The sequence below is a fragment of the Silurus meridionalis genome, chromosome 28 (genome assembly GCF_014805685.1).
Source record: "Silurus meridionalis isolate SWU-2019-XX chromosome 28, ASM1480568v1, whole genome shotgun sequence".
In the NCBI taxonomy this organism is placed as follows: domain Eukaryota; kingdom Metazoa; phylum Chordata; class Actinopteri; order Siluriformes; family Siluridae; genus Silurus; species Silurus meridionalis.
Genome location: NC_060911.1, coordinates 16311212 through 16376211, shown reverse-complemented (window position 1 = coordinate 16376211; position 65000 = coordinate 16311212). Strand labels below are relative to the sequence as shown.

The 65000-nt window shown below is 40.2% G+C and overlaps 2 protein-coding genes and 1 long non-coding RNA gene across 3 annotated transcripts; 2 read left to right on the top strand and 1 right to left on the bottom strand.

Moving 5' to 3' along the window:
* Window positions 1-22995: 22995 nt before the first annotated feature.
* LOC124381508 (5-hydroxytryptamine receptor 4) lies at window positions 22996-29743 on the top strand. The gene is made up of 2 exons (XM_046843220.1): window positions 22996-23178; window positions 27296-29743. Exon 2 carries the CDS (start codon window positions 27304-27306, stop codon window positions 28369-28371), a length of 1068 nt encoding a protein of 355 aa, XP_046699176.1. The 5' UTR covers window positions 22996-23178; window positions 27296-27303; the 3' UTR covers window positions 28372-29743.
* A 1234-nt stretch (window positions 29744-30977) lies between these two features.
* On the bottom strand, window positions 30978-45014 carry adra1d (adrenoceptor alpha 1D). Its single transcript, XM_046843552.1, has 2 exons — window positions 42913-45014; window positions 30978-33374 (listed from the first exon to the last, which is right to left on the bottom strand). Exons 1-2 carry the CDS (start codon window positions 43838-43840, stop codon window positions 32821-32823), a joined length of 1482 nt encoding a protein of 493 aa, XP_046699508.1. The 5' UTR covers window positions 43841-45014; the 3' UTR covers window positions 30978-32820.
* On the top strand, window positions 33500-35414 carry LOC124381707. Its single transcript, XR_006924915.1, has 3 exons — window positions 33500-33657; window positions 34327-34551; window positions 35063-35414. It is a non-coding gene; the product is annotated as an uncharacterized LOC124381707 (long non-coding RNA).
* Window positions 45015-65000: the final 19986 nt, after the last annotated feature.

The window sequence follows — 65000 nt, the reverse complement described above, 5'->3', positions numbered from 1 at the left end:
TAAAAGGATTTATTTACCGATTTTATGGTTCAAAAATAATGGTTCAATTCAGCAAACAAATAGAGTCTCAAAACAATACTTACACTTCAATTCAATCATTTATCAACAGGGTTAGGGTTATGGTTAGGGTTCTTCAATTCTTCACTTTATCAACTTCAAATAATATACCAATTAAACACTTGTCGAACCAAACTAACATAATACATAATAAATACTACACACTGACATGAATCATATTTTATTAGCATGTGCGCTAACAACTTCGGCTCACGCGCTGCACATACAGCTCATATCTGTTCTTTATCAGCTTTATGACTTTTATCTGCATAATATCAACTTAATATTAAAATGTAACTCACCAAAGCAAGAAACTGGTGTACAGTATCTTCAAAACACAAAGCTCATCTGTGCTACTCTAATGCTCCATAGGCCTGCATTCTGTTTCCTGAATCCCCGACTCGTCTGCCTCTTACTCCGGCGATAGCTTGTTGATATAAAGACGAAAAAAAAGTAATAATTTTACCTGCAGTCTTCAACACTGCCATGAAGCTGCTCATTTCTCTGCACCGGCGTTTTCTCTACCGGAAGTACTTCATCTGGCTTGCTGTTGCCATCAAAAATGTCCTTCCACCATGAGTATGATTGAATTCCTATATTTTCCTAAATCAACTTTAATTTTAAATGAAGTTCCCCCATGTCATATCTTCCCTCTCTTTAATTTTTCTAGGTTACCTGGGTTAAACATGCACGTGTGAATCTGAAACGTGTGAGAGTACATGAGTGTGCACCCATGGGGCTAAAGGTATAACCAAATCATTTTGGAAAGGTGGTGAATATGCTCAACGACTTGTACACACATTTTGACAACATCATCAACAACCGTGACATCTACAAGGCCGGTCAAAGAAGGTGATAATTATGTCGATTGTCTTTAACCAGTGAGACATATTCTCACAGGTTCCTTATATCTCCTCAGGTAGAAACCATAGGAGATGCCTACATGGTGGTGTCAGGTCTGCCTATAAGAAATGGAGACGAGCATGCCCGAGAGGTAGCAAGATCCTGATGTCCTTGGCTGTAGAGTGAACATGGTCCTCAACAGAAGCTGATTGTCCACATCAGAATTCATTCAGGTTGGAGACACCAAGCTGTTCAGTAGAACATTCATATACATGAGGTTCAATGTTTATTGAAATAACCTGAAGAAAATGGGACCAGGATAACCAAAATAACAAAAATCAGAATGTAGGATTTAGATGTGGATAAAGGGCTGCTTCATGTTCCAGCTTGGTGGCCAGAAGAACCACCAGCAAATGAGACAAAGTTTGCCCAACAGGCCAGTTCTAAAATTTTAGGTCCTCACTCATAGATGTAACACTGGCTAAAAGAGCTTATAAATGGTTGTACCTGGAGTTCTTTGGAAGGGTCTATTTTTGAAAGAGATTCCAGTTTTTTTGTTTTTTTTTACAAGAAATGACTTTATTTTGATTTGATGTCTGGAAAGTCTGGGAAGTCTTCTTTTCAAAATGTTTCAAGTGCCTTCTGCAAATCACGCTGGATCTCCGAAATGGTCGGAGTTTCGTCTTCGGGAAGAGGGCAAAGTCCGCAGGAGCCGAATTTGGCATGTAGTGTGGGTGTGGAAGTGAGATCTTGTGGCTTGTTCTTCGACGATTATCATGCACAAAGTTGGCGACGGATTTTGAATTTTTTTGGGTTTGAGCTCATTGTGATTCTGTGATGTTTGTTCACTCTTGGAACACTTCGTTGCAGCATCACTGTAAGTCAGTCAGTCAGCTGTAAGTATGTCAATTCATGCAGAATTTCAGATTTGCTCTTTTACAGTGCATCCAAAAGTATTCGGAGCAAAGATGCACTGTAACTTTGTGAAATCGTAAATGTGGTAACTTACAAGGTTAGAATAGCACCAATTAACTCCATTAGTCTTGAATCCTTTTGATAGTCAAGTCAAGTCATAACTGGATGCAAAAACACAATGAAACAAATATCGGTCGGTCTTTCAGCAGGATCCAGGAACCAGTCCGACACTGAGGAAAAGTATCGCGTCTCATGCCAGAAAATGGCCACTCACTCCACACCCGGGAATGTCCGCCTCCTCTTCCTTTAACAAGTGAAGCTGTCCCGGTTCGACAAAAAGATCCCTAAATATTTTCGGGGCGGTTTGTAACCCAACTCAGTACCGAAATTCCACGAAAAAGAATAGTAGAGAACCCCCCTTCTGATCTCTGTCCATTCTGATTGGCTGATTATCAGCACATCATAACTAAATGGAACATCTCATATCACAGTTCATTAAGCAAATGTCCTAATTTACACTCGATCATTTTCCCCACAGCTGTGCTTCTTACCTGCGCCGTAGAAAATGACATTTCTGAGATGCGAGAAGGAGCCAAGCAGGTGTTGATGACTGTTTCAGCTAGAAAATGTTTTAAAAAAGATTTAAATATTGTTAATAAAAATAATAGTAAAAATGTATTTAAAATTATGCAAAATATGTACCATTGGTGTATCTGTAAACATTAAATATGAGTTTTAATGTGTTTTTACTGTCACATATTTTGTCATCATGCAATTAAACCTTCATGACCTGACCAATGTCTCTGCACTTTTTTCTAGCTTCCTATTCTTGAGTATTCATGAAGGGGCCTTGGGTGCAGTCAGTAGTCCAATTCATCACAGAGATGCTTAATAGAGCTCTATAGCAGGAGATCCTTCACTCCAATCCATGGAAAGCATTCCTAATCTGACATTCTGACATCCTGGTCTCCTAGTCCAAGTGAAGGGAAGATTTTACCCAAAGAAATCTTGTGTGTCTCAAATTTTGTGGGAACATTTTGATGAAGAACCACAGATGACTGGAAAAGTCAGCTGTTCCAATACTTTGGCTATGCAGTGAATTTTAGGGTATTGTCATTGATTTGAAGTCACAATAGGTTTTACAGTTTCAAAGCAAAGTTTTATTAATTGAAAGGTCATTCCATCATTTCCAGCTTCTTCTCAGAGATTCTTCTTTACTTCTCTAACACACTCTCCATTACTTTGCACTGTTGACCCCAGGTACCTGAACTCCTCCACCTTTTCCAGCTCTTCTCCCTGCAACCGCATCACTCCACTGCCCTCCCTCTCATTCACACACATGTACTCTGTCTTACTCCTACTGACTCTCATTCCTCTTCTCTCCAGTGCATATCTCCACCCTGCTCACTACTCTCACCACAAATCACAATATCATCCGCAAACATCATAGTCCAGGGAGACTCCTGTCTGACCTCGTCCGTCAACCTGTCCATCACCACTGCAAACAGGAAAGGGCTCAGGGCCGATCCTTGATGCAGTCCAACCTTCACCCTGAACCAGTCTGTCGAACCTACTGCACACTTCACTGCCGTCACACTGTCCTCATGTCCTGCACCACCCTCACATACTTCTCTGACACACCTGACTTCCTCATACAATACCACAACTCCTCTCTTGGCACTCTGTCGACGCTTTCTCTAAATCCACAAATACACAATGCAATTCCTTCTGTCCTTCTCTATACTTCTCCATCAACATCCTCAAAGCAAATAAGGCTCACAGATGGTCACCTCTTCTCTCAGCCTGGCTTCCACTACTCTTTCCCATAACTTCATGGTGTGACTGATCAACTTAATTCCCCTGTAGTTACTGCAAGACTGCACATCTCCTTTATGCTTAAAGATCGGTACCAGCACACTTCTTCTCCATTCCTCAGGCATCTTCTCACCTTCCAAAATTCTGTTAAACAATCTGGTCAAAACTCCACTGCCATCTCTCCTAAACATCTCACGCTTCTACCGGTATGTCATCTGGTCCAACCAACTTTCCACTCTTCATCCTCTTCATCGCTGCTCTCACTTCCTCCTTACTAATCCTATCTACATCCTGCTTCACCAACTCCACATCATCCAACCTTCTCTCTCTGATTTTCCTCATTCATCTGCTGCTCAAAATACTCCCTCCACCTTCTCAACACACTCTCCTCACTAGTCAACACATTTCCCTCTCCATCATTTACTGCTCTAACTTGCAGTACATCCTTCCCAGCTCGGTCCCTCTGCCTGGCCAATAGGTATAAATCCTTTTCTCCTTCCTTAGTGTCCAACCTCTCATACAGCTCCTCATATGCCTTTTCCTTGGCTTTCGCCACATCCCTTTATACCTGCTGCATCTCCTTGTACTCCTGCCTACTTTTCTCATCACTCTGTTTATCCCACTTCTGTTTTGCCAACCTCTTTCTCCTTATGCTCTCCTGCACTTTCTCATTCCACCACCACGTCTCCTTGTCTTGCTTTCTATTTCCAGATGTCACACCAAGTACTTTTCTAGCTGCCTCCCTCATCACTCCTGCAGTAGTTGCCCAATCATCTAACACCTCTTCAACACCACTGAGCCCCTGTCTGACCTCTTCCCTGAACCTCACACTACACTCTTCTTCCTTAAGTTTCCACCATCTTATTCTTCTTTCAGTCTTCACTCTCATCCTCTTCTTCTTCACCTCCAAAACCATCCTACAGACCACCATCCAATGCTGTCTAGCTACACTGTTCCCTGCCAACACCTTACAGTCTCCAATCTTCTTCAGGTTGCATCTCCTGCATAGCACATAGTCTGTTGAAATGTATTCTTTAGTAGCCTTGGCGAACCTTCCTATCTTGACCTTCTTGGAGACAGGATGCTGCTGTCTTTGCTGACCTGTACATTTTGTGCTATCGCATGACAGGATGATAGAAGACCAAGGGCGATAGTTTAGTTGGAAGATAGCTGTAAGCACATTCTGTTCCTTTTTCATATGCACCTATGTTTCCTGTAGATGCCTGCGCTGACCCCTATCTCTGTCAACACACGATAACTCTGTCTGTGTCGCAATGACCTCCTCCGCCTTTCTTACGCACTATGGCTTGGACTGATGTGTACATATACCCTGCCTTTTAGCTCAGTTCTTTGAGCAGTTGTATTGAATAAACCAGACTTGATTTTAATCGTGTGGGTTGTTCTTTCATTGCTCCGGAGCGCTCCTAAGGCCTTGCAGAGAAGAGACACAGACGAGAGGGCAGGGGATCTTTCTTACAATTTGGTGACCCCGACGTGATACTCTCGACCAGGTAAGACATGTTTGATTGACTACCTGGTTGGCAGTATTTGAACTAGGATATCTCCTTCAGGGAAGGTAGACCTCAGTATTGGTATTACTGAGCAGGTATAGGATTAGGGTATTCCTGTGTAGCCCCTGAAAGGAAGGAGGACCTCAGTATTATAGTTACTGGGCAGAGCGCGCTGTAAAACAAAAGGAAAATATTCTCTCTGTGTCTCTTGCCTGTATTGCTGATAAGTATTGGTGTTGGTATTTTAAAATGGGAAACTCATACCCTGAGCCTGAGCCTTCTGTTTGGATGCAACGTTGTGGTCTAACATACTTCGTAACTCCTTATCTTGACAATTTAGCTGGTTGGACTGAGGCAACCCCTCAGATTCCACCTTACCCCAGAGAGGGTACATTCGACCCAGGATATTTAGCCTCCGCGTATCGCATGATTTATGAAGGCCTCGGAGATCCACAATGGAATCTCGGTTATATGCGGGAATGTTATGGGCGATGGTGTGAGATGAAGAAAATCTGGGATGAACGCAAAAACATCTACACTCCAAAAAGAGTATTGAAGGGTATTCCAAAACCTAGGAACCCAACAGATCCTGGTCTTTTAACTCCCATACCACTCTCCATTTCTCTCGCTAAACCGCCTCCTTATTCGGGGGGAAAAAAAGAGGTATTGCCCAATGCGCCTGACCGCGACCCCGAACCACCTCCAGTGGCTAATATGTATCCATCGCTAGCCGCGATGAAGGTCTCCGACACAGGAGAAACCTCAGCCAAAGAAAAAAACCCAAAGAAGGGGCTAAAAAAGAAACCCAAGGAAGAGGAATCTAGTGATTCCAGTTCCGACTCTAGCTCTGACAGCTCAGACGATGACAGTGACCCTGATGATGTTGGTCCCGATGCTGGGACGCTTCCCGATCCTCCCCCGTGGAATGCAGCATGTGTATGGGTAGCTAAACCCTCAGGAGTACAGGTTACTCCGCCTTCACCATCTGCTCTTAAAGATATCATTAGTCTCTTGCCCTCCCCCGATAAACCTCTGCCTTTTGTCGATATGTTAATCAAAAGTTTGCGTAACTGTCAGCTGACTGGCGCAGATTATAGATTCATCTTGCAAAGTAAACTAGGCGATAGTTATGACGAGGATAGTTTGCTTGGACACGTCCTGGTGTTAAAATATTCGAATGACGAGGTAGTTAATGAGGAGATAAAGAAGGAGGAGGAGGGGGGAGAGGCAGCAGGAGGAGCAGAAGAAGGAGTACGGCCGCGTAGAAAGAAGAAAACAACACGGGTAAGATCCACCTTGTTCTGGAAAGATAATCCAGACGCCCTGATAACGTTGACGTCCTCCATACCAGGCCAAGGTTAAACATTTGACGCCTGTCAACTACTGGCATTGACTCTATTTTGAATTCTCTTTTGCAACAGGGCGTAGTCACCCCATGCGTCAGCCCATACAACACACCTGTTAATCCTGTTCCAAAACCAGATGGCTCGTGGAGATTCACCCAAGATCTGCGAAAAATAAACGAACTGATTATTCCAGTCGCACCAATTGTCCCTGACGTCTCCTCCATCATAGCCTCAATTCCATGTACTCATACAGTCTTTTCTGTGATTGACCTCTGTTCTGCTTTCTTCAGTGTTCCTGTAGGGAAGGAGACGCAGCATCTCTTTGCCTTCACACACAGGGGGCAGCAGTACACGTAGACTAGGCTGCCACAGGGGTATATCGATTCCCCCACAGTCTTCGCGATCACGGTCAAGAACGCCCTGTCGAGCCTCTGCCTCCCCCCTGATTCAGTGGTTCTACAGTACGCTGATGATCTCCTGGTAACTGCTACCGACTATGACACCTGCCAGGCGGCCACCCTGGCCCTACTCAAGCACCTGGCTGCAGAGGATTTCAAAGTATCCAAGACGAAACTACAGTTCTGCCAGAACACTGTCCGGTACCTGGGCAATGAACTCTCTCAGGGTTCCAGGAAACTGACTGCTGAACGAATACAAGTCATCATGGACACTCAGCGGCCCGCCACTAAACAGGCACTGCAGACTTTCCTCGGCCTTATTAACTACTGCCGTCAGTGGATTACAGACTGCTCTTTGTATGACAAGTGTCTGCGCACTGCAGTGAAGCACTCTGATCCCTCAACCGTGCCCTTGACATGGAATCCGGAAATGCTGGCCGCCTTCGGGGCCTTGAAACGAGCCCTGTGTATGGCTCCCACACTGGGACTGCCTAACTACAGCCTTCCGTTCCACCTGTACGTGGCAACTCAACCAGGAACAGCATCTGGGGTGTTGGCTCAGGAACATGGGGGAGGCATGCGACCTTGTGCGTTTCTTAAAAAATCCTTTGACTCCGTGGCTCAGGGTTTGCCGGCCTGTCTTCGTGCCGTTGCCTCCTGTGCTCTGATGGTAACTGATGCTGAAAAGATCGTTCTATCTCATCCTCTGATTCTGCACACCTCACATCAGGTAACACAGATATTACGCAATCTAAACACGCAGCACATGTCTTCACAATGTCGCTCAGAGTATGAGACTGTTTTGTTGGCCACTGAGCAGTTAACTATACGTCCCTCGTCTTCCCATGGCACTGTAGCTCACGCCCTACAGCGCCTGCTTAACGCAGGATGACTGTATGGGGGGCTCCGACCACGATTGCCTCACCGAAATTGTCAATGACACCAGTATTCGCCCTGACCTATCCTCTGTTCCCCTACGGACGGGTAATGTTCTTTTTGTTGATGGTTCCTGCTCCAAACCTAGTGATGGTGTTTACCTTTGTGGTTATGCTGTCTGTCGCCTGCCTAACTCTGTCCTTGAGTCTTTCTCTCTTCCTTTTTCTTCTGCACAGGCTGCTGAACTATTCGCACTCACCTGCGCCTGTGTCCTCGCGGCAGACACCAACGTCACCATTTATCCTGACTCCCGTTATGCCTTCGGGGTGGCTCACGATTTCGGCCGCATCTGGCAATCTCGGGGCTTCACTACTGCTGATGGCAAACCCATTTCACACGCATAATTAGTACAAGATCTAATTACTGCCTGCCACCTGCCCCGTTCGTTGGCTATTGTAAAAACTAAGGCGCACTCCTCTGGTGATACAGACGAGGTGTGGGGTAATAGTCTCGCTGACCGCATGGCTAAGCAAGCTGCGGCCTCACGCCCTCTGCCACCAGATTTATCGCTAGCCATGGTGTCTGTTAATACCATGATCAGTGCCGTTCTACCTGACATGGACCTCCCTTCACTGCAGGCTTCGGCTTCACCTGCTGATCGCCTATTTTGGACGAGTCAGGGTGCTACTGACTCTGCAATCGTTCTAGATGGACACGGTCGTCTTTGCCTCCCACGCCACTGCACCCCATTTCTCGTCCGCGAGTTTCATGGTCCCACTCACCGCAGACGAAGAGGGGTGTTACATGAATTAACTGAGAATTTCTGTATAGACCACCTGTACACAGACGTGAACAACATTCTAGATAGGTGTTTAACATGCGCACAAAACAACATCTAATCAACACCTTCCCACACCTGAGACACCTTTTCAGGAATGGCAGATCGATTTCACACATGCCAAGACAGGGCCCTTTCAGATATCTTTTGGTAATGGTGGATAAATTTTCACGGTGGGTAGAGGCTTTCCCCTGTAGCAAGGAAAACGCTAGAGTTGTGGTTCAAAAGCTAACTACTGAGATAATTCCTAGGTATGGCATCCCTGTATGAATTGATTCTGATAAAGGAACCCCATTCACTTCTAAGGTCACTCAACTTCTGTGCAAGGAGCTGAAGATTAATTGGCATTTCCATATTCCGTACCACCCACAATCATCAGGCATCAATGTGCTAATCGTACAATAAAGGACAAAATTCGAAAAGCCATGCACACATCTGGCTCCAAAAATTGGCATCTCTAGATGTGCATCTCAGCGAGTACTTTGCAGGGTTGCTGCAAACATTAGATGATTATTGGACGCGGGTAAATGCAAGAAGACCCTTTTAACGTAGGGGATCGAGTCTTGGTGAAAAGATTGGACAAAATGGGAACACCCCTGGGTGACACCCCTTACAGTGAACCTGCAGACGTGATCGCTGTGACTCGTACGGCTGTATTAACTGATCTCTTTCCACAGTGGATCCACGCCGGACGACTGAAACATGCCCCAAAGTGATAATTGTTATAAAGATATATACTTAACTGTGGTGTTCTTATATGTCCTAGTGATCAGAAGTAAGAACTGACGGCCATCGGTAGAACTTATTCTTCCACAGAGTTGAAGAGGGGGAATGGTCTAAGTAAGCCCGTGGATGACCTCCGTCGCACCTCAGACCTTCCTGTGCCGCCTCTTTGGACATTCTCCACATTGCAGGAAGTGTCGGGAGAAGCAGCGAGGGACTGAACCACAACCTCTTCTTGAGAAAAGCGCAGCCAGTGACCGGTATGGCTGCCATTGTTCTACTACTCCTCACCCTGCTTGGGACAGGGTTACCCGTCCAAGCCCATCCATATGACAACACCTTTTGGCAGTTCGCCAATTGGACAGCACGACAGCACATCAACGAGTCCTGCTATGTGTGTCAGGCTTTCCTGATGTCAACCACCACCACTAGTCTAAAACCCCGCAATGACACTCTCACGGACACCCTTGTAGCCATGGCACATATTTGTATTACTGATACCTGCATATCACAAAATCATACCTATGCCTCGCAGAATTATACTCATTGGTCATATCTTAACCACACTGGTAGTAGATGGTGTCAGAATAACACTGACAAGTCTACTTGTATCTCAGCCCTTCGGACCGCCCTTAAGATGGATACTAGAAGTAATGCTTACATACCGGGTTTTCAGGCTTTTCAGGGACCTAATCATCAGTATGTAGTATTCATGGAAAGAAATAGTAGTACCATTTTGGGTAAGTTAGCAAAGAAAAGCTGTAATCAAACTTATGTTGAACGTAGAGGGAAGAACGCGACAGGTTGTTCATTACATCCTGGGGAGAATGGCACCACCTGGAAGCAGGATTGGTATTGGGTGTGTGGGAAAAGGGTTTATTTGTATTTACCTACGGGCTGGGGAGGGAGGTGTGCATACACCCGATTCTCCGCCCACCTATCTATAATACTGCATAATCGCACTCACAACGTCCGTCACAAGAGAGATGCAACTGATCAGTCATTCCCACCTCCTAAACATCAACTGAAAACCAAGTTCACCAAATTCTAGGTTGTTTTTTTCCCACGGATTGGTGTAACCCACTTGTGGAATCAGATCGAGGTAACACACTATGGTCTAGCCACTTTTGCCAACAAGACTATCCGAGCCATTGAGGGTGTTCGAACCGAGCTAACAGACCTTCGCTTAACGGCCGTGCAGAATCGCCTGGCCTTAGACATGCTCCTTGCTGCTCGCAGGGGGGTTTGCGCGGTTATAGGCGATAGCTGTTGTACGTTCATACCCGCCCACGATGATGCTCACGGGGAAATAAGCCAAGCCGTCGAAAAAATGCGAAACACCATACATGCGATTAAGGAAGACGAACAGGGTGATAAGAGCGGGTGGGGGATCTGGTATGTCCTATTTGGGCAATGGACCCCCTATCTGTCCATGGTTGTTCCTGTGTTGGTAATTGTACTTTTATTATGTGTTTTTGGACCATGTATTTTCCGCTGCCTAATGAATCGTGTTTGGGCCTTAGCAGCCGCTCTCCGAGAACCGCAGTACATGCGTTTGTGGAATCCATCTAATGATCAATACACTGATACATTCATGTGATTATACTTAAAAAGATTATTAAGTATAAAAGAGGGGATTGTTGAAATGTATTCTTTAGTAGCCTTGGTGAACCTTCCTATCTTGACCTTCTTGGAGACAGGATGCTCCTGTCTTTGCTGACCTGTACATTTTGTGCTATCGCGTGACAGGATGATAGAAGACCAAGGGCGATAGTTTAGTTGGAAGATAGCTGTAAGCACATTCTGTTCCTTTTTCATATGCACCTATGTTTCCTGTAGATGCCTGCGCTGACCCCTATCTCTGTCAACACACGATAACTCTGTCTGTGTCGCAATGACCTCCCCCGCCTTTCTTACGCACTATGGCTTGGACTGATGTGTACATATACCCTGCCTTTCAGCTCAGTTCTTTGAGCAGTTGTATTGAATAAACCAGACTTGATTTTAATCGTGTGGGTTGTTCTTTCATTGCTCCGGAGCGCTCCTAAGGCCTTGCAGAGAAGAGACACAGACGAGAGGGCAGGGGATCTTTCTTACATAGTCCACCTGTGTGCACCTTCCTCCACTCTTATATGTCACCCTAGGATCCTCCTTCTTCTTAAAATAAGTGTTCACCACTGCCATTTCCATCCTTTTAGCAAAATCTACCACCATTTGCCCTTCCACATTCCTCGCCTTAAAACCATACCTACCCATCACCTCCTCATCACCTCTGTTCCCTTCACCTATATGCCCATTAAAGTCTGCCCCAATCTCCAATCATTCTTTTCTAGGTACACCATCCACCACTTCATCTAATTCACTCCAGAATTTTTCCTTCTCCTCCATCTCACGGCCAACTTGTGGAGCATAGGCACTAATGACATTCATCATCATCCCTTCAACTTCCAGCTTCACGATCATCACCCTATCAGAAACTCTCTTCACCTCCACTACACTCTTACTGTACTCTTCCTTCAGAATCACCCCTACACCATTTCTCTTTCCATCCACACCATGATAAAACAGTTTAAATCCACCTCCAATGTTCCTGGCCTTACTCACTTTCCACTTGGTCTCCTGAACACACAGCATATCTACCTTTCTCCTCTCCATCATATTAGCTACCTCTCTCCCTTTACCCGTCATAGTTCCAACATTTAAAGTACCAACCGGAACCTCCACTCTGCTCCACTGCTCCTTTCCCTGCCGTCTCTGTAGACGTCTTCCTCCTCTCCTTCTCCTCCTTCGACCAACAGTAGCCCAATTTCCACCGGTACCCTGTCGGCTAACGATACCTGTGGTTACCTGTCGTTGTTAACCCGGGCCTCGACCGATCCGGTATGAAATTCTCATTTGTGATCCGCATATTTGATTTGGCACATGTTTTTATGCTGGATGCCCTTCCTAACGCAACCCTCCCCATTTACCCAGGCTTGGGACCAGCACTAAGCGTGCACTGGCTTGTGCATCCATAATGGCTGGGTTGAAATGTTATTTAATATATTTATACATCTTTTTTATATATATATATATATATATATATATATATATATATATATATATATATATATATATATATATACAGTGAGGAAAATAAGTATTTGAACACCCTGATATTTTGCAAGTTCTCCCACTTAGAAATCATGGAGGGGTCTGAAATTGTCATCGTAGTTGCATGTCCACTGTGAAAGACATAAAACAATCCAGAAATCACAATATATGATTTTGAAACTATTTATTTGTATGATACAGCTGCAAATAAGTATTTGAACACCTGTCTATCAGCTAGAATTCTGACCCTCAAAGACCTGTTAGTCTGCCTTTAAAATGTCCACCTCCACTACATTTATTATCCTAAATTAGATGCACCTGTTTGAGGTTGTTAGCTGCATAAAGACACCTGTCCACCCCATACAATCAGTAAGAATCCAACTACTAACATGGCCAAGACCAAAGAGCTGTCCAAAGACAATAGAGACAAAATTGTACACCTCCACAAGGCTGGAAAGGGCTACTGGGAAATTGACAAGCAGCTTGGTGAAAAAAGGTCCACTGTTGGAGCAATCATTAGAAATTGAAGAAGCAAAACATGACTGTCAATCTCCCTCGGACTGGGGCTCCATGCAAGATCTCACCTCGTGGGGTCTCAATGATCCTAAGGAAGGTGAGAAATCAGCCCAGAACTACACGGGAGAAGCTGGTCAATGACCTGAAAAGAGCTGGGACCACCGTTTCCAGGGTTACTGTTGGTAATACACTAAGACGTCATGGTTTGAAATCATGCATGGCACGGAAGGTTCCCCTGCTTAAACCAGCACATGCCCAGGCACGTCTTAAGTTTGCCAATGACCATTTGGATGATCCAGAGGAGTCATGGGAGAAAGTCATGTGGTCAGATGAGACCAAAATAGAACTTTTGTTTCATAATTCCACTAAACGTGTTAGGAGGAAGAAGAATGATGAGTACCATCCCAAGAACACCATCCCTACTGTGAAGCATGGGGGTGGTAGATTCATGCTTTGGGGGTGTTTTTCTGCACATGGGACAGGATGACTGCACTGTATTAAGGAGAGGATGATCGGGGCCATGTATTGCGAGATTTTGGGGAACAACCTCCTTCCCTCAGTTAGAGCATTGAAGATGGGTCGAGGCTGGGTCTTCCAACATGACAATGAACCGAAGCACACAGCCAGGATAACCAAGGAGTGGCTCTGTAGGAAGCATATCAAGGTTCTGGCGTGGCCTAGCCAGTCTCCAGACCTAAACCCAATAGAGAATCTTTGGAGGGAGCTCAAACTCTGTGTTTCTCAGCGACAGGCCAGAAACCTGACTGATCTAGAGAAGATCTGTGTGGAGTGGGGCAAAATCCCTCCTGCAGTGTGTGCAAACCTGGTGAAAAACTACAGGAAACTTTTGACCATTGTATTTGCAAACAAAGGCTACTGTACCAAATATTAACATTGACTTTCTCAGGTGTTCAAATACTTATTTGCAGCTCTATCATACAAATAAATAGTTAAAAAATCATACATTGTGATTTCTGGATTTTTTTTTTTTTAGATTATGTCTCTCACAGTGGACATGTACCTACGATGACAATTTCAGACCCTACATGATTTCTAAGTGGGAGAACTTGCAAAATAGCAGTGTGTTCAAATACTTATTTTCCTCACTGTGTATATATATATATATATATATATATATATATATATATATATATATATATATATATATATATATATATATATAAAATGGGTTTTATTTTGAATCTTTTGATTCCTTGTTTTATCCTCATTAAGTCTCAGGGAGTTGTGTGTGTGTGTGTGTGTGTGTGTGTGTGTGTGTATGTATATATATATATATATATATATATATATATATATATATATATATATATATATATATCATCCAGAGTGACATACTGTACAATTCGTTCTAAACTAAGAGAACAAACTAAGCAGCTGAGGGCTTTTTTGTACAGTTTGTGCCAATTCAATCCACCTCTGTCTTTGATCCTGTAAATAACTAAAACACTGATTATTACATTAAATTATGTTTATTTGAATGTTTCTCCTTTAAAAAAAAAAACGAACTGGAAGTGGGATGAAATTAAATGAAAGTGGTGAGATTTGGATGAGGATTTTTTTGGGTACTCATCTTTATCTTCAATTCTCACACTGCCTCAGAAGAATTTCTTCAAAAAAATAAATCTTATAGTTAGTCTAATAGCTTGTTTTTTTTTTTTTTTTTGGCTTCAGAGCAGAAAGAAAAATCCATCAAATTAATTTTTGTTCTAAAACGTTTTATCTCTTTGCTTTGTCATGGAGTCTGGGTTTAATATAAAACTAAGATGTGTCTTATCACGCGTGGCGAGAGCTCCTTCTTCTAGCAAATGCTGTTTAAGTTGAAATCTTCCGAGGCCAGGGACCATTTGTGACTGTTGAACTGATGTCCCATATTCAGAACCTGTTGTCCTGGGTTCTGAAAAGCTTTGGGCTTATACTGGTACCCAAACAAAAAATACACAGTATGAGGACTGGATAAGGTCCAAAATCTGTGACTTGTTCATAGACTTTTCCTATTCAAATGTCAGCAACTATCAAATTATCATTTACCCAAAATGCTCTTGAACATGCACAGAGGGGTGGCCCGGGGGGAGTTCCCAAAGGTCTGTGTTTGAACAGGTAGATGCATTACAGCCCTCATTATAGCCCTCATTAAAGATTTAATAGTTTGGTGTTTAGTTTTTGTATTTCTGTCAGTAATAATTTGCTCTCAGTCTTCTAAAAGTGCTACCAACAAAAGTGCTTGTACAAAATATCCACAATCCTATACGAAATAATGTGTAAGTGGGAAATCCTAAAAGATGGGGTTAGTGAGATATTTTAGGATATAGTACCTAATAACGAGGGTTTCCTGTAAAAGGAACAGGTAAATATCAGAAAGTAAAATAGTAAATAGTTTCTGTTATTATTATCAATGTGTATTCTATTAAAACATCTACAATAAAGTCTACAATAAAGAGTACAGAGTGTGCTGACTTCTTTTAATTGTGTATTTGTAACAACTGGATCATTTGTATTAACAAGCACTCACCCCCTTAGTGCCCCTTTTTTGGTTTGGGGAACTGCCCATCAAAATATCTGTGCACGGCTCTGCTCGTGAAGCACTTGAATATGTAAATACAGTGAATCGTGTTTAATTAGTCCATTTGCTGTGCACGAACTGTCCTAAAAAAGTGATTTCCGGGATTGTTCGGAACTTATGAATGCAAATCAGACGGAAAACGGATGCAAAGGGAACCTTTTAAGTACATTTAGAATAAAAACATTCTATACTGTTATTTTAAAAGCCTTATTAAAGAAGAATGAAAAGAACTTGATTAAATCCATTTTTCATGCCCCACGACGATGAAGCAAAAAGAAACGGTTATTATATTGAAGTTTCTGGTGTGGATTCATTCTGACCTTTTCATTCAGACTTTATATAATAAAAAACCCACCACAAACTCCTAATGCTTCTGAAGGACATTCAACACACTTTTCTTCCCAGGCTTCCTGCAATAGACATTTATTTTTCCCCTCTAAGAAATCCTTCAGGTCAAATTTACAATGGTCTCCTAATGACCTCAGTGTGTGTTTGCTTTTAGAGCATTGCTGGAACAGCAGTAACTCACAGTACACATAAACATTTATTAGTTCAGAACGGAAAGGAAGACACCGGCCCAATGTTAGCTTTAGGCTGATATGAGCTGTTTTTGAGCCCTGGAGAATGGAGAGGGTTTCCTCCTGCCAGTCTTTATTATACTCTATCAGTCCCCCCAGATTGGCAGCTTTGCCCCATGCATATAGGTGTTATGAGCCGTTGTGTAATTACAGGTTGTTTTTACTCTTGGGTGAGTCAGGAGGCCCTTGAGAGGATTTCCTCCCACATGCTAAATCATGGATGTCTCACTGTTCTGCCAGACTAAAGCCAATAGAGCAATAAGAGGATTTTACAAGTTAGACAGTTTAGTGCATATGTGCATATGTGATTCATTCCCAAAGCTTGTTAATCATACTTTCATTGTTTATTGCTATAATTACTAACAATTTTCATTAATTTACACCTAAATTAATGAAAAATACTCCTTCTGTTCCTGCTAAACCTAACCCTAACCCTAACCCATTCTTGCATGTGTTTTCCTATAACCACTAAAAATACTCCTCCTGTAGTGATGGGGTGTTAATGAACAATTTGTTCATTTTTAATGAGTCTTTAATCTGACTCAAAAGAACGAGTTGTCTCAAAGTGTGATTCGTTAATTTTTTTACTAGATCTCCCTAGATTACGTACAGGAAACAGAATCGAATCGTTTACCTCTTGACTCTTCTAGTCCGAGTTAGATCAGGCCCTAGGATGCTAAACAGAACAATAGATCAGGTTTTTTTGGTCCGAATATTGACATTACTGATATCATAATTATGGGAGTCACGTGACAAAAGAACGAATGACACAGACCAGAAGATATGAAAGGTGAAGTTTCTCATTCTGTTTATCATAAATTGTCCTTCACTGCATTGTGATATTTTTATTTTATTGAAACTATAGTTAAAGTTGGTGTATGTAAAATGCAGAAAAAATGGTGGATTGTTTGAAGCGTGTGCTCTTTAAATCTGATTTTTAAATCTGCATTTGCGATTACTTTCATTTTCCTAAATCAAATTTTTGCTGTGAACATGCATAACATTAATCTCAATTTACACACTTTTATTATTATTATTATTATTATTATTATTATTATTATTATTATTATTATTATTACTATTATTATTATTATTATTTAATAATTTTGTTTGTGATTGCATTTGAATTTCAATTAAAAACAACTAGTTTAATATATATAACGCTGCACCCCCCCCTCCCCAACGCTGTTAAAAAAAGGAAATCTGTACATTTTACTTTGAGTAAATTTCAAATTAGATTTTTAGACCAATACCTTGTACTTAAGTACAATTTCATAGAAGTAACAGAAACATCTACTTTATTAATATTTATATTTTTATATATATTTGTGACACTCTATTACTAATAAATTAGACATTCATCCTTAAAAACTCTTTCAGTGCAATTAATTATGCTAATTTTAAAAACGTTAATAGAAAATGCTACTTAATAAAATTCAGAATCACTGCAGCAGAGTCGTTTTCCAGCCTGGACATATCACTGGCAGCTTTTCTTTAGCTTTCTGTTCATTAGCACAGCTTCTGATTACATATGAATGACTGGTCTGTAATAAGAACGGCGTGGGAGTGGATGAGCCTCTTGTGTGCGGTTATAAAAACCCAGGACAGTTCATGAAAGCAGAGCGCAGGGATGGGGGCTGCATCGGTCACGCCATCACAAGGAACCTATGTATGAGTTCCTTTTAGCAAAGCAAGCACTAGAACCTGAGATCAGAACAGGATTGTGGATTGTGGATTTCAATTGAAAAAAATATGGACATCTCAGTGGAATACCTCTGATCTAGATCTTTCAACGGCATCCCTCAATCAGAAGGTCACAAGTTCAAATCCCACCAATAAGCGGCCGCTGCTGGGTTCTCGTGCACATCTGCTGTAAATGTAAGTGGACAAAGTACTTGCTTTGGACTTTGGACTTCTGTTCCAAAAGACATTGTGAGTTGAAATCCCAGCACATGTCATACCAACCGCTAAACATCAACGGGACCCCAGTGAAGAGAGTGGACAGTTTCCGGTACCTAGGTATTCACATCACACAGGACCTGTCTTGGTCCTGTCACACCAACACCCTGGTGAAGAAGGCCCGGTAGCATCTGTACCATCTGAGACGCTTAAGGGACTTTAAACTCCCCTCTCAGGTGCTAAAGACTTTCTACACCTGCACCATTGAGAGCGTTCTGATGGGTAGCATCATCTTCTGGTTCGGGAACAGCACCATGCAGGACAGGCGAGCCCTCCAGAGGGTGGTGCGTTCAGCTGAACGTAACATCCACACCGAACTCCCTAACCTGCAGGACATCTACTGCACGCGGTGCCGGACCAGAGCCAGGAAGATTGTGAAGGACCTCAGCCATCCCAACAATGGACTCTTTTCTTTGTTGCGTTCGGGGAAACGCTTCCGCTCCCTGTAAGTGAACACAGAGAGAATAAAGAGGAGCTTAAACAAGGAGACACACAGGATCTAAAACACTGGCCCACTCTCTGCATCATCAGACCTTTTTTCCCTGCACACATCTCACTTTTCGTGCTATGACACTTTAGACACTGGACTTGCACAGCACAGTGCACTTTACATTTCATATTTTTATACCAACTATTCTGCACACGGCACTTTACACCTTACCATACCGCACACGGTCACTTATGGACACTTTACACCACACCATACCGCACACGTACAATTATGGACACTTTACACCACACCATACTGCACACGGACACTTATGGACAATTAAAAACCATGCTTGAATTGTTTACTGTTGTTTACTGTTTAACTGCTCACTGCCATAAGCATTTTTTTGTATATATATATATATATATATATATATATATATATATATATATATATATATATATATATATATATATATATATGTGTGTATGTATCTTTCTTCTTCTTCTTCTTTCGGCTGCTCCCATTAGGGGTCGCCACAGCGGATCATCCGTCTCCATACCACCCTGTCCTCTACATCTGCCTCTTTCACACCAACTACCTGCATGTCTTCCTCACCACATCCATGAACCTCCTCCTTGGCGTTCCTCTTTTCCTTCTACCTGGTGGCTCCATCCTCAGCATTCTTCTACCAATATAATTCATGTCCCTCCTCTGCACATGTCCAAACCATCTCAATCTCGCCTCCTCACCTTGTCACCAAAACATCCTACATGCGCTGTCCTCTAATAAACTCATTTCTAATCTTGTCCATCCTCATCACTCCCAACGAAAACCTTAACATCTTCAGCTCTGCTACCTCCAGCTCCATCTCCTGTCTTTTACTCAATGCCACTGTCTCTAATCCATACAACATCGCAGGTCTCACCACAGTCCTATAAACTTTCCCTTTCATTCTTGCAGATACCCTACTATCACAAATCACTCCTGTCACTCTTCTCCACCCACTCCACCCTGCCTGCACTCTTTTCTTTACTTCTAACACACTCTCCATTACTTTGCACTGTTGACCCCAGGTACCTGAACTCCTCCACCTTTTCCAGCTCTTCTCCCTGCAACCGCACCACTCCACTGCCCTCCCTCTCATTCACACACATGTACTCTGTCTTACTCCTACTGTCTTTCATTCCCCTTCTCTCCAACGCATATCTCCACCTCTCCAGGCTCTTCTCAACCTGCTCACTACTCTCACCACAAATCACAATATCATCCGCAAACATCATAGTCCAGGGAGACTCCTGTCTGACCTCGTCCGTCAACCTGTCCATCACCACTGCAAACAGGAAAGGGCTCAGGGCCGATCCTTGATGCAGTCCAACCTTCACCCTGAACCAGTCTGTCGAACCTACTGCACACTTCACTGCCGTCACATTGTCCTCATACATGTCCTGCACCACCCTCACATACTTCTCTGACACACCTGACTTCCTCATAAATACCACAACTCCTCTCTTGGCACCCTGTCCTACGCTTTCTCTAAATCCACAAATACACAATGCAATTCCTTCTGTCCTTCTCTATACTTCTCCATCAACATCCTCAAAGCAAATAAGGCATCTGTGGTGCTCTTCCTCGGCATGAAACCATACTGTTGCTCACAGATGGTCACCTCTTCTCTCAGCCTGGCTTCCACTACTCTTTCCCATAACTTCATGGTGTGACTGATCAACTTAATTCCCCTGTAGTTACTGCAAGACTGCACATCTCCTTTATGCTTAAAGATCGGTACCAGCACACTTCTTCTCCATTCCTCAGGCATCTTCTCACCTTCCAAAATCCTGTTAAACAATCTGGTCAAAACCCACTGCCATCTCTCCTAAACATCTCCACGCTTCTACCGGTTTGTCATCTGGTCCAACCGACTTTCCACTCTTCATCCTCTTAATCGCTGCTCTCACTTCCTCCTTACTAATCCTATCTACATCCTGCTTCACCAACTCCACATCATCCAACCTTCTCTCTCTGATTTTCCTCATTCATCAGCTGCTCAAAATACTCCTCCACCTTCTCAACACACTCTCCTCACTAGTCAACACATTTCCTCTCCATCCTTTACTGCTCTAACTTGCAGTACATCCTTCCCAGCTCGGTCCCTCTGACTGGCCAATCGGTATAAATCCTTTTCTCCTTCCTCAGTGTCCAACCTCTCATACAGCTCCTCATATGCCTTTTCCTTGGCTTTCGCCACATCCTCTTTACCTGCTGCCGCATCTCCTTGTACTCCTGCCTACTTTTCTCATCACTCTGTCTATCCCACTTCTGTTTTGCCAACCTCTTTCTCCTTATGCTCTCCTGCACTTCCTCATTCCACCACCACATCTCCTTGTCTTGCTTTCTATTTCCAGATGTCACACCAAGTACTTTTCTAGCTGCCTCCTCATCACTCCTGCAGTAGTTGCCCAATCATCCAACACCTCTTCAACACCACCGAGCCTCTGTCTGACCTCTTCCCTGAACCTTACACTACACTATTCCTCCTTAAGTTTCCACCATTTTATTCTTCTTTCAGTCCTCACTCTCCTCCTCTTCTTCACCTCCAAAACCATCCTACAGACCACCATCCGATGCTGTCTAGCTACACTGTCCCCTGCCAACACCTTACAGTCTCCAATCTCCTTCAGGTTGCATCTCCTGCATAGCACATAGTCCACCTGTGTGCACCTTCCTCCACTCTTATACATCACCCTATGATCCTCCTTCTTCTTAAAATAAGTGTTCACCACTGCCATTTCCATCCTTTTAGCAAAATCTACCACCATCTGCCCTTCCACATTCCTCTCCTTAAAACCATACCTACCCATCACCTCCTCATCACCTCTGTTCCCTTCACCTACATGCCCATTAAAGTCTGCCCCAATCACCAATCGTTCTTTCCTAGGTACACCATCTACCACTTCATCTAATTCACTCCAGAATCTTTCCTTCTCCTCCATCTCACAGCCAACTTGTGGAGCATAGGCACTGATGACATTTATCATCATCCCTTCAACTTCCACCTTCACGATCATCACCCTATCAGAAACTCTTCACCTCCACTACACTCTTACTGTACTCTTCCTTCAGAATCACCCCTACACCATTTCTCTTCCATCCACACCATGATAAAACAGTTTAAATCCACCTCCAATGTTCCTGGCCTTACTCCTTTCCACTTGGTCTCCTGAACACACAGCATATCTACCTTTCTCTCCATCATATCAGCTACCTCTCTCTCTTTACCCGTCATAGTACCAACATTTAAAGTACCAACCCGAACTTCTACTCTCCTCCACTTCTCCTTTCCCTGCCGTCTCTGTAGAGGTCTTCCTCCTCTCCTTCTCCTCCTTCGCCAACAGTAGCCCAATTTCCACCGGTACCCTGTCAGCTAACGATACCTGTGGCGGTCGTTGTTAACCCGGCCTCGACCGATCCGGTATGAAATTCTCATTTGTGATCCGTGATATTTGATTTGGCACATGTTTTACGCTGGATGGCCTTCCTAACGCAACCCTCCCCATTTACCCGGGCTTGGGACCGGCACTAAGAGTGCACTGGCTTGTGCATCCATAATGGCTGGGTTATGGCTGGGTTATATATATATATATATATATATATATATATATATATATATATATATATATATATATATATATGTGTGTGTGTGTGTGTGTGTGTGTGTATGTATGTGTATATATATATATATATATATATATATATATATATATATATATATATATGTATCTTTATATATCCTTATTTTTCTATAGTTTTTATACTTTATTTATCTGCCTTCTTTTTCTTTGTTTTATATTTTTCACCACATTTTATTCCCTCATGCCGGACAGTCATAAAAGAATTTCACTGCATGTCGTACCCTGTATGGATGTGTATGTGACAAATAAAATTTGATTTGATTTGAGTTCTCTTGATCATGTCTTCATATGTTTTCTTCTTCCACTTTGGTATGCAGATGACCCCCCAACTCCTGCTCTCCATGATGGCATCAGAGACCCAAGCTGTTGCCCAAAACTCATTACAGATGGCATCTCATCACAGGAATCCCGAATCCCAGAAGAACACAGATACTATATATTTCTGAAGAATAAATTCTGTCCTTGAAATTTTGCATACAGAAAACGTGCAAAACCTCAGTAAAGGCTGCGTGTAGGACGATTGGGTTCATGTTTCTGAAAGAAGAGTGAAATCCACATTTTATTTACCAATGCAAGCCTGTTTAAACAGTATGTAAATGTCACGTTCGGTTTGGATGCTTCTAAAGATTAAACAGAAATAATTCAGGGAACATTTTGTGCGCAGAAAAGCAAAAAAAAAAAAAAAACAACAAAAAATCTCATTAGCATCACAATAGTCAACTATGAATACGCCCTCTGCCCCTAATGCCTGCCTACATTCAAACAGAGCTGGGCTTTTGCTGTAATTAATGTAGCACATTCAAATTAGCATGCTCACACTCGCACACACACATTGGCACAAGCGTTTGCTCGCACCCAGGCGCATCTTAGACGCATTACAGACATGCAACAAATTCATTTTTAGACCATCCATTCAAGCTTCTGTCCATCAGGAATGGGCCAAAGGAGAGCAAGCAGGAAACGTACAACCAGCTGAATACGGAAAAATAAGTTTTCTTGCTCGGGAAGTAAGTATCCTTGATTTGTCCTAGAATTTGGGAGGTTTGGGATTATTGTTGTATAATTTAGTTATCATTATTATTATACATTTTAATAGTAACATTTTTGTTATGTTTTAATTTAGTTTTTTTTATAAGATTTAAAATGAAAGAATGCTCAGGTTCATAACTGTGTAGAGAGGAGAGAGTGTTAAGCTTTGGTGATATTATTACTTTTTCAGGGATGTTATTGACCTCATGCATTATAAGATATACCTTTATTCGTCCCACAGTGGGGGAATTTCTCAATTATATACCAAACATTACTTTTACATCGAAAATCATCCTATTTTTTTTTTTTATTAGGAACAATTTCAAAATGGTGCAAAACCATTGCAAATATTTGTTACTTCGGTTATTTCAGTGCTCTTGATTTCTATTACTGTTTAAATATTGCATTCATGTGAATTAGTTGCTCGAAGTTTCGAAGTGTTTTATTCAAGAACAATTCTATATTCTTAATTATTAAAGATCAAATCAACAGATGTTTTTTAGGATTACAGTTGTGGTAGAACAAGTGATTTCTGGTTCTCTCTGTTTCTCACTGGTCTCTCTTTTATGCTCTTTCTTGCAAATAAAAATTAAAAAAAACTACTTTTTCCCCTCTGATTTTAAAGTTTAGACCCAATCTGAAAAAGGCCTACAAAGTGCTTTTTATTTATTTAGTAGTTTATTTAGTGGAGGAGTAGAAGTATGTATATATATATATATATATATATATATATATATATAATACTCCTATATATATACTCCTATATATATATACATACTTCTACTCCTCCAGGACTAGAAGCTGGACTCATTTTCCCTAAATAACAATCGCTATGAAACAATCACTTAAGCTCTCTGTGAGGATTACAGACAATTTATTTTGCTATCCATTGGGAAATGTTTACCACGAGAAGGGATTTAAATAAATAAAAAGCACTTTGTAGGCCTTTTTCAGATTGGGTCTAAACTTTAAAATCAGAGGGGAAAAAGTAGTATCATGATTATGATTTAACTGTGCACTCTAAACGAACATCTATTTACATCTTTTCCTTGGAGGGATTTAATTGGGAAAGATATGGGAAAGGACCACACACACACACACACACACACACACACACACACACACACACACACACTTCCGCTTCGCAATATGTCCACACAGGCTGTTGTTAATGAGCAGCCACTTGTGTGTGCTCAGATGAAATGAGGGTTCTTGTCAGTAGGGCTTGTGTTTGTACAGAACTGATGGGATATTAAGCAGAACAAGATTTTTTAATTTTTTTTTATTGCAGTAATATACTTATATAATCCCAAACCAAAACCGAATCCTTCTCGGAGTTTCAATCTCTCAAGCGTGTATTAAAAGCAGATGAGAATATGCGCTAGGACACTTTGAAGAACACATTGAGAAACACCTGACTTTTCCCAAACATATGAGATTCTTCTACAAACTGTTGCCACAAACTTAAAGGCACACAATTTCATAATGTCTTGATGAAAGTGAACACCAACTGCAAACCAGACCTCCTCAGCTCACTTCACCTCCATCAGTACCTGGATGTACTAACAACCTTATGGCTCAACAAATCTCCACAAATTTAAGTGGAACATCTAAGGAATGAGGATGCACAATGAGAAGAAAGCAAGGCAGAAAAAAACAGTAGGTTGTTCAGAACAATGTCAAGTTCCTCAAACCAGAACCCTTAACAAAGAGCTTAAGGTGATAGATTGATAAAACATCGAGTCAGCAAAAGAAACTTTTCATGGAGTCTCCACCATGCAAATGAAAGAATATGGTGGGAACATCTTGGTTCATGATACCACAGCACACCTTCATTGGTCTTGTTAAGTCCAAGCCTTGATAGGTCACTGTTTTTGGTGGTACAAGTAGAACCTATACAATATTAGGCAGGTGGTTTAATTATCATGGCTGAATTTATTCTAAAGATCCATGATGATGTTCTGTATATAATCATCCTGGACTCGTTTTTTTTTTCCCAGTGGTCTTCATTAAATTTCAATTCTTACTGAACTAGAACGATTCCAAACACCTCCTCGTTCCATTCTTCCCTCCCACCTAATTTTATTTTCTGCCAGACCTAGAACTTCCCAGATGCTGTTGAGCCTCGCGGAGTTGTCTGAATTCCATGAAGATTTGAATTTGCAAAAATAAACACGAAGTAGTCGATGGTGAAATGGCATTAGCAGTCATTGGCTGTCTTGTGGAACCTTTAGGGATGAGAACAAATCAACTTAATAAACTGATTTTAAAAAACTTGTTTTCTTATTTTTCTATTTATTAAATGAAACTAGGCTGATAAATCTGCCTGAAATAGCTTCTACTCAGTGATAAAGGCTTTGGGATTGTGCTTTGGATCAGAAAGCAATGAGTTCAAATACCAACACTATCAAGAACATGGTATTTGACCCTGAATAAGGGCATATGGAAAATTGCCATAAATGTAAACTAGATTTTTTAAAGTTTTTTCTTTTACAATTGACCTCCTGGTCCAGCAAGTTTCATTTCCAGATAGCCTAATAATTTTCATAATGCGAATAAAATTTACTTTGAAAACAAAATTATTTATCGAAACCATTTGAGCCAATACTGAGTAGTTCATCTCTCAGCTCTTCTAGTCCGAGTTGTTCGTTCTTTTATCACGTGACTCCCCTAGACTCTATGATTAAAGGATTAAAGGAACAAAATGATTGAAATGACTCCAAAAAGATTTGTACTGTATATTGTGATGAAAGAGATTTCAAGAACCAAGTCGCTAAAATGATCCGATCTTCTCATCACTACTGTTATGTGATGGGGCAACTGGTGGTCACAAAGAAGTAGAGGTGCTTTATACTTGTCACAGCTACATTACAGCACAGTGAAATTCTTTCTTCCTATATCCCAGTGATGTTAGAAAGCTGTGGTCAGACATGATACAGTACCCCACAAGAGGCCCAACAGTGGCAACTTGACTATAGTGAGACTTTAACCCCCAACATTTAAATTACATTTACATTTGGCAGATGCCCTTATCCAGAGCGACTTACATTTTATCTCATTTATACAACTGAACAGCTATGGGGTTAAGGGCCTTGCTCAGGGGCCTAGGATTTGCAGTTCGGGGTTTGGAGCTGAAGGTCATGAGTTCCCCAGAGGTTATCCCAGTGGTTATCCCAGAGCCTTAACCACTAAGCAACCAATTCCCCAAAACAGTACCTAGTCATACAAGGGTGGATTTATCATCAGGATATTCCCAGTCAAATAGCATGTATAATCAGTGAAATAAAAAAGAAAAATGTGAAAAAAAAAAGTTTTAAACTGTAGTGTGATTTTTAATCAAACAAGATCATCAAGGAGACATGATGCGAAAGAAAAAACGTAATAAATAAACAAAAAACCATGCAGAAACTTGTCTGTCATATAAAACCTACATTTTTGCACTACTTTCAAGTTTCTGATGTACATTTCTTTAGATATATTTTGCCGCAGACCTGGCAACCCTGTTCATGAGTAACTAAACCTCAGTTTTGTTCATTCTCACTGATGTAATTTTTTTTGTTCACATTCTGTTATCACTCATTTACTGGGACAAATTGAGTCAGAGATAATGTTACACTTGATCATTTCCCCTTTGGAATAATCCAGATGTTTTCACTTTGCAGAAACTCCACTCAGTCCTCGAAAGTGCTTAAATTAAGGGTGGTGTTTTTTCTGTTGTTTTTGGCTCACCTCAGGCATGAAAGGCATTGCGTTGCAAGAATGCCAGAGTGTCTGAGTGACATGTATTTGGTTGTTTTGTGCCTGCCATAATCAGATGTTGCACAGATCGCTCATTTTTTGGACGCTTGTGTCACCCTGTGTAAGCCTCCAAATGTCTGCCTTCTTTCATGGAATAGATTATCGCCAAGATTAGTAGCAAGGCAATCACAAGTGGCATGCTCTAAAATGAACTAGCCAAACTAGAAGAAACAACATTCCGCAAGCATGGTCAAAGGGGAAACACTCAACAAGTATTAGTGACTTTGTGATGAGGCTATAATCTCAATCATAATGATGCTAACTAATGCTTATGTGTATTATTTTTCATTTCTCTAGAATTTACCATGGCAAACAGCTCAGCGTGGACGGACCTCAGTAACAAGTCATTCATTGGTTATTTGGAATGTGCCAAAGCAAGGAGCCTGAGTCTCCGGGTAGCTCTGTACAGCTTCATAATGGTTGGAATTTTTTGCACAGTGGTTGGAAACGTTCTCGTGGTGCTAGCTATTGCTTATTTTAAACAGCTCCAGTCACACACAAACTCTTTTGTAATGTCGTTAGCAGTTGCTGACTTCCTGGTAGGTTTGGTGGTCATGCCTTACAGCATGATACGAACTGTGGAAGGTTGCTGGAACTTTGGCAAAATGTTCTGCCAGCTACATTCCAGTCTGGACGTTATGCTGTGCACGGCTTCTATCTTTCACCTGAGTTGTATAGCATTTGACAGATACTACGCCGTCTGTAACCCGCTTGTCTATTCCTTCAAGATGTCCCGTAGTCGCGTGGCTCTGCTAATTGTCATCTGCTGGGCTGTTCCTCTGCTCATCTCATTTGGACCCATCCTCCTTGGACTACATGAGCTTGGACTAGATGTACCCTTGCCTGAGAACGTGTGCGTCCTCCTGGTAAACCGCGTCTATGCCATCATAGCTTCGCTTGTGGCATTTTATCTTCCAATGGCTACAATGCTATTTGCTTACTGGAAGATTTACAAAGCTGCCAAACGACAAGCGATGCAAATCAGTGCTTTGGAATCTCAGATGGCGGCTGGTATGGGCAAGAGTTCCAGCAAGAAACTGAAGCACCGCAACTACTTAAGGAGGGAAAAGAAGGCAGCAAAAACCCTTGGTATCATCATGGGTGTCTTCATCCTCTTCTGGTTGCCATTCTTCACTGTGAACATTGTGGATCCTTTCATTGAATACCAAACAACAAGTGTGATATGGGACATTTTCCTCTGGTTGGGTTACATCAACTCCTCTTTGAATCCTTTCCTCTATGGTTTCTTCAACAGGTCCTTCCGTAGAGCTTTTCTAATGATCATGGGCTGCAGGATATGTCTTCCTGGATCAGCCCCAAGCATGGACCTTTCTCATTCTAAGAAGGATACGAATGAGCACACTGAGAAATAATGGGGACCTCCAATTCTGTGCACGTGTTATTTGTGTTATTTGACACCAGTGGAAGCTTAATGATCCTGGGATTTCAGAACATCATCACTGTGAGACATCTCTAGAGATCAAATATATAAGGATTTGTTTTGATTGACCACTCTAGGTCACTTGCATAAGTTGAAGTGGTCTCGAAGCTAATGTGAGGCGCATTGGGTGGCAAAGGCCTGATGGCTTAGATTGTTTTAATTTTTGCTTTCCTTTTGATCAAAGTCTTGTTTTGTGAATTGCTGAATGCAAATCAAGACTTTAATAGTATATGAACAAACATTTTTAGACACCTGAGCACAAAATAGGTAAGTGCTTTCTGAACACCCCAATGTATCCCATTAGCCCCATAATAAACACACCACTCTTCTGGGAAGAAGTTCCACTAGATTTTAGGAAGTGAATTTTGAGATTTGGGATTATTTAGCCATAAGGGCATTAGTAACGTAAAGTACTTTTGTAAGTTAAGGAAGCCTGGGGTGCCGTTCCAATTCCTCCCAAAGGTGTTCAGATTGGGTCAATAGCATAAACTATAGTATAGGGAATATTAAATTTTACCACATCCAAAGAATTCAAGAATTCACCATACAACTGTGTGACTCCACGTTTCTGTTTGGGAATCAGTGGCTGGTAATGTCAGGTGTCCCAATACTTTTGTCCATATAGTGTACCTTGTTATCAATTCCAGCAGCTTTACTCTTTACAACTGGAGTTGCTCAGAAAGTTATCCAACATATATAGTATGTGCACGTACATTGCAGGATCTTCTTGATATGAAATGTCAAAAGTACCTCAGTAGAATGTAGACAAGCATAAACAGTGCAGTATAACAGCTAATAGCATACTGGCATCATGAAGGTGAAGGAGAACTGAAATATTTCTAAATGTTTTTTTGTTTACTTTTCAACCAATTAATTGTATTATTGAAGTGTATGCGGTTAGACGTATTCGCACCGAACCATTAGAGTACAGGGTTTTCAGTTCGATCTGAGTTCCCTCAGGAATGTATCGTGTTGGACTGCGAGTTTCTTTAGACTCCACCACACACTTTGAACGTAGTGGGGGTTTTTGGATTATTAAACTTAAACATATACACAACAATGCCAGGGGTATAAAAACTCTAGGTTTGCGCAGTGTCTATTTACTCCATAGCGGAAATATGAATTGTTGTAAGTCACTGCCACTTCCTGCCATCACCAAGGTTTTTACGACAATCTCAGCTTTAATAATTTCTCTTAAAAGGACAAAATCCTGACACCGGCATTTCGAGGTATTGAATGAATGAAGGATGGAAGGAATGCACTTAAACACATCTGTTTCAGCCAAATGGGGTCTAACAAATGTAACCTATTTATTGTTATTTTTCTATTTATTTAATTTGAATCAATTAATTTAATTGATTAAATCAATTTAATCAATTAGATTAAAAAGTGTCCTGCATTCATTTGATTTATACTACTTATCCAAGCAGGCATTTTATTCCAAATTGTTTTTGAAAAAATGTAAACTGTTGATCTTAATGTAAAATGTTAATAATAAACTGCATTAATAATAAACAGCAATTTTATGTTTTGAATTGTTTCCCCTGAATGTAGCGAAATCGAATGGAACCGTTAGTTTTTATTTATATATACAGTATATTCCATGCACCGCCCAATCGCATTGTTCAATACACGACACGATGACAGAATTTATAATGTGCTGAGTAAATAAATAAATATATTCATGTGGAATGACATGAAATAAATAATTAGCAATTTATTTCCAGATAAACCAGCTGAGCCTGACTCTGTGTCTCGTACGAGTCAGCTGCATTGCGCATTGCAATTAAATCGTCTCGCATATCTGTCTGCTGTCATTGCCTGATTCTGAATAAGTGTCAGTGTCACATGTAGGCCTGAGGGGGAAAAATACTGCTCCTGGGGAATAAAACAAAAACCATAGTGGTACAAAAATAGAAAATGGGGATGCGTTTGGGTTTGCATGATGTAATTAGTTCTGGAGCTGATGCCGGGAATCTACCCTGAAAGAGAGAAAGATGGAGAGGGTGAGGGAGAAAGAGAGATGGTAACTTCTGTGTAGAAGGTTCAAATGTTTTTTTCGCAGCTATTGGAAGTGCAAAGTTCTCACCCTCATCCTATTACAGGATGCCATGTTTTCCAGCTGAAAAACATATGCACAACAGGAAGTCTTTGTGATGACTTGAACCATCCGGCATGCCGGCCCTCTTCTCTTAGCATGAGTTTATTCACAGAACTCTGAGTTGGGGGTGGACATTAGGTGATGACATCTTGCTTAACTTCGAGGAACAGTTTACACCATTTGGTCACTCGTCAGCGTTTTCTGATGGATTCCCTCCCAGGTCATGGGCTGACTCAGCAGCATTTCGGGTTGTTTTCCTCAAAGAGCAGATGTTTGTTCGACATTTCCTGTAAATACTTTTGAAGGTAACATTTCACTTGTGTGCAAAATGACCCACTGGTATGTCACATGGCACTGCTTGGCATCGATCTGATCCTAGACTTGGACCTGTTTTCGTTTTCCACTGTAAAATCAGAAGAATGAAGCAAAAAAAGAAGAAATGCTCAAATTTTTTATTTCTATTTGTTTTTTATGTGTATGTGTGTGTTACATCAGTTATGGATGGACAACACATCTGCAAATACAAATGAATTCAAATGAATATTTTTTTTTGTAGTCGTTTTTTTTTTTTTGGTTGCACGAAGAACTCCCATTTTGAAAAAAACGTATGAACATGGAGGCGTCTAGAAGTAGTGTGTTGTGTTCCATTTAAATAAAAACGACCTGTTCCAGGTTAAACGATATGCCTTTTACAAGTAAACACAACAGTACCTCTCGGCAAGTTATAATAAATAACACACTGTACCGTGGACTTTCGTGTTTCCTCAGACTTCACGGTTGAACTGTAGGTAGCTCACTGTATGGAGGTCTTTTGTTACTATGATTAAGCTATTTTTGAAAGTATTTTTTTGAAAGTCACCCGAAACTTGAAAAGAGTTTTGTTTCCAGCTCAAACGTGCCACTGCAGTGCAATATTTTTGGAACTTCTGGTGCTGAAAATATCAGGTACAATTTGTTTGCTAATAATCATGGTTTTAGTGGTTCCACGCGGTTCCTATGCACAGCGTTAGATTTTGTATGGATAAACGTACACTACATGGACAAATGTCGGTGAACATAGCAATAAGATTGCTATGTGCTTTTTAAACATCTCATTCCAAATTTACTAACTCCACTCTTCTGGGAAGATGTTATGCTCGATTTGTGGAGATACATTTAGCTACAAGGCTGTTAGTAATGCCAGTAGGTACTGAAGTGGAGTGCAATCAGCATTCCAATTCATCCCAAAACAACCTCTATAGCAGGAGATCATTCATTCCAACCCATCTTCACAGACCTGATCATGATCTTATACAATTGTTTACTTACAACTTTGTGATAACAGTTTGCTGAATAACTACAAACAGTTGGTAAAGTCAAGTGTCCCAGTGCTTTTGTCCTTATAGTGTACGTGGGTTTCTTCAGATACATAGAAAAAAAAATCTTTCACACATAATCAAAACATCCCATTATAAATCTGAAACATAGAATATTTACACTTAATCTACTAATTGCTCTCATCTGAGCCTCCTACAGTGGCGAAGATGTACATCGTTGAATTTATTCAAAGCAATGAGCCTTCATCAATTCGTTAGATTTTTCCTCCAGAAACCAAACAAAAAAAGGAAACAATTTTACAGTAGTGAAAAAACTGCCGTTCTCAGAGAGCATTGTTGTGAATTGTAAAGACGTCTCCAGTGTAATTGCGTTGCAACAGATTTTTTGTGGTTTATTGGTACCAATCCCTGTTATTGATTTATTAACTTTAAGAGAGAAAACTGAATTTAGTGAACTGCTGTTTAGAGCTGCTATAAAAATTGCTAAAACTTTAGGATATTGTGGTTTAGACAAAAATCATTTAGTGATTTGGATTTGAAGGGTATATTGAATTTTCTTTATTTTTTGGATGAGAGTGAAAGTTCTGTCTTTGAAACAACAGTAATAAAACCTAAAAGCATCATTTTCTGTCTTTAAAAATAATAATTCTAGACAAATTTTTGGGTGACTTTAAATGATTACACTAAAACGCCTCTAAAATAGATTTACAGAGTGCACGAGTCTGGTTATACGCCAAGTGATGGCAGTGTCTGGAGTAAAGCAGTCGTTTTACTTTACAGGGACAAATAAGAAACATATGCACCTTCAGTGTTCAAAGTCAAATGTTTTAAAATACCCCTGGGAAAGAAATGTCTGTCTTGTCTTAGACAAAAAAGTAAACAAAAACATTTCTGTGATCTTGAATAGTTTTTGAAAGTGTGCTTTTGTCAAGTTGCCCATTTTGTGTCTGAGCAACATCTCAACTTAGATATCTGTTTCCTTCAAGCCGTAACATTCTGTCAGATCGTATATCTGATAGCCACTTGGCTCACTGCAATCGCTGTAGATCCCCATGGCCACCGTATCGATCTCGGTCCTGTCCAGAGAGGGCATTGAACTCTTCCCCGCACCACTCTTGATCTTGTTCGACAAGTTGTTCATCTTCTCCTTCAGTCGGAAGGAGGACTTCTGCAAGGGAGGGAACAGATTCCAGCTTTTCAGGTTCAGGGAACGGCTTTTGCTCCGACAGGAGAAAATGGAGCTGCTGCAGGACTCGTGGAGGGAGAAACCGGGTTGATAGTCACCCCGAGAGTCTGTAGCCGGGCCCCTGAGGGCCGTACGCCAGCGCTGGTCATAGAAGCGGCGTAAGCGGCGGGGGCGCCGATGGCACTGGCAGCGAAGTAGGCGGGTAAAGGCTCGTTGGAATTCTTTACTAGAGCAGGGGTAGATGACCGGGTTAATGCAGCTGTTGAAGTAACCCAGCCAGAAGATGATCTTAAACACCATGTCTGAAGGTTTCAGAGCAGGGAAGAAAGATCCTAGGCGGAAAAGAGAGAAAGAGACATTTATTCCTTTAAATTAAATTACTGCCATTTTTGATGATTTGGCAACCCATGGCAGAGAAAAAGTAGAAGTAGAATTGGGAAGTGCTAGCTCATTGGGTAAGATGTTTGTCTTGTAATTAAGAGGTCATGAGTTTAAATCGCAGCTGCATCAAGTTTCCACAGATGGGCCCTTGAACAAGGACCTTAACTTTCAACTACTCAGTGAATAAATGGCATAAAAGTAAATTGCTCTGGATAAGGGCATCTACCAAAAAGTGTAAGTACAATGATCAGGCATAACATTATGCAAAATATTGTGTTGGTCCCCTTTTTGGTGCTAAAACATTCACATGAACTTCTTTAGCAGTTTGAGCTACAGGAGCTCGTCTGTTGAATCAGACCACACATCCAGCTTTCACTCCCCACGTGCATCACTGAGCCTCGGGCTAAGTCTACATGAATCCGGATAAATTTGAAAAACAGCGTTTTGGTCTTAAAATTCTCCACGTTCACACTTTCATATTTAGCAGTTTCCCCAAAAGTACAAGGACGTGAGCATGTTCAGACATTTTAGTGCACTTTTAGGCAACCATTGGAAACGAAATTGTGGCCGTATTTTTTTAGATGAAACCGCCATTGTGTAGACACAGCATTTGTTGTATAAAAAATAAATAAATAAATAAATAAAAGATTTTTAAAAATTCTTAAATTTTATCTTTTAGAAAACCAAATAGGGCAATAGTATGGAAACACAAATATTTTTCAATACTTTTTCCTCCACACTAATCCTGAAAATCACTGAAATTAAATTTCATTCTTTTCCATACTTTTCCAAAATGTGTAGGAACCCTGCACATAGAGATGATGAAAAGATGCTCATTAAAGATTATCTCCAAATTATTGAATGCATCAAGTTTATTGATCCACCACACTGTTCATGCTTCAGCTCCATTCATCTTCTATCTATCTTCTACCACCTGGCCTTGTGGACTCGAGAGAGGGAGTAAAGAAGCTGCTGTATCACCACCTAGCCTTGTGGACTCAGGTGAAGGAGTAAAGGAGCTGCAGTGCCACCAGATGGCCTTGTGGACCCGGGTGAGGGAGTAAAGGAGCTGCAGTCAGACTCAGTGCCCAGGAGGATTTGGATAAAAAGATGTGGAGATTTTACAAGGTAAGATTTTTTTTTATATATATTTATAAATTATTTACACTTAAACACGTCGACTGACTATGTGCATCATGTTTTGTAGATTACATGTTTGTTTTTTTAAACAGCTTTCTCATCTTGATGTACATCTTCCTTTACTAATATGCTAAATTCCAAACAAACAGGAATGTTCTTTGAATGTAAACATTTATAGGATTTCTCATTAAAACAAATCTGTTAGCAAATGTTTGTTACTTGAGCCACTGAAAGATATACGGCCGTCTTTATGCATCATATTTAAGCAAATGACGTGTGTATGGTTTGTCATCTCAATGGTCATTTTACTTTGCTAGAAATATCCTGTGTGAATATGCTAAAGCATAAAAAACACACAGTCAACAGCACATGAAAGTCTTCTACTTTCAAAGCTTTGATTTTATGTTAAAACAAATTGTGTACATAAAGTGAAACATGCTTTTTTCATGCTGAGTTCATTACAAAAATATCTAACTAATATCTATTTTGACTGTTTCAGAGACGTCATCAGTGTTACATCATTCCACATTTTTTACTCCAGTTTGAGACGATCACTAAATTATGGAATGTTTTTTAATGTTTGTTTTATTATTAAACTTAGCTTTACTTGTAATTTCTTTGTTAAAGTATTGATGTCACTTGTTTACTCTCTTTTTTTGACTTTTAGATATGCGGGTTTGGGATTGACATTATTCCAAATCTTTTTTCCAAAATGATTAACCCTAACCCTTGAGAAAATCACACAAACAGTGTTTTAATTTCCAGAACAGGAGAAAGTGCAAATTGATTACTGTACCATGCGATGATGTCACGATTTTACTTTGAAAATATTAATAAAATGTTTAATGTTACATTTTGTTACATTATGTTTAATATTAGATTAGGTTGATTGTTGATCCCTGTTACTTGTTGGCACACAAGGATTTCAACTATTGCTTTTATTTTAGTCCTGCTGCTTGCTTTCTTTAATCCGGGAGCAATTGTAAACCAACAATAAATGTAATTAAACACGCACACACACACACACACACACACACACACACACACACACACACACATTGTGTACACATTATATACACATTATATATATATATATATATATATATATATATATATATATATATACTGTATATATATATATATATATATATATATATATATATATATATATATACTGTATATATGTTATATACACATAATGTGTGTCTATTATAAATAAAAGGATAAACATGCTTTACTCATATAAACATGTATTCTACATTCACGTGTCAAATATGTGTGTATTTGGGAAAATGTTACATATATAAAAATTGAGTTTGTAATATTTAGAAACATATGTGGCATATGGTTACAAGTATCTGACATATTTTCCTATATCTGTGAAATCCAAATATGAACACGTACGCAATATACGTGCCCGAGCTTCTAACTGCCTCAGTACTGTTATTAGAACACTGTCACGCTCAAACGCTCAGTGTAACGATGATGCTTTTGCTTTTACTACTTTCGGCATGTTTTCCAATGAAACTCCTCTCATGTGGACCCTGTATTAATTATACACTTTATAGCCAAAAGTATTTGGACAAAATCTCGTGAAACATCTACCCAGAAAAGTGGAGCTGATTGTAAGAGAAAATGGAGACTAAATGTGGATACACTTGTGTACATTTAATGTCTAATTTCCTTTGTGTGCTGATGACACAATCAGGAAGTAATAAATATCTAGAACATAGATACATTTGCTTTGTAATTGTATCTTATACTAAATCTTTGTAAATAATAATATATTTTACAAATTTCAAGCAGAATATTTTTTTTTTAATTATAGACTGAATTAAGTAAAATGTTTAGAAATATGCTTTATTACCTGGTTTATATGTAATCATTATTATAAAAATTAAAATAATTATTTATATATAATATATTTGCCGACTACATATATTTCCTGCTTTAAAGTACATATATACCTCCTTTGTGTATAGATATGAGATGATGTACATCTTACTGTTAAACCCATGGTGTTTTTTTTCTATTTGTTCCTCTACAGAAATAAAACTACGCTATGTTTCGCATGTATTTTTAGAATCTTTGCAAAATGTGGACAAATGGCCTCATGTTACATTTGGCTTTGGCTTGATTTAATTATTTCCTTTGGCATGATATTATTATAAATTCTCCCTCACAGCAAACTGTTCTCAGTGGTATGGGAAAATAAAAACACATTACTCACGAAATACAGTTATGAGCCCATAATAAAATATCAGCATGGCATCCCGGCCCTGGTTCACTGGACACATTGTGCACTTTGTTTTGGCCTGTAGCAGCTCGTCTCTTCAATGTTCTGAGTAAAGAACTGAATATTAAACTGATCGTTCAGGACAAACACAGTCACATACAGTGGTGTGAACCTTCCAATGTGGCTGAATTACAACAATTCTGCAGAAATTGTGTGAGTGACAAAATTCCTCCACAGCGCAGTAACAGACTCAGTGTAAGTTGTCACACACGCTTTATTGCAGTTGTTGGTGCTGAGGGCGGCCAACCACTTATTACGTTTAGAAGCAAACACTTTTTCACACAGGGCCATGCAGTTTGGGATTTTGTTTTCCCTCAATAATAAAAACCTTCATTTGAAAAATGCATGTTGTGTTCACTTGTGTTCTCTTTTACTAATATTTAAATTAGTTTGATGATCTGAAACATTAAAGTGTGAAAACATGCAAAAAAAACAATCAGGAAGGGGGCAAAAACTTTTTCACACACACCACTGTATATACATATTTGTTTAAGTCTATAAAAATGGGACCTGCTTTCTAATCTTCTCGACTGGACACACAAATTGGTCACTTTGCTGAAGCTATACTAAACTTGCACAAGATTTACCAATTCTGCTGCTGTGAATCAGTCATACGAGCTTTCAAACTAAAGTGAGTGACTGAAAAAACAAAAAGATCAAGTGACCTAGTGAGAAAATACTAACCTAAAAAAACCTAAGCTGACCAAAAAGGCTAACCTGCGGAGTTAAATATAATCTGAGACAATTTAAGTGTTTAAGACTTTTTAAGTGTATTATGGCCCTGTACTAAGACTCCCATCAGTCACTACACCCGCAGTTACACAGCCATGGGTCAATAATCACTTACACTATATATATATATATATATATATATATATATATATATATATATATATATATATATATATATATATATATATATTAGTTTTATCCCTCACAGCACTAATTGTCATGTTTGAGCTTCCCAGCTTGAGTCTCATCTCAGGCTGTAGCTACCAAGAAACAAGAACAATCCCTGGCTTATTTATGCTAATATAATAACCATTGTTTTTTTCCCAATTCTATTAAATAATTATTAATGTAATATCAGTTTTTTCTTCAGCCCAAAAAGCTACACTACACTTAATGATACAGGGGTTCTTCACTGCCTGTAAGAGGTAATAAATAAAAACACTCCTGCAGCTGAAGCACCCTTCATGGTTTTGGATTTAGTTTTATTTTCTAAAAGTGAATCAGCTTTGAGTTGTACTCAAAGATCTGTGAACGGTCTTGCTAATCTTCATAGCTACTTTGAAGCATCCTTTGATAACTATTAGGGGAAAATAAATACTCAATCTCACTGATCTTGTGGGTTTTAAAAGGTTTTCAGGAATGGCAGGATTTTAGTTTTTAAACCAGTGCTGGTGTGGTAATTTTCAGAAGCTCTATAAACTTAAAAATGTTTAGAAAGGTTTCTATTTAACATCCTGAATCTGAAAAGTCTCTTCATTGTGTTTCTATGAAGCAATGCTTAAAGGTTTTATCTACAATCCCACTACAATGCCAGACAACTGCTTAGTTTGGCTAATAATCTGAAACTCTTTACAAGATCTGTGGTAATATATTTACTTCTACAGTTTCTATTTAAAAAACAATCATTAAGTGTTTTCTATAACAGTAGCACCATTTTTGCAAGACCCCAAAAACGTTCACAGTTTTTCATTGGTATAAAAAAGCAAACAACATATTAACCCTTTTAAAAGAATTCTAACCAAAACCAGGAATATACTTCCAGTTCCACCTGCTCTTGTAGACACTGTTCTCCAAACCTTCTCCTAAAAACATTTTTGACTTGTCCTGGTCAAATTTGCAGTGTTCTCCAATCTCTTTGTTCCCAAAGACACTCCGGTCTAATCTAGCAAATTCCTGCAGACACTTTTGACTGATCCTTTTCACACATTCATACATTCATCAAATCCTGCTCACACCTGCAAGAAATGCTTGACCACTCTTAGAGACATTCTTGACCAATCTCACTCATTCCTGCAGACAATAGGTACGTTTACATGGAACATGTAGTCAGGTTTAAAAGTCCAAACCGAATGAAAATGTAATGTGTTTGAGAGTGGTGAGAGAAACCTTTCTATAAACCGAACTAAATAAAAATTAAACTGATTACTGGCATCGATAAGACCCATTACTTCAGGGAAAACCTGGCATCCTTATCAGATCTCATATCGGCCCATTCATCAGCGCCTTGCAGAAGATATACTCAGACTTTTTACTGTGCGCTTGTGAACACCGAATTGATTTGCTTTAACACGGTTTTCCGCACAGTTTGTATAAAATAAAAAGGCTTTTCCTTGAACTGGATTTCTAATAGTCTCGGTACTGGGGCATAAATCCCTCTACAAGTCCACACAAACGTGTAAATGTCCAGCAATTAATGCAAAAGTTTAGTTTCCTTTCCACTTCTGCTTTTTAGAGGAGATTTCCTTAAAGATGCACAGCCATCACAGTCCACAGTTAAAGTGACAGTCTAGAGATTAAAGTTTTGTAGTGGGAAAAGAAAAATATTTTCAGAAAAGTGTGATGATGGAGAGAGTGGGCCCGTTTTTAGATCCTGGGTGTTTCCTGGTTTAAACTCTGAATGGCCTGCAGGAAGAAGCTCCTCCTCATTCTCTCTGTGTTTGAGAGAGTCACCTTTATACCACACCACACCGCACACGGTCACTTTAAGGACAATCACTTCAACCCTTATGTGATTACTGTTTACTGTCATAAGCGTATCTTGTATATACACATTGTCCTCATATACTATATATCTTTATATATGTTTTTATGTTATATACTCTTTATATATCTGCCTTCTTTTTCTTGGTTTATTTTTCTTCCCAATCTATTCCCTCATGCCAGACAGTCGTATAAAGCATTTCACTGCATGTCGTACTCTGTATGTATGTGTATGTGACAAGTAAAATTTGATTTGATTTGATTTGAACAAAAAGCTCAGCTTCATGCACATGACTTTTTCTCAGACCTTCCAGCAGTAGTAAAATATAAATTTACCCTGTTGTTTGATTAAGAACAACAGTCCTACTAATTCTTCAGACCCTCTCACTCCTTCCTTAGATACTCTAAATCAATCCTACTCATCATTGTAGACACTCTGGACCACTCCCACTCATTCCTGTAGACCCTCTTGACCACTCCTGACTACTCCTGCAAGATTTCCTGTGACATCCTAATCCCTAATGCAAACCTCGAACTCAAAGGAATTACTGTGGGATCCAGTTATGAAGCCTAACCGGTGCTCAGCTTTTTACTGGATGATTCATTAAAAATTCTCAGACAAAAACAAGTTCCCTTATTTTGGCCTCAACACTTTTTTCTTAGCCTGAAGCTCTTCACATGTTTGCATATGTGGTTTTGTTTTCCTGACTGCCCTTTTCAATTTAATGTGATTATGGCAAAATACATAGAAGGTCAAGGGGGAATAGTTGGCATAGTTGCCAAATCGCAGACTAATATCCAGCAGAAACATGCTAATCTCATAGTCTCCATTCTGCATTAATGTGGAATTTCTACCACTCTGTTTGTTCAGACCTCAACCTGATTTGCTATCACATGGGGCCTGTAAGGAATGAGACTAAAGTATTTGGAGGCATGACCATAATTCTGGTTCATGCATGTGTGCTCATGTGAAAAAAAAAAGCACCATTGGAGAAAAAAAAAAATTTATATTGATCCAGAATAATTCACAGAATTTTGCTCTTATTCAAGCTTTGCTGCATTAAAAACAAATGAGCAATATTATCGTTACACGTTTTTCATTTATTAAAAAAAGCCTTTCTTTTTTGCTGTCATATCCAGTTTAATTATAGAACCCGCGGCTGATTGGACGCTTTGTGTGAACGGCAGCTTGGCTTTCACCTTTTCCATTATTCCATTATCAGATGCATTAAATTCTTTAACCCTAATTAATTAATGGTGCCTCCATATAGAAATCCCTCAGGGCTAAACTGTAACGAAGGGCTAAATCATGGGCGGGAAAACCTCGCTGTAATTAGTGCAGGTCGCCACGGTGGTCGTTATGCAACCCGGAGAAAGCTTCTTGGCTTCACCTCATCCTTCATAAATCAGAGAATTCATGGATCGATTATCCAGGTTAGTGTCAAATCAGTCGAATTTCATTCCACGTATTTATTTTGGTCTGCATGATGAAGCCGTCAATCATGTCCCTGTGCAAACTAAAAGGCTGCAGCGAATGAATCATACAGGAAATATGGTGAAGCAAGTTATATATCAAAACCTTTCGATTTGTAATTGTTCATAATTTTCTGAAAAAAGTGCTGCATCGTTTTTGTCCTAAGATTGTTTTCCTTATGAAAGATTTCTTCTTTGTGGCAAACTGTTTATACAAAGAAAACCTCCTTACCTACATCTGCCCATAGCTACACCTTAACGGAAGAAATGCTGGTGGAACTTCAAGGTATTTGAGCTGCTAAAGAACATCTTTGCAATACTTCCTAAAAGGGAAAGTCTTTTCTCCAAAGATTTACATAAAAAGTCAGGGTTTTATCATTGAGAGAAGTGTTTTCACCAGGATATTGGGTCCATTTGAGACAGAGCAACTTACATTTATCTTATTTTTTAATACACTGAGCAGTTAAGGGTTAAGGGCCTTGCTCAAGGGCCCAGCAAAGCCAACATGATGGCATTGGGATTTGACCTCATGATCTTCCAATCTAAAGTTCAATTCTTAACCAATGGGCAACCAAAACAGGTTCTCGTTAGAATTATAGAACTCTGTCAAAAAAGAACATAAAGCTGTGGAAGTCTGTTTGCAGGTGCCACAACTGACAACAAGGGGCACACCTGATCAAATGAAACCCTTCCCAGAAATGCTGATCACATCCCAGGCCTCCTCAATTAACCTACATCAGCACATGACTTTACTAACACCCTTGTAGTGGACTGCTCAGAAATCTCCAAAATCTAATGAAACTTTTTCCCAGAAGACTGGAAGAGAAAAAGTCTGTCATAAAAAAAGGTTTTAAATAGTCAGGTATTTGTTCCCCTGCACTTAGAAGACTTAAAGGCTCTAAATTGTGTCATCAAAGATACAAACCAAAAATCTTCCCCAAATTCCCCTTGGGGATGAGAAACAAACTCTCCACTCGACTTATTTAGACTCGTCAGGAAAACGGAACATTGTGTTCCATTGTGCAAACTCACTTCTACATCAGCAGGCAGGTCCCATTATGTCATGTCCACAAACATCTCACAAAGTGGCATAAAAAAACACATTGCCTCAATTTTTTTTCTTTGCACTCCCACGTGCAGTATTTATTTCGGCGTGCACGTGTGCAGTAGGCGTCTGTTTGGTATCCCTATAGGTATGCGCGTGCTTGGGGTATTTATAGGTATTTAACGGGCTTACAGCTTTGAGCGCGCGCGTAAAGCCTCAACAAATGCGCTTCTACCCCCGAAAACCCAGGAGCATTACGTCCAGTGTGATGCTCACAACTAATCCCTGTAGTTAAATTACCGCTTATGAGACTCAAATGAAGCGTAACGAGTGGATCAGACTCTTTAACTGTTCATTTGATTTAGTCGGTCAGATTGCGCGCGCAACTGAAGTATAACGAAACAAATACAATTAAATTAAATGAAAGTGTAGAATTTTACCAAAACAGTTTTTTTTCTTTTACATTATAGACTGTGCACGTGAGTTTTAAATTTTGCAAAATAATAAATATATAAAACACTAGTAAATAAATAAACAGGAAAGAAAAATAACATATGCTTCATTATCTGTCTTTAAACAAGAAACAAACATAAAATTAAAACCAGTGCAAATAAAATTTCATTAAATCGAGTAAGAAATTAAAACAAGCAGAAATAAATACCCCCACCAGCGTTAAACTGAAGAACTCTTTTGGAGACCTCATTCAGAACGTGGATTCGTTTGAAATTGCTATTGCTAAAAAAAATAATAATAAAAAGCGCTCGTGCACAAACACACACACGCACACACACACACAATGGACCGCCACAGAAACATCTCATACCTAGAGGCAAGACGAAGAAAAACGGCAGCCAACACACAATGAACATCCCGACCACGATAGCCAGAGTTTTCGCCGCTTTCTTCTCCCTGGAGAACTTCATGAGGCGCACCGAGAGCGAGCTGCGCAGCGGATTGTTCTTGCTCTTGGAACCCGCGCCGGCGTCTTCCGGTGAGCTCCGGCAGTGGATCCGCAGCACCACCTCCATGGACTTGTTCCTTTCTCGCTTCACTCCTGCTTCCAGGCTCTTAGTCGTCCTCCGAGCCACCACGTAGACCCGAAAGTACATGACGAGGATGACCATGAGCGGGAGGTAGAAAGAGAACAGCGAGGAGAACAACGCGTAGCCGGGTTCCTCTGTGATGCTGCAGATGCTCTCGTCAGACGGCGGAGGTTCCTTCCAGCCTAAAAGCGGTCCTACTGAGATGACCACCGAGGAGACCCAGAGCAGGACCAGGATGACCCCGGCTTTGCGCTCGGTCATTATCGTGGGGTATTTGAGGCAGTATTTGACGCCGATGTACCGGTCTATGGAGATGATGCACAAGCTCAGGATGGACGCGGTGCAGCACAAGACGTCCACGGCAGCCCAGATGTTGCAGAAGACGCGTCCAAACATCCAGCATCCAAACACCTCCAGCGACGCGGAGAAGGGCAGCACCACGACGCTCAGGAGTAAATCCGCGATGGCTAAATTCACTATGAAGAAGTTGGTGACTGTCTGCAGATGCTTGTTGCACAAAACCGAAAGAATTACCAAAATGTTCCCGACGATTGCGGCCAGGATGAAGACGGCCAGGAAGATTCCCACCGCCACGACCTGCGCGTCCAGCACGGTTCCGGCGCACGTCGCGTTCGCGCTGCTGTTGGATATCTCGGAGAGCGACACGTTGAGCGCGTCATGACTCTGGTTCCGATTAGACAATGGCATGTTGAAACTCCATAAAGAAAAGTTTTACACGAGTCTCATTTTAAAGCGCAGCACACTTTCATTTTCCATAGCTGACAGAGAGACGCGCATCCATCCATCCACCCTTCCGTCCATGTTTTTCTCTTTCACACACCCGCGCTTTCACTCGGGTCTCACTTTCAGCTTTCGGGAATCCATTCCGGAGTCTTCTTTCAGGTCCAGGATTCGCAAGACTCCACTCATCCACCTGCTGAGTCATGTGAGGTAGAGTTCCGCAGTTCTTCTCCAGACGCACGCTCCGGGTTTGTCGCTGGTTTCGGTGGCTCGAGTGCTGCGCGCTTCTCCACACTGGGGCTGCGCGTAACCCCGTGTTCAGGTTCTCCTCCCAACTGAGTGACGCTTCATAACCACGCAGCCGTGCGCTTCGGAACCACACCAGCAGAGGGACTGCAGCGCGGCTCTCCTGGGACAAGGGTTAGGTGCAAACTGGTTTCAGGGGAAAGTAACGAACGCATGCTGAAAAGGGTTAGGGAAAAAGGTTTTCATATTTATAAACTTCAAGAAGGAAAAAATAGGTTTTTCTAAAGACACTTATGATACTTACATGCAATTTTTTATATACTAAGATAATTCTATCAGTTCTATGAGTGATTGGTTGTACAGAAAAGTGGTGGTGAGGGATTGGTTGTACAGAAAGGTGGTGGTCACTGATTGGTAGTACAAAAGGTGGTGGTCACTGATTGGTTGTACAGAAAGGTGGTGGCAAGTGATTGGTTGTACAGAAAGGTGGTGGTCACTGATTGGTTGTACAGAAAGGTGGTGGTGAGTGATTGGTTGTACAGAAAGGTGGTGGTCACTGATTGGTTGTACAGAAAGGTGGTGGTCACTGATTGGTTGTACAGAAAGGTGGTGGTAAGTGATTGGTTGTACAGAAAGGTGGTGGTGAGTGATTGGTTGTACAGAAAGGTGGTGGTTAGTGATTGGTTGTACAGAAAAGTGGTGTTTACTGATTGGTTGTACAGAAAGGTGGTGGTCACTGATTGGTTGTACAGAAAAGTGGTGGTCACTGATTGGTTGTTGTTAACAGTATACCATTCTGATTTTGCAAACTTGCTGTATGCTTAGTAGCATAAAATACTATAAACATTCAAATAAATGTGTTACTTTTCTAAATGTGTGTGTAAAATAAATCTGAACTGGGCGAGTATCTGAAATGTTTTATTTAATTCTTAAATATCCTCAATTCCTTTAAAAAATGTGGTTATAAATAAAACATGGTCTCTTTGACTCCTAAGTGCTGCTGAATTTGTTCTGCTTGTATGAACATGGTAAGTGACACAGCGAGCTGTTAGGTCAGTTTATGATGACACAGTGCAGCTGCTGCCCGTGGGTTCAGTACACAAAGATAAACCCCTAAAGGAAAGCGTCTTTATGATGCCCCCGGGGGCTGTAGATGAGGGGTTAATAACTCTGCACAGGACTGATCTAAGAAAACAGAGCTGCAAAGCATAAAAAAAGAGGAAAAGTAAACAAAACATTAAGTTAATGAATTTGTGAGTTTTGTGAACAAAACCAGCCTTGGTCTCTTCACACTCTTCACACTCCTGCTACTCATATAGATGGATTTCAATATAATCTGCAAGTAGCACATGATTGTTTTAAGGGTTCTTCAAGGTTCTAACCCAGAACAAAGCAATAACCAATCATTTGTAGTAATTTTTAGTTGAACAAGTTAATACAAAGGAAAAAAAATCATTGTATATTTGAGGGTTTTTCCTTGCAAACATTCTACTTTGATGGTTTTGATTGAACCAAATTTGACGGAATAGCAAAGAGTTTTCATATCAGAAAGGCTTCCAAGTATTATTTTGTGTGAAGCCAAGAACTTGTAATAATACAAAAATCTTCTGAAGAACCATTAAAGTGTTCCATAAATCGTGTAGGATTTTGAAATTTGAACATTTATGTCTTTTAGAGCATTTCAGTAGAAATGATTTGACCATGATTCTACCGACTGTAGGATTATCAACCATCTAATATTGTTTTGGAAAAAAATAAAAATGTAAACAAAAATTTGTCCTATCAAAAATGACCTAGTTGTAGAATCCATTTTTTATTTCTCAGTTTTATAATGAACCTATAGAACCCTTAAGAAACCTTTTTTTTGAAAGTGCATGCATTGTAGCCCACGCTCTAAAGGTTTGCCATTGGTCATTAGTGTTCTCCAGTTTAACCCCTTAGAGTTCCCTCAGTGGAACAAGTGAAGAACAGAGTACCGAGAACACTGTAAGAAAGAGACCTGAAATTGTTTAATGGTTATGCTGTGGAGAAATGCAGCCATACTGGATGTAGTTGTAGCTGTAGATGTGTTTTCTACTGGTTGAAGTTTTGTGAACATCACACAGTAGGAGTTTTGACATCTCTTTTTTTTGTCAGTTTGAAACATCTGATTAAATCCGTCAAAAATATGAAACCGGGACTGAAATTGGCCACTACACATTTTAAAAAGGCGCCGAAGCCCCGTGCTGCAACACGCACTGAAGTAACCCTGCAGCTAATTGGTGTCTGCAAGTTCCATTTACAAATGAGATGAAAATCAGATGGAATCCAGAGAAAAGGGGTTGTAGTTGTCACTTAGACTCTACAGAACATATCCAAGCTTGTTAAAAAACTGGGGTCAAAACAATGATTCAGCAGCCCTAGTACAGACAGGGTTAAGGGCCTTGCTCAAGGGCCCAACAATGGGCTTGAACATTCATTTATATTTGCAGCTCAGCAGAAGCAGTCTGGTGGTGCTGGGATTTAAATTCTTGAATTCTTGACCTTTTATCTCTACCAAAATATCAATTGTTATGACAAAAACAGGTGTAAAGGGGCAAAAAGACAAAAACAAGATAATGACCAATAAAGGCCTTATAAATAGATGGTAATTACTGACTCAATTCTGATCCTTAGAATAAAGTGATACCAACAAATTTCTTATAAAATATATCGAACTTCTTCAACACTGTACAGTAAAAAATAGTTTTAGGACACTAATACTGAGCATGACATTTTCCTACAAGGCCCAAACCTGTTCCAGCATAATGCAAAAAACAAGCCAGCACCATAAAGATCTGCTTTCCATGATTTGGAATGGAAGATCTCCTTCTACAGATCTCCAGCCTTATTGAACTTCCTTACCTTCTCACCTCCATCACTACCTGACCTTATTAACACCCTTGTGGCCGAACGAATATCACACTAATCAACACAAAATGTAGTGGAACATCTTCATGTTTTTGTCCATAAAAGTTATTTTGAGTCTAATATCTGAGTTTACTTTGAAAAAAGTTTGAATTAAAATCTAGTATTTGAGGTTTTTCAGTGTTTTTCAGTTTTTTTATCCTCTTTGTCCTGTGAAGCTTGATGTGATTTTGAAACGGTTTTCGGATGTCAGAGACTCGAGTGTGTGCCACAATCTCAGACATTACTGTCTCCTGTCTTCTGACAGGTTTATGGACAAAGATGAATCATTTGTACCTAAACTGGAATTGCTCCAGCTTTAGCTTTTTAGGTCACTCGACAACAACTTGTCCCCCTCCTCCCAGCCACGTCAATCATTTTATTCAATAGATTGATATAGAGAAAACAGTTCTCGTCCGTATAAGTTTATTCCTAACGAGTAAACCAGTAGAAAGGGAAAACTCCCTGAGATGGTATGAGGAAGAAACTTTGAGAGGAACCTGATTCAATAGGAAACCCGTCCTAATGCTCATATAAAAAATATACCTGACTTGACTGGAGCCAATCTGCTGGGTCTCTTGAGACGCTCTCCAGGTGTCTTTTTTCCTAATATTTTAAATCGCATGTGTCCCGCAACTGTGGCACTGTGTATCATCAGCGCAGTGAATCTCCCCCACACACATGACTTACTGCACACTGGATTGATATCTGGTGAGTATGTTTTGAGCAGCTTTTATTACAGCTCCAGCATCCTGATAGGACTCATGAGACTCCCAGGGTGGATTGTTGTAGGGGAGCTCTCGACCAGGGCTCGACCAGGTCTGCAGTAATGCTGAGAATGCTGCACCCCTCCTCCACTTAGGTCAGACCTCTTACTAATAGGGTCAAACTGACTGACAGGACAGAGCCGGAGGGGGCTTCTGAACAACTTCACGGTTGTTTAAACCATGGCTACACATTCTAAGGGTGTCCGCATCTATGGATTTACATACTGGAATCAGAATTGTCAAGTTTTTCCTTCACATGTGCAGAGATTTTGAACAATTCTTTAACATGACTCGCAAAGAGCGATTTGTTCATTTTCTAATGGATGTGCACGAGCAAAGCATTGCAAAATCACCTTAGACTATGGACAGGAAAGAGAATGGAGTAGTTCACCCTGTGAGTCCTCTGGTCCGCGTCGTTTATTCTTTTTTTACATGACTCCCGTATACGCTTTGTAGTTTTTTATATACAATATATCAAAATAATGGGAAATATAGTTAAAGTTGGTGTGTGCAGACGTGTCGGTGATCTGCTTATTAAAAACATAACATTTTGTTTTATTTCTGACTAAAGGAATGAAATGAATTGCATGACTCACAAAAGATTCATTTATTTTAATGAAGGAGATTCAAAGAACCGAGTCAGCATCCAGATGCTCCTGTTTTGGTCACAAACTGTGGAAAGTCTGTCATAGGAGGGGTTGGATTTATTCACGCCTGTTATAAATATTTATTAACCAGTTTTTCCATGAGAAATCAGATATTAAGCTTAATAATTAAAATGGTATGATCTTCATTTCATAGCACTTCTGCAAAGATTAGACTGTGAGATCATAGTCGAATCATTCTCCTCCTATCGAAGCACCGATTATTCTGGGTCACCAGAAAAGTGTGCAGAAGTACCAGGATTTGAACTTGTGGCTTTTTAATAAATATCGTAACTACAGAGGGTCCACACCACTACCACTGATGTTAAAGACGATGATGTAAAGTTTGAATAGCAGAATGGTTGCCAAATTACTATACAAAACCTGGGCATTAACCACTACTTGTTCCACACTATCACCTCTTAAGCCCCCATGAACTCCTACCATGTGCTCAATGCACCTACAGCTCTGTCCCAGCCCACCAAATACTACAGATATTTTCTATTTGCAGGTTTTTATTGGCCATTGCAGGTGATGATGGAACAAGCATTTTAAATGCGGAGAACAGGAACTGACCTGTGGCACGAACAATGAATGGTTCTTTAGTCATGTGAACAGTGTCAACTGTGTGAATCAAAACATTTCAGGACCTGCTTCATCTCATCATTACTTTCTACACCTACATTTATTGTTATACAGTAAATGAAACTTGTACAGTGTGCTGTATGGACTTTAATCGCTTCTGCAGCATAAATCATCCGTAAGCAGTGTTTAAGGATTAAATGTGGTACGGAACATGAGGACAAATGAATATAAATGAACCTCCAAAATGCTGCTTCCTGCATTCCTGCTGATGTGCTGAAAGCCTTCTGACACATCGTGAATGATAGTAGGAAGAGTTATGAGTTTTGTAATTGCCGTCTGTGTGACACGACGAGACGAAGCCTTGACTTACACTCTTATTTCTCGTTTTCGCTCATCCCCGAGCTCCCCGACATCTGGAAAAACATCCCTGGTATTTTTTTGATGGATTGTACTCACTTTCCGTCCCCCTAATCCAGGATTTGCCGGAGAACGTGCATACTGTACTTGGAAGCTTTTGCTACAGTATGTCCATGTACACATTGGAGTCCATTTGTTGTTTTATAGTTCCCTCAAAAAAGGAAACCATAGTCTTTTAATGGTTTTTGAGACACATGCATGTTCCTTTTATTTCTGTGCAACAGACTTAAAGACAAAAAGGCAAAAAACTCACAAAAGATTGTACAGTGTATGAGTGTAAGAAGTAAATGTGGATTCCAAATGGGACATTTTTGTCTCTAACAGAAGAACTTGTGTAATACGGAGACCTGGAGAGATGTTATCAGACTCCCTCACCCCACACTCACACATGAAGGTGAAAGTTTGATGGTTTGGGCTTGTTTTGGAGACTTATTCCAAAGGAATCCTGGACCAACATGGCTAAATTTCCATACTTCACTATTCCATTGGACTGTGGCTCATTGAAACCATACAACAAGACGATGAAGCATATGATGAAAACGTCCAACCTTTCATCTGGATCGTTTTCTATCTATGGAATGACCTGCCCAGTAACTGCACCTAAATACTATTGAACTGCTCTGGGAAGAACTGGATCTCCAACCAGTAAAGAGCACCTTTGGTGAGTTTTCCAAGAGGCAAAGCAAAGCATTTCAGCTGAATGTTTGGAGAAACAAATTGTCCAGATGCTGAGAGTGTGTGAACCTGTTTTGCTTCATCTACTAGCTATGAATGCATGTAGAATCGGATGGATGGATGGATGGATGGATGGATGGATGGATGGATGGATGGATGGATAGATAGATAGATAGATAGATAGATAGATAGATAGATAGATAGATAGATAGATAGATAGATAGATAGATAGATAGATAGATAGCAGTTTGTTGGTGCTGGGATTTTTGCACTCACAACCTTCTGATCCTGTCCAATGCTTTAACCACTAGACTCCCACCTCGCTAAACACATTAAACAGTTTGTGATTGGAACACGAGGAGTCTATAAATGATCTATTGTGGTGAAGAAGCTCCATGGCAGGTAGTTGGGTGACAATGGTGATTATTTTATGTTTCTTGTATAAAGCCTAAAGAAATCTGACTGAAACAAAGCACTGACACTGGAGACTCCTTCCAGAAATATTCAAACACCTTTTTATTTTTAGAAAAATTGCCAACATCGACGATTACAAACTTTTTTCCATGAAGCCTTTCCCTTGAAAAGAGCTGTTACCATAGAAACGACTTATTAGATCAAGCATATTAATATAAAGTCGTTATAAGAAACTATTCAAGATCCTCCGACCAATTAGATTTGAGAATATTCATAGTAATAATCACTTTAATAATAATTTTAAAACATCATTTACTTTATGGACATTGTAGCAGTGGGGGTGTGGCCGAGCGCTGGTTTTTGAATGGAGGGCGAGGTCGGGAGCAGGGAAGCGTGGGAATGACACACCTGAGGTGAATTGTGACTAAGGAATGTTCTTGAACGAGGGGGCGTGCCAGGGGATGTGTGTCTGTAAATGTTTGTGTTTTTAGCACTGATCACTAAAAAAAGGGAAATAAACTTTTTCATTCAGAACTTTTCCTGTCCTGAGTGGTTTTCATTTCCCCAAACCGTCAGCTCGCACACAGTGGTGCCGAAACCCGGGAAAGAAACGCAAGACGAATCAATAATGGAACCCTCACCATTGGCTGAGTTGGTAAAGGAGCTCGGCCATGCCCCCGCTGCCACAGACATAACTACCAGTTTGTGTCCATTGTTACTGGTCATAACGGTTTTAGAGCGTATTAGAGTCGCATTACAGACACGCCAAACAAACTCTGATACTGGAGTGTCTGACAATGACACACAATCACATGACCAACTTCAAACGCCATCCAACAACTCTGTGCTTGGGGATTTGGGATGATCTCACCAAGTCGTCCCTCAGAGCTCACAGCTGGGTCTCAGGGGTGGTGGGCTGATAAAAGGGCAGCGGGGGGAGGGGGGGTTAGCACTGAGGGAGCGGCTGTGGTCCATAGGGTCAGTCTTTTCACAGATCTCTCCCAGTAGGGGACATCCGCATGACTAACACACACACACACACACACACACACACACACACACACACACACAGATGACCAGCTGATCTGCCCCTAAGACTAGACCATCACACCTCTAACCCTCAAAAAATAAAAAATAAAGCAAGAAGTTTCAACATTTCGACTTTTTAAGAGGTAAAAAAAACAGTCCACCAGTTGACTAAGACAATCGCACGCTTCCCGTCTTCCTGTTAATGCGAATGCGTTAATGCGAAGGCTCCATATGGACAGCGGTGTAACTGCACACTGCTTCAGACAAGCTCTCTCCGAGCCATTTGCATACAAGCCGTCGCTCATGTCTGCCACGAAGCTACAGTATGCTAATAAATTTGAGGTATTTGTCTTACACATTATTTATATTTTAATTTAGAGTTAAAGAAAAACTCACATGGTTCCTGAAATGAAGAAAACTAAAACTGGATGTGAAAACCTTTGCTGTACATGAGCGTAAACATCGTAATGCTCCTAAGTTGGTATTTACTAAATATCTAAATATTGATGTGTGCAATTTGGGTTTTTGAAAAGTTGATCCAAACTTCCAACACTGGGACATTCATTCCAAATTGCTCTTATAATAAGCTGCACTCTTCTGATTTCTTTTCCAGATTCAGGACGAGTTCAAAAACATGTGATTAATTCATCCGGTCAGGAAGATGGCACAAGAACACTGGGAATAATAAGCCTGCGCTGTGGGGCAATTCACAGAGAGCATATTTTCTCTTTTCACTCTTGCGCCTGTTATCGTACATTTTCAGATGGAGGAATCAAAACAAAAATGAAAAACATAAAAATCCCACAGTGATGCATTGTGGGATTGTTCGCTCATTACGTAGTGCTCTGTTGTCAGTGTGGTTATAAAAACATAGGCCTGGAGTTCTCAGTGCATGCTAGTCATGCCTACCACAAACACACAAACACACACACGCAAATGTCCTCATATCCCAAGCTTGACAGAGTGTAAATCCCTCAGCATGAACACGAGTTCTCCCAGCTCGCCTCCCATGGGAACGCTTCTCTATGGCCCTCTCAGGTCCGGATGCGTCTGTTCTAACCATCTGTTCTCACGCTGCTCTCGGAAGCGCGGGTTCTGGTTTCGATACAAATAGCGGCCAGCCGCGAGTCAAACCTAACAAACCAGGAAGCAGTCGAGATCTGAGTACACACACACACACTGCTGTGTTTTGTTGCATTAAAGCACATTTTCAAACCAAATAAAAGCGAAGATTTGCAGGCATCCTGGAGCTGATGGAATCGCCAGTGAATGTAATCAGGAATCGGGCGACGCTGCTTTCCGCGAGCTCAGATGTGAGTGTAAATTGAAGCTGGCACTGAAGTCGCGAGTGTCATGCTTGAGTCCTGTCGAGCCACAGCTGGACTGTGATTGGCCTTTTTTCTTCTTTCAGCCTATGAGGTTACAGATAACTAGCTGATAAATTAAATCTGGTGTTAAATGAGGTGGAATAATAAGTTTTTGCAGTACACAGTTTCCTCTCCCACCCCAGCCCACAGTCATGTGACCTGGAGAGGAACCTTTGCTGCATATTCTTCATCTCATAACACAATGTTTGGAAATGTGATTAAATATATGCATGAGTGTGTCTATGGAGTTGAATATAGTACAGAAGATAGAATGCATCTGAGTAAAGTGGAGTGACATAGAATAGAGTAGAACTAAGATTAATACAGTAAAATGGAGTAGAGTTAAATAAAAAAAAAGAGTAGGGTTGAGTAGAGATAAAAAAAAATGTGTAGGGGTGGGTAGAATTAAATAAAGAAATTAAGACTTAAGTAGAGTAAATAGAGTAGAATGAAGTAGAGTAGAGTTGCATAGAGTAGAGTCAAGTTGAGTAGAGTTGAGTGGAGTAGAGATGAATATTCTATAATAGAATAAAGTGAAGTGGAGTACAGTAGGGAGGAGTAGAGTGGAGTAGAGATGAATACTGTGAAGGGTAGTGTAGTAGAGTAGAGATGAGAGGAGTAGAGTAGAGTGTAGTGTAGTAGAGTTGAATAGAGTGTAGTGTAGTAGAGTGGAGTGTAGTAGAGTAGAGTTGAGTAGAATGGAGTAGAGTAGAGCGGAGTAGAGTAGAGTTGAGTAGAGTGTAGTGTAGTAGAGTGTGGTGTAGTAGAGTGGAGCAGAGTAGGCGTGGTGGGTGGAGTAGAGCAGAGTGGAGTGGAGTAGAGTGGAGTAGAGTGAGTAGAGTGGAGTGTAGTAGAGTGGAGTAGAGTAGAGTGTGGTGGAGTAGAGTAGTGTTGAGTAGAGTGTAGTAAAGTAGAGTGTAGTAAAGTAGAGTTGAGTAGAGTAGAGTAGAGTGTAGTGGAGTAGAGTTGAGTATAGTGTAGTACAGTGGGTGTAGTAGAGTAGAAAGTAGTGGAGTAGATTAGAGTTGAGTAGAGTGTAGTGTAGTAGAGTAGAATGGAGTGGAGTAGAATTGAGTGTAGTAGAGTACAGTTGAGTAGAGTGTAAAGTGGAGTAGAGTTGAGTAGAGTGTAGTAGAGTAGAGAGTAGTGTAGAGTGTAGTAGAGATGAGAGGAGTAGAGTAGAGATGAATATTGTAGAGTAGAATTGAGTAGAGTAGAGTGTAGTGGAGTAGAGTGTAGTAAAGTGGAGTAGAATAGAGTTGAGTAGAGTGTAGTATAGTGTAGTGGAGTAGAGATAAGTGAAGTAGGCGGAGTGTAGATGAGAGGAGTAGAGTAGAGATGAATATTGTAGAGTAAATTGGAGTATAGTAGAGTGGAGAGGAGTAGAGTGGAGTCGAGTAGAGTGGAGTAGAGTAGAGTAGAGTGAGTAGAGTAGAGTGGAGTAAAGTGAAATAGAATAGAGTGGGGTAGAGTAGAGTGGAGTAGAGTAGAGATGAGAGTAGAGTAGAGATGGGAGGAGTAGAGATGAGAGGAGTAGAGAGAGTAGAGATGAGAGAGTAGAGTAGAGTAGAGTAGAGATGAGAAGAGTAGAGTAGAGTAAAATGGAGTAAGAATGGGAGGAGTAGAGAAGAGTAGAGATGAGAGGAGTAGAGTAGAGATGAGAGAAGTAGAGTAAAGTGGAGTAAGGATGGGAGGAGTAGAGTAAAGTAAAGTAGAGTAGAGATGAGAGGAGTATAGTAGAGTAGAGTAAAGTGGAGTAAGGATGAGAGGAGTAGAGTAAAGTAAAGTGGAGTAGAGATGAGTAGAATAGAGTGGAGTGGAGTAGAGTAGAATAGAGTAGAGTAAAGTGGAGCAGAATAAAGTGGAGTAGAGAAGAGTAGAGTAGAGATGAAAGGAGTAGAGTAGAGTAGGTAGAGTAGAGTGGAGTAGAGTTGAGTAGAGTAGAGGTGGAGTAGAGATGAAAGGAGTAGAGTGGAGTAGAGTAGAGATGAGAAGAGTAGAGTGAGTAGAGTGAGTGAGATGAAGGAGTAGAGTGGGGTAGAGTGGAGTGGAGTGAGATGAAAGAGTAGAGTGAGATGAGAAGAGTAGAGTGGAGTAGAGTAGAAAGTAGTGGAGTAGAGTGAGTGGAGTAGAGTAGTGATGAAAGGAGTAGAGTAGAGTAAAGTAGAGTAGAGATGAAAGAAGTAGAGTAGAGTGACGGAGCAGAGAGTGTAGAGCACAATTAAAATGAGTAGTGGAGTTGAGTAGAATGAAGTAATGTTGAGTACAGAAGAGTAGAGTTGAGTAGAAAGAGGTAGAATAGAGTAGAGAGCAGGGAGAATAAGTGAGTAAACTCAGAGCCTCTGTTTATATGAACTGCATGTTAATGTTCATCCATCACAGACACCAGATTCTCGAGCCCTCAGAAGGAGTGATGGATTATTTTCAGGTGAAAATGGACTCGGGGACGAACACGACTCATTTATTCACCCTCAGTGTCTCACTCGTATATCAATAGTAGTTTTACAGATTGCTGTTCAAGAGCTTTTCACACGCGCACACACACGCATGCAGATGCACACACACACACACACACACACACACACATGCACACACACACACACACACACACACACACACACACACACACACACATACACACACACGCAGGGTTTTTATGATTCACTTTAATGTGTGTAAGTAGTGTTAGACCTTAAAGTACTAAGTAAGTGTGTATTTGTGGCAGCGTGCTCTGGTGCACGTACGACTTTGGCGTGAAGCGACACTGGAAAAAGCTTGATGTGGAACTCTCTTTGCAATTTGTAAAGAAATGTTCTCAATGTGTAGCGTATATTTACTGCTCATCAGACTTAGCGTGCCTGTGTGTGAGACACAGAATAATCCTGTGAGACAGAAAAACACACTCGTCTCTAGCCAGTGCACGTCAGAATAATTCCACTGCCCGACGTTAACCACCTGTTACACAACACACACTCCTCATCAGCTGCAGCTAATTGATGCCATTCGACTAGCGTGGTTGGAAATGGCGCTAATGATGCGTGGTTGCGATTCTGCAAACGACTTATACAGTGGAAAAGAAATAAACACAAGAGGTTCAAGAAATCTCATATGGACAAATGTTTATGGACACCTGACTGAAAAATCAGTATCAGTTCACATCCAGTCCCCAGTTACTGTTAGAATGAGCTCCAAGAGTTTGCAGTCAGTCACCGAAAGGAAGGAAGAACTGAAGAAATTAAAGAGAAAAAAAAAGAACTGAGGAAGTTCAAGAAAGTCAGAAAAACAAACGAAAGAAAGTCAGAAAGTCAGAAAAACAAACGAAAGAAAGTCAGAAAGTCAGAAAGAAAGAAAGTCAGAAAGAAAGAAAGAAAGAAAGAAAGAAAGAAAGAAAGAAAGAAAGAAAGAAAGAAATGCAGTATGTGCTTCTTACAGCACATGTAAATAAATTATTATTATTATTATTATTATTATTATTATTATTATTATTATTATTATTATAAACATGTTTTTGCAAAATTTCATATCCAGGAAATGTCGCACACACACACACACACACACACACACACACACACACACACACACACACACACTGCTCTGGTGGTCCCGTGTGTAGGTGGGAGCTGCGCCTGTTCCTGGGAAAATGATTTGATAATTATTTACTATAATCAGATTTGCACTGGTGGCTTTAATGAGTTTTGTGTAATAAAGTTTGGAAACAACCAAAAAGGAGCTCATTGTTTTACCTCTCAGTCTTTCTTTCTCTTTTCTCACGCACTGGTTCAGTTACAGTCCAGCTTCAAGTTCTGCTAGTTTTCTTATTTCAGCTCTTTTTCTCTCTTTCTGAATAATAATATAATATATTATAATATATATATATAATATAATATATATAATAATATATATAATATAATATAATAATATATATATAATATAATATCTTTTTTTGTTGTGTTTTTGTTCAATCATCAGGTTAGGGTTAATATTCTTTATTAATTAATTAATTAATACATTCATTTATTTACTTTTTTATTCCTGCTGAATAAATGGATGTACAACCTGTTTGTTTATTTGTTTATTTGTGTTTGTTTATTAAGCTTTTCTTTATTTACTGTTGGATGATATATATATATATATATATATATATATATATATATATATATATATATATATATATATATATATATATTTTTTTTTTTTTTTTTTTACTCTTCCCAGAAGAGTGGAAGTTTTTGTTTGAGCAAATGTTGACTAAATGTGGAATGGTGGGATGCTGGAAAGGACACAATCGTCTTATGGCTAGGTGGCTACAAACTTGATGATGATTTTGTCCACAGTAATATATAGTATAATATATAAAAACCTCTCAATCACCACCGTTCTGAGCAGACATGTGGCTTCTTCCGGCTGAGAAACCATCAGAAAAAAGAAACCTTAACTCACTGTGTGTTACTTATTTCACTTCCTGTAAAAACAGACTCTAAAGCCAAAGCTATCCATCATGAACACATAAACGTCCAACCTTTTTCATTTCACACAACAGTTTGCTTTTATTCTCTCCTCGAAATGACGTCATGACCACCAGCATCCCTCCTCCGCTGAAAAATAAAATAAAATAAAGAAATAAATCACCTGTGCGGAGCTTCAGTAAAAGCAAAGAGAAAAAATAATGTTTTGGTTTGTAAATCTGACGTAGTTATTAACTCAAAGCTGGCGTGCACACACACACACACACACACACACACACACACACACACACACACACACACACTGATACAAATGCCAGGAATCACTTTCCTTTTTCCGAATATTTTCCCATCTCAGCAATCTCCATGTTTGTTATTCAATACTGAAATTCTGAGACTTGGGAAGGTCACAACTCTAATTCCCAGCAAGCACCACGGCCTACAAACATGGCCGCCATGGACCTCAACATCCACAATATGATCTCATGACCTTCTGATTGAGCACACCTGGTTTTAGTTATACACACAACAAAAAAAGAACAACAACCTCCTCCAGAAAATTGAGACTAAATGTGGAATGGGACGTCCAAAAAACATAAGAATTGGACAGTGATTCCGTGGAAGAAAGTTGAGTCCAAATAAGACTTGACTAACAGAAGAGCTTGTAGAAGGTGAAAACCAGGAGCGAAGATGAGTCTAGAATTCCTCACCCCAACAATAAAAACATGGAGATGGACACTTAATGCTGTCCTATTCCAATGAGGTGAAAGGAACCAACATGGCAACCATTATATTAATTTTTATATTTATTAATATTTATATTAATTTAATCTTCATACCTTTAAATAGGCGAGTTTGTTGCATAGAAACAAAAGGAACTACACTTTTAATTTCTTCCCCATCTACATCTGCCACGCGTCTACAGTACACACACACACACACACACACACACACACACACACACACACACACACACACTATTTTTAATTAGAATTTTTTCTTGAATTCACTTTGTTCCCACTTAAATTTGTAAGTGTTTCTTCAATGAAACAACAACTCATTTGAGATTTATATCTTACCCCCACCCCCGCTGTTAAATTAACTAACTTTGTAAAAAAAGTGACTTTTTACTTTTACTTCAGTAGATTATTTTATTTCTCTTTTCACCATAGAATGTAGTTCATGCTGATTTCTAATCTCCCGACTTCCGCCTGCTTCATGTTTTTGCCTTTCGTATCATATTTCATATTTGACTGTTTGGGATCTACATTAATAATCGCTTCCTTTATGCGCACTTCCACCCGGGTCTCGCCGGGGGCCACACCGGGGCCATGTCTTCTTCCTTCCAGAAACTCATCATAACCAAAAACCTCGACACAAGGTGATATTGCGTAAGAGTCGTCTGCACTTATTAATTCGCAGCTGGCAGCCGACACTCGGATTTATTGCAGGTGTCACTGGAGATTTTTCACCAATCACAAGCAGGAGACATGACGGACACGTGCAGCCTTGCAGCAGAATCGATCAGTTCTGAGGTCTCATCTACTGTAGCATCTACTGTTGCTGCAAACGTTTCAGATATTCAAACATGTCATCATTTATTTATTTATTTGTTTGTTTTATTACTAATGTACGTTACATAATCAAACACCTTTTCAGAACAATGCAGGTTGTGGAGGCGTGTTAAATTCTTCCCTATCCGGAACCTAAAACGCTGTTCTGACACGTGCAGATTCAGGTTGATGTGAACGCTCATGAAAAAGTAAGCATTTTCTTCTTCTTGATAGAGCACAGGGTTAGCCATGATGCAGGACCTCTGGAGCAGATGAAGTTTAGGGCCTTGCTCAAGGGCCCGACAGTAGCAGCTTGGCAAGATGGGGTTTCCAGAAATCTAAAATGCCAGGCTGAAGCTGGATGTAACGTTTTTAGATGAAGAAAGGAATCGTTTTGTGAACTAATCTTCAAACGCTACAGATACAAGGAAGGATTATATTATATACGCCATGGTGCGTATTCGGTGTCGCACCATGTCAAGCCCGACTTCCCCTGAATTGGGTGAATTACAGCGCAAGGGGACGTGAATTTTGCTATGAAAAAGAAAACCTTTATCGTGCTCCTAAATGTGTCTCACTCCTAATGACAGGGATCAAATCTAACGCAGCCGTCAGCGATGACGTCCATGCCGTGACATGCCAGACTTCTGATATTTAGCCACATTGGTAAATCGGCTGAGAGACACCAAGTGACCTTTTCTTTGTGGCAGCACTAATACAGATTATGATAAACTACACACACACACACACACACACACACACACACTTTAACCCAGCGCTAATGATGCCTGTCCACTTCTTTCTTACATCAACTCCCAGGAGAAATTTCTTCTCAGTGGCTGTTATTACAATCCACAGGCTTCGTTTCAATGGAGAAACAAAATAAAGGAAGAAATAAAGAAATATTTATGGTGATTATCTAATTAAATATTCATGTCAGCGGCAAGCAGGATCACCATTTACCACTCGGGCATTATGGATTAATAAGGCCGGTTCGTACGATAACGCTAATGACTCATCAGCGAAGGAAATCATTTCAGTCTAATCGCGTCTGAAAGGCTCTTTATAATGACGAAGCGATGTGACGCCGTGGAAAAACAAAAGACGCTAAACGAATTGACTTTTTTTGATCTCCTAACTTGAGGCTAATAAGTTATCGTGATCGGACGTGGCTAATGAAGTGAGAACGAGAGCAGTTATTCGTGACTGTGGACTCTCTTTATTTCCAAGTAATTATAAAAGGTCCAGTCGTGGCGTGTCAGTGGACCGGCGCTCTGATCTTTACAGATCTAATTAGCGCTCGTGATTGAGATGCTATTAGCCCCTCGGCGGATGTGGATTAGACATGTTGACCTGGTTTTCTCTCTGGCTTCATAGTTTACTATAATATGGTGGTAAGACTTACAAAAAAATTTTTTATTTTTCGTCTCAATTACAAGCAACAAAAGCAAACTAATGGAACATCCATAAAAATCAACCATATAACAATAAATGTTCAAATCTTCCAGCTATTTTTCTTACATTACACATCACTATCTCTCCCACGCATCTTACATCACAATAAATATTCTGTATTTGACTGTCTGCGTCAATAATATGCTATGAAACGAGCAGTCTCGAGCCATACATTTCACTCCTAAACCTTCAAAAGTGTCCTACCTGAATTATGAGGCCGTGTCTATAGAGATCATCAGTGTTATAGAGAAGTGCAGAAGATCAGAGCTTCATCACACACAGGATCACATACAGTCAGAATCATCATCATCACTAAACCAACACACACAATGATCACAATTCAACACGTCTCCTTTCACTGGAGTCACAACTGCACAACAATTTCACTTGTTTAACAATCACTGAATATCTGACTTGACTTTGAAGTGATGACTGCTTCATCACAGGCCATCAAACCAAAACATTTATAACCCTGCTAATAAGCTGAATGTATTGTATGAGTTTCATTTCAGAAAAAGTGAAAAACAGTGTTATGAAGCACTATGAAGCCCGAAAGTCATTTCACAAAGCCCTTCAAATCTATATGGACATTATGTCAACAAAATACATTATGATTACTCTACATTGTAAAAGAATTAATTTGATTAATATAACAGTTATAAAGCACTATGTATGCCTTAAGTACACCTTTGTGGATACTTTCAAAAGTATTGGGACACAACGTTTTCATCTTTTTCTTTTTCCAATCTCAGAGGCAGCAACTGTATAGGATGAAGGAAATCTCACACATCTTCAACCTCACACTCCAAAATCTAGTTGAAACATCTTCCCAGAAGAATGGAGGTTATTGTAACCACAAATACAGAATAGAATGTTTAAAATAATCAGGTGTCCACAACATTTAATCCATATAGTTTTCTGCAAACATTATTTATCACACTGTTCATAACCCTGTTATGAAGCACTATAAAACTGAAGTCAATTTAACACATAAGGCATGAGTTTTTTTATCTTTAAAAGCCTCAGGTATCCCGAGAGGTTTTCTCACTCACGTGCAGTGAGCTGTTTCACGACATCAGCACCATTACAGTGCTCCATTATGCGTCACTAATTACCGAAAAGTCTTCAGGGAAGGAAACTGACGTGCGGTATTTGGCACGTGGCTTTTTCTCGTCCCTGTAGACTGAAATAAAATGAAATAATTGCACTGAATTTCGTTGCACTCTCACCACTCAAAAAGCTTTTCACTGAAGGTGAGATGCTAAAATGTCAGATTAGATGCCTGTGAGACATATGAGTCATATACAGGAGGGGAAATAAAAAACATATGCAATGCGTCCATCCATCATCCGTCAGCCTGCATCATTACATTTTCTGAAAAACGTGATGAATTTTTTCCCTTGTTGTGTCTCATTTCCCCCGAAATATACAGTGATGTTCAGAAAGATCTCACTGTGTTAGTCATTGTGTATATTTTTAGCGTGTATAAACATTCGTTTATCAGTGACTGTTTTGGATGAGATGGTCAGTTCAGCATTGTAATAAACTCTATATACACAGTATCTATATGCCCAGTTATGTTCCCACTTGCAAGAGAACAATATCTTTGAGGAGTTTCAGTCAGGTTTTAGGCCCCATCATAGTACAGAAACTGCCCTAGTTAAAATCACTAATGACCTGTTTTTAGCTTCAGACCAAGGCTTCATCTCGCTGTTAGTTTTACTAGATCTTAGTGCTGCGTTCGACACTCTAGATCATGATCTTCTCCTAGATCGCTTACAGAATTACATTGGCATTCAGGGACAGGCATTAAGCTGGTTTAAATCCTACCTGTCTGATCGTTACCATTTCGTAGATTTAAATGGAGAGCTATCCAGGCTAATGCTAGTGAACTATGGCGTGCCACAAGGTTCAGTTCTAGGACCCCTGCTCTTCACAATATACATGCTTCCCTTAGGAAATATTATTAGAAGGCATGGAATTAGCTTCCATTGTTATGCTGATGATACTCAGCTATATATCTCATCTAAACCAGGCGATACACTCAATTAACTCGGATAACTGAGTGTGTTAAGGAAATAAGAGATTGGATGACCCATAACTTTCTACTTTTAAATTCTGATAAGACTGAGATTTTGCTCATCGGCCCAAAAACTAGTATACAGAAGCAACAGCATCTCAACCTGCATTTAGACGGATGCTCTGTAACCACTGGTTCAACAGTAAAAGATCTGGGAGTTATTTTAGACAGCAACTTGTCTTTTAAAAATTCAATCAAGTTACAAAAACAGCTTCTTTCACCTTAGAAGTATTTCTAAGTTAAGAAACATGTTATCTATATCTGATGCAGAGAAGCTCGTCCATGCGTTTATGACCTCCAGAATAGACTACTGTAATGCGTTACTAGGTGGATGTCCTGCATCATTAATAAACAAGCTTCAGTTAGTCCAGAATGCGGCAGCCAGAATTCTCACAAGGTCAAGAAAATATGACCACATAACCCCAATCTTATCGTCCCTACATTGGCTTCCGGTTAAGTTTTGAATAGACTACAAACTACTGCTACTCATTTATAAAGCACTAAATGGATTGGCTCCCATGTATCTCTCCAGTCTTCTAACATGCTACAATCCGTCACGCTCCCTGAGATCTCAAAACTCTGGGATTCTAGTAGTTCCTAGAATAGCAAAGTCCACTAAAGGTGGTAGAGCGTTTTCACATTTAGCTCCTAAACTCTGGAATAGTCTTCCTGACAGTGTTCGGGGCTCAGACACACTCTCCCAGTTTAAGTGTAGATTAAAACATATCTTTTAGCAAAGCCTACACATAACACACATCACATCATAACCTTGTGCTCCAGAACATCTGATCACATGCACATTATCAACTTGTGCTGTTAATATCATGAACAGCAGCTACGCTAATTCCTCTCCACTGCTTCTCTTTTTCTCCCCATCCCGAGGCTTTCTGAGGTTTGGCCAGCTCCAGTCACGTCCCTCCTCATGAAGATTATGGACTTTAAAGAAGTAGATGCCAAATTCGCAAACATCCTGAACCATCTAGAGACGTACCAGCGCCAATTGAATTCCACTGCATGTGTGGAGTTTGACATTGGACTTCCTGAAGTTTTAAAGGCTCTGGCATGGAGAAGCTGATGCTGGATCTGTGATGATCACAAATGTTGAGCTCAGTAGCTCCTACTTTTATACCAAAGACTGTTGAAAGAAAATTGACTTATAATCTTATACTCCAGTGCTCATGTTAGTTCTCACTCTCCAGTGTTCTGTATTGTTGAAAGATTTATGATCAAACTCTTGATGTCACCCAAATGAGGATGAGAAAATTCCCCTTTTCAGTCTGGTTCCTCTCAAGGTTTCTTCCTCATTACATCTAAGGGAGCTTTTCCTGCCACAGTCGCCATGGCTTGCTCATCAGGAATAAATGCACACCATTCACCTTCACTGTTGATTTCTGTAAAGCTGCTTTGAGACAATGTCTGTTGTGAAAAGCGCTATACAAATAAACTTGACTTGACTTGACTTGACTTGAGTATCTCACAGAATTGAGTGCACCCCCACATTTCAGCAACCGTTTCCACAAGGGACAAAACCCTAGAAATTAAACTTGGATTTATTTTAGAGTATCAATGTGCAGTTTGTGTATCAGTACAGATTTACACTCCTCTAAAAATAACAACATACAGACATTACTGTCTAAATAAGTAAAAGTGAGTACACCCTCAGTGAACGTGTCAAAACTGTATCCAGTGTGAATATTGTGTGGAGCACATCATTCTCCAGCACTGCTTTAATCCTCCTGGGTGTGGAAGTCACCAGAGCTGCACAGGTTGTTGTTAGGATCCTCTTCCACTCCTCCATAATCACATCACAGAGCTGCTGGATGTTACACACATGGAGCTTCTCCACCTACTGCTTGAGGTTCACCACAGGTGCTCAATAGAGTCACTGGCTCATGTGATTTAAAAGTTTTTAGTTTTCATTTTACTCAAATTAAAAAAACATCCCAACATTTCTGGAATTCGTATTGTATGATTTTGTGGGAACTTTTCGGGAAATAAGCAGATACACTGATCAGCCATAACATTATGAGCATCTGCCTAATATTGTGTTGGTTCCTTTTGGTGCTAAAACAGTTCTGACCCATTGATCATCAACAGCATGAACTTCTTCAGCAGTTTGAGCTACAGGAGCTCGTCTGTTGGATCGGACCACACTGACCAGCCTTTGCATGTGAGCTGACAATGTGATTTCCTCTTCAGATTAGAACCTAATTAATGAATTAATGAGGGAGGTTGTAGCTCAGTGATTAAGGCAAAGAACTTTGGATCAGAAGGTCACAATTTCAAATCCCACCAGCACTGAGCTGCCATGTTATGTGATGCTCTATCTATCTATCTATCTATCTATCTATCTATCTATCTATCTATCTATCTATCTATCTATCTATCTATCTATCTATCATTCTGTGAGCTGCTTGCCTTCGAATATTTCATTTCAGACGCCTACAGAAGATTCAGATCACTCCGGAAGGTTCTTAGATTATTTATGGCCTGGTGATTACCGGAGA

Excerpts from the sequence above, each read along its gene's own strand:
- LOC124381508 (XM_046843220.1), top strand. The coding sequence starts at position 27,304 with ATGGCAAACAGCTCAGCGTGGACGGACCTCAGTAACAAGTCATTCATT.
- adra1d (XM_046843552.1), bottom strand. The coding sequence starts at position 43,840 with ATGCCATTGTCTAATCGGAACCAGAGTCATGACGCGCTCAACGTGTCG. Across the intron at positions 33,375-42,912 it reads TTTCTTCGTCTTGCCTCTAG|GATCTTTCTTCCCTGCTCTG; the intron begins GTATGAGATGTT and ends TTTTCCGCCTAG.